This window comes from Corylus avellana, chromosome 1 (assembly GCF_965113065.1).
Source record: "Corylus avellana chromosome 1, dhCorAvel1.hap1.2, whole genome shotgun sequence".
NCBI classification, from domain to species: domain Eukaryota; kingdom Viridiplantae; phylum Streptophyta; class Magnoliopsida; order Fagales; family Betulaceae; genus Corylus; species Corylus avellana.
The window spans coordinates 10,738,184-10,809,390 of NC_142490.1; the positions used below are offsets into that span (position 1 = coordinate 10,738,184).

The 71,207-nt window shown below is 35.5% G+C and overlaps 7 protein-coding genes and 1 non-coding gene across 9 annotated transcripts in view; 5 read left to right on the forward strand and 3 right to left on the reverse strand.

Moving 5' to 3' along the window:
* Positions 1–5,069: 5,069 nt before the first annotated feature.
* LOC132168697 (vicilin Cor a 11.0101) lies at positions 5,070–7,099 on the reverse strand. The gene is given in 5 exon segments (NM_001427878.1): positions 5,070–5,422; positions 5,563–5,827; positions 5,928–6,281; positions 6,360–6,535; positions 6,607–7,099. Coding segments are annotated over 5 exon segments (1,416 nt in total). The 5' UTR covers positions 7,058–7,099; the 3' UTR covers positions 5,070–5,252.
* A 287-nt stretch (positions 7,100–7,386) lies between these two features.
* Positions 7,387–7,459, forward strand: TRNAK-UUU (transfer RNA lysine (anticodon UUU)). The gene has a single exon. It is a non-coding gene; the product is annotated as a tRNA-Lys (tRNA).
* Positions 7,460–9,012: 1,553 nt separating this feature from the next.
* On the reverse strand, positions 9,013–9,568 carry LOC132173115 (uncharacterized). Its single transcript, XM_059584695.2, has 2 exons — positions 9,314–9,568; positions 9,013–9,194 (listed from the first exon to the last, which is right to left on the reverse strand). The coding sequence occupies exons 1-2, from the start codon at positions 9,516–9,518 to the stop codon at positions 9,169–9,171; spliced, it is 231 nt and encodes a 76-aa protein (XP_059440678.2). The 5' UTR covers positions 9,519–9,568; the 3' UTR covers positions 9,013–9,168.
* A 6,215-nt stretch (positions 9,569–15,783) lies between these two features.
* On the reverse strand, positions 15,784–17,370 carry LOC132172528 (non-specific lipid transfer protein GPI-anchored 16-like). Its single transcript, XM_059584043.2, has 4 exons — positions 17,047–17,370; positions 16,833–16,859; positions 16,446–16,511; positions 15,784–16,154 (listed from the first exon to the last, which is right to left on the reverse strand). The coding sequence occupies exons 1-4, from the start codon at positions 17,360–17,362 to the stop codon at positions 15,952–15,954; spliced, it is 612 nt and encodes a 203-aa protein (XP_059440026.2). The 5' UTR covers positions 17,363–17,370; the 3' UTR covers positions 15,784–15,951.
* Positions 17,371–20,463: 3,093 nt separating this feature from the next.
* Positions 20,464–21,837, forward strand: LOC132172332 (Bifunctional inhibitor/lipid-transfer protein/seed storage 2S albumin superfamily protein). The gene is made up of 3 exons (XM_059583813.2): positions 20,464–20,828; positions 21,400–21,486; positions 21,610–21,837. Exons 1-3 carry the CDS (start codon positions 20,510–20,512, stop codon positions 21,735–21,737), a joined length of 534 nt encoding a protein of 177 aa, XP_059439796.1. The 5' UTR covers positions 20,464–20,509; the 3' UTR covers positions 21,738–21,837.
* Positions 21,838–35,344: 13,507 nt separating this feature from the next.
* Positions 35,345–41,973, forward strand: LOC132170832 (Galactose oxidase/kelch repeat superfamily protein). Of its 2 annotated transcripts, none has more exons than XM_059581952.2 (2): positions 35,345–35,533; positions 40,668–41,973. In XM_059581952.2, exon 2 carries the CDS (start codon positions 40,750–40,752, stop codon positions 41,785–41,787), a length of 1,038 nt encoding a protein of 345 aa, XP_059437935.1. In that variant the 5' UTR covers positions 35,345–35,533; positions 40,668–40,749; the 3' UTR covers positions 41,788–41,973. The 2 variants fall into 2 exon arrangements, with proteins under 2 accessions (XP_059437935.1, XP_088368267.1); XM_088512141.1 differs by lacking the exon at positions 35,345–35,533 and adding an exon at positions 40,323–40,450.
* A 12,731-nt stretch (positions 41,974–54,704) lies between these two features.
* TRM82 (Transducin/WD40 repeat-like superfamily protein) lies at positions 54,705–59,506 on the forward strand. Its single transcript, XM_059581776.2, has 10 exons — positions 54,705–54,935; positions 55,553–55,717; positions 55,974–56,154; positions 56,522–56,578; positions 56,661–56,731; positions 57,206–57,284; positions 57,402–57,461; positions 57,985–58,088; positions 58,183–58,243; positions 58,957–59,506. The coding sequence occupies exons 1-10, from the start codon at positions 54,802–54,804 to the stop codon at positions 59,341–59,343; spliced, it is 1,299 nt and encodes a 432-aa protein (XP_059437759.2). The 5' UTR covers positions 54,705–54,801; the 3' UTR covers positions 59,344–59,506.
* Positions 59,507–71,127: 11,621 nt separating this feature from the next.
* LOC132170818 (FCS-Like Zinc finger 8) overlaps positions 71,128–71,207 on the forward strand; it is a 2,102-nt gene continuing 2,022 nt past the window's right edge. Inside the window, exon 1 of the mRNA XM_059581934.2 lies at positions 71,128–71,207. This exon is cut by the window's right edge and continues 1,265 nt beyond it. The gene's annotated coding sequence lies outside the window, so the exon portion shown is untranslated.

Below are 71,207 nucleotides of genomic sequence, written 5' to 3' on the forward strand. Positions count from 1 at the left end.
CGCCCAATTTAACTATGACCGCGATCACTTTAGGGCCACCAAGGCAGAGCGCCGATACAACGCTTGCTATAGCAGCAGAAACATTATTGTAGAGAGGAGGATGGATGTGCCCAACGTGGGTCAGTCACCGCCAGATGGTCAAACGCTTTGTCAATAGGCGCCCCTATCAAATGAGCATGGAGGGAGAAGAGGGCTTTCAGATCAATGACCTTTAGCATGACGACCGGCTAGTGTACCACATAATGATCAGTTGAGTCGTTTCGGTCAAAAATCTTGCTATTGTTACGTAAGATAGGGGCATTTACTTGCCAATACCTTAATATGAGCAAGTCGCATCTTCGTGGAGTCGAGCAAGAACTGAGGGCGCCACGAGCACCGAGGTCGGCACCAGGAGGATGCACAACTAATGGAGCCTCATTGTCCACACCAGTGAACGACCTTGATCGCGAGCGTGATTATAGCATGCTCAATGAACTTTTGCAATCCGTAGGTAGTCTTACCTCGAAGCTTGGGAAACTATCAACGGCTTTCCAAACAACATTCCAGGATCACTCCTGCAGATTCACAGTCACTTGACGAGACCCCCGCTCGAAGTAAGATATTAAGTCATTCAGAGCCCGAGTATCAACCTAGAAAGAGGGAGCCCTTGTACACAAGGCACCCTGGGTCGAAGATCAGCGGAGCGCAGATGACCTCGTTCGTAGGACAATTTCTATAGACTTTTGCTTGGTTAGTTGTTTGTACATATTTTGCTATGCGTGGTGGCAATGTTGTATGATTGCGACTATTTCTTTTCTTTTTCTTTCTTTCCTTGGATTTAATTATGCATGCCTAAACCTAACCGGTCTTTTCAAAACCATACGTTTCCTTTCAAACCATTTTCTTCTATCCTACCTTTTAATTGTCTTAAAAACCCTGTCCGCCGAGAGGATCTTGTTTATTATTAAAACCAAATTTCAAAGACGAAATTCTTATAAAGGGGGGAAGAGAGTAATACCCCAACTTTTTAAATCATTTTTAACTCCTTACTCAACATGTTATTAGCCTTCTAAACAAGCCTAAACAGAAACCCTAAAACCTTCATTGATGGGCCCAAGCCCTTAGGGCCTTTTAGCAAGCAAAAGCCCAAGACCACCTTCACTGGACGAGTGCTTGTCCAGGGACCATACCGAGCACTCATCTGAACCTCACGCCACCCTCGTGAAAACCGTACTCTGAACACTTTTGGCTTTTTGTGCACAGTACACAAGCGCTCGCATGAATAGTACACACGAGTGCTTGTTGACCATTTTTAAACCCTTGGTTAATACACGCACGCCTGGAAAGCATTTTTGGCTCATTGTGAACAGTACACGAGCGCTCGACCGGGGACCACACCGTACACTCATTCCTTTTTCACAGAATTCTCATTTTTCCCTCAACTTCCTTCCCCTATAAATACACCACCCCCATTCGACTCCAGCATTCATTGTGCCCCCTAAGCCCTAAAGAAACCCTGTCATTTTGTGCCTTGAATGTAAGTGAGCTTTGTGAGTAACCTTGGTGAAAGAATGAGCACTCTTGGGAGACTTGCTTATTGAGGTAACCCTCTTACACCCTCTTTGTGTTTTGTTCCTAACTTCTTGATTTTCAATAGCTTAGTTGGTAATATCTAGGAGTTTTAAGCTTTTCCAAGTGTTGTTTTTACTCTCTTAATGATTACAATTTTAAAGAGGTTATGATACCCACCCTTTTAGAAACGTTTTTGAAAAGCTTTCAACCCACCTTTGTTTTCTTTGAAGTTGCTTGACATTATGTTTTGTACTTGGATGTGCCTATTTCTTAAAAAGAGGAAGAAGTGTTTTCAAAAGGCTTTTAAACACTTCCTTGATTCTTTGTGTTGTATTTTTTGTGGTACTTGTGTTTATTTTGAGCCTAGGAAGAGAAATACTAACCCATAGCTTTAGAATAGAAACCTAGCACACATTTTAGGATTTTCGGGCTGGGCTTTACTCTTTGGCCAAACGCTCGTTCTAGGGAATGAGCGCTCACCCAGAAAGCAGGCCATTTGCCCTTTAATCCATGTTATGTGACGCAAGGTTTTAGCAGCCTTTTTTAGTTAGATGGAACCTCATAGAGTTCTCTAGTACTACTTATAATGATAGGTCGTGTTTCGTTATAGTAGGCATTCGTGATGTCAAAGGACTCGAGTGAACATATGAGGTAAGTAACCACTCACGAACACTTTCCTTAAAAACGTGGCATATGTTAGTTGACTGACCATGCGTATCATGAGTATGTCTACATTTTTGTAATAACTTAGTAATTGTTTTAATAACTGATTGATAAGATGCATCGTATGACATGGTACACCGGTATGTACAATATAATAGCCATGGGCTTACTATATAGACTTCATTCTATGGTCAATGTGTGTGTTGTTATATGGGCCTTGAATCCAATGGTTGTTCGTGATCAGTGCAACCTTAATAGGCAATCACTACAGGACAGACATCATTAGTAGTGTGGGCCACTCGAGATCGGACTCGGTCAGACTGTTAGTGTTATGAACGGTAGTGTACAATGGTTCGGGCACCGGCATTGTATTACAGGTCCCTCGGGACAGTGCCAGCCCTGCTGAGAATGGGTAATATCTCGAGTAGACCATACATGAGAGTTATGACTTATAAAACATTAGTTTTTTCTGCATTAAAATACTTAGGCGATTGCAGCCTAGAGTACACCACATTTTATCAAACCAAACGATATTTTCAAGGTGTATTATCGGAGACAACACCTCTTTTCAATGTTTATCAAACCTGGAGGTTTATTTTTATTTAATAATAGTGAGCTCATGTCATACCTAATTGTGAGGTTTACTTACTGAGTTGTTAGACTTAAGCTGTTATTACTCTTATAGGGAGCTTGTTACTAGAACTCAGGAGTGGCACAGTTGCCACTACAGCTTTATCTTAAGATTCTTCATAGTGTTATCAGGTTTGTCTTTTATCATTAATTAGTTGCTCAATGTCTTTATTTTGAGGAATATGCTTATACTGTAGTGTTTATAGTTTTTCTCAGATTTATTTCTCATTCCTATCCATTAACTCTGATAGTGCGTAGAGGGGTGGTTCCCTATTTAGCCACGAGTTTGTTAAAATGAGGTAACTGCCAGTAACCCTGCCAAGTTGGCCAATGTCAATTCTGGGGGCGTTACAGGATTAAAATTTAAATATTAGAGATAAGCATTATCATTAAAGTAGTTTATTCTACTTAGTCTTTTATTTTCAATATGCATTATAATTGGCTATTTAAAGACTTCAAGCTCATTAATAAATAAAGCAGAATTAATCATAAACATTGTGTTTGAAAATGGTTTTAGGTGTTCTAAAAAAATCTAAAAGGTTCAGCTTCCCTTAGAATCTAAGTGCACTAGCAATAGATACCCTATATGTCATTCCCTTCTTTATGTTTAGGAAAAATTTCAAAAAAATAACAAAAACCTACTCACATCAGATTCCCTATATTTAACCAACCCTTAAGGATTGCTATAGTATTTCTCAGTGTGTAGGGAACCAAAAGTGGTTCCCTATACATTATTTTAATATAAACATTTCTCTTTCCTCTCTCATCTTTCATCTTTATGTTTTTAATTAAAAATTGTGTTGAGATTTTGTGAAAAAAAGTGAAGGTAGGTAAATAACTTGTAAATAAATAATATTTTAATGGTATATGAAAATGTAAGGAAAGCTATTGTAAAATAGCTTAAGGAAGCTGTTACTAGTGCTCTTACTAGATTCCCTTAGAACCTAACATCTATCCCGTTATGTGCAAAATCATTTCCGTAACAGAAGCTGCTTACTATATTATTATATTAATATGGCATCTTGAAAGAAAGTTTATGATATGAAATAATAGGAACCTTTAACATTTTGCTGACATTGCTGCCACCAAATACCTTGTGCACATTAGCAAACTTTTGGTGTTCGTTGCTGGAAAATACGGGGAAAAAACACTACCCTCACCACTCCTCCTCATAAGGTTGGATGCTGCGCATGGTGAAGGAGCACCTTGTTTTCAGACCAGTTTTCCTTGGTCTCTAACCCTTAAGTTTCTTACCCTCATCTTTATTTTTAGTTTCTTACCCTCGTCTTTATTTTTAGGACCCTTAAGTTTCTTACCCTTATCTTTAAATTTATCTCTTCCTATCGGCTTAAGCTTTTGGGGTAACTGATGATTTAATATGGTATCAGAGCCAAAAATTAACTCTGTTATTTTACTCCCCATTTCAATTAAATATTTCACGTATCAAACCTCACCTAAAAAAAAAAGGTTTGAACCTACACGTGAGGGGTGTTAAAGTAATAGTTAAGTAATTAAATTTACCTATTCCAATCAGCTTAAGCTTTTGAAACAATTTGTGGTTTAACAGGAAAAAGTTCAAAAATTCTAGGGGTTGCCAGGGTCCCATGTTATAACCCATCTTTACAACATGAGTCTTGTCCCTGATACTGATAGTAACACTATTCAAACATCACTAAACATAACTATTTTATTTTATGAATACATCACTATTGAAGTCGCTTTAGAAGTTCAACATTTCCGGTATATTACAACCTACCCAAAATAACAACAATAAGAGGTTTTTCATCTGGATTTTCTAGCAACCGATGGAAGTTGTAAAATGCTATGGTAGATGCCAAACTCAATACCTTTCTGTTGATGGTTTGTAGAATTTGTTGTACAACAATTTGTTATTCTTCAGATCTTTCTTTTTTCTTTATCCTGTTGCTCTGATACAACGGGAAGAAAACGTTCATAGGATGTATCGGAAAAGGTGAAAATACGATGGAGGGGGCACAGAAATTTTTTTAAAAAAAAAAAACACATAAAAACTAATTCATGGTGAAGAGAGTTGCATTGTTTATAAAGTTCTCACCTGTGTGGAGGGTGATCACACCTAATTCATCAGAATTATCCTACCAAAACTTGTCATTCTTGTTCTTTCCACGTTCTGTTTGATTCACCAGCTTTCTAAAGTATTACAGCATCATGCCAAGCTACGGAGAGACAAGAGAGAACATAAAACCTGTTGTGTTTTATTAAAGAGGAAGTCTCTTTTATTTAAGGTTGGTACTCCAGGCTCCAGCATATATATACATATCGCACACGCACATATACATACATATCATACATATACGTACCCCGCTATCTACTAAAAACTAGTCTTCCATCAAACACCTCCGATCCATCGATAAAAAAAAAAAACCTCTTCACTCAAAAGCACGACCGCCACGACCACCTTCCTCTTGCTGTTTGTTTGGTCCTGGGAAGAAGAACGCCTGGTCTTGGTTCTTGAAGATCCTTTCCACCTCTCTCGATGGCAAGTTAAAGGCCAGCTCTTTCGCCTCCCTCTCAAACTCATTCACAATGTTCCCTTTCCCTAAATCACATCAACACCATTAATCCACCACAATATGAGAGAGAGAGAAGAATAATATCTTATAATATATATTAAATTATTCCAATTTGCTTGATTTTTTGAACACCCAATTAAATATTTTGCGGTGATTTAAGAGATACCTGCGAGAGGGAACCTAGAGTTGCCATGGGCGTTGACCTCGAAGCAGAGGACCTGCAGGTTATTATTCTGGGAAGCAATAACTGCAACCGGATGGCCAGCCGGAGCTACAAACACCACGCCGCGTCTCAAGCGTGCGCTAATCTTCTGGTAGCTTCCAGAGGAAGAAGAAAGATGGGGACAAGCCATTTCAAAGAACCCTTCACCTTCAACTACAACAGAGATCTTTGTTGCCCTCGAGTTGTAGTAGGGACCAGCCATAGATCCCTGTATATATATTTCAAAATTCACAACAAAAATGAGAAAAGAAACAACTTGGAAGAAGAAGAAGAAGAAGAAGAAGAAGAAAGAAGAGATTTTGATTTACTTTGGTTATGTTAGCGAAGGAGACCATGAGGTCAAGGTCTTGTAGCTGCTTGTGATCGTCAGGATGAGCTTCGTAGAGACGACCAAATTGGTTCGATTGAGAAGGGTGTTTGTGGAGAAGATTGATCGGACCGCTTGATTCGCCTCCAAAAGGCCAAATGCGAGGGGGGCCTTCCTCGTGTTGGCTCAAGGCCCTGATTTGCTCTCTTGATGCCTTCACAATGCTTCCTTTACTCTGTTCCCCAAACACCTTCTCCAGCTGCTCCCTTCGCACCTTCAAAGCCGCCTCAAGAACCTCCCAGCTGAACGCCCTGTAAAACGATTCTGGGTCTTCCCCACCAGCCCCATAGAATGCCTGCAACATCATTTTTTCCATTTTTATTTTGCTTTATTTTGTTGGAAATGAAAAAGGTACACACATTAATTATTTTACCTCAAAATGGCCAGGAGCAGAGACGGGTTGCAGGATTTTGACAATAAAGAGCTTCTCATTCTCATCCCTGTTGATCATATAAACAGGTGTCCCTGCTGGAATCCTTATGATGTCTCCATGTTCCACGTTAAAGCTCTCTCTTTTCTCCTCCCTCACCATTGTAATCGTTGCTCGCCCTGCTCATATAATATAAAAAAAATAAGCAAAAAGAAGACAACAAAAAATGGTGGAAAAGAAAATTACGTACCCTTGGCAACAAAGAGAACAAGTTCAGCATCGAAATGGGCTGGAGAAATGAACGTGTGAGGATTTGCTTCCAGAATCGCCAACCGAAAATTCTCAATCCCACTCAGCAATCTCGACCTCTTTGTGAAATTCTCAAGCACCTGCACTCTGCCTTCCTCTGTTTTAACTCTGGATTCAAAATGCTCATCTTGAAAAACATAAGGATTTTCCTCCTGCTCCTCCCCATAACTTTCCTCGCTACTATTGCCCTCCTCTTGTTGCCTTTCCCGCGCTTTTTCCTCACAAATCTGCTTGCAATCTCTCCTCTGTTGCTCATCGAACTGCCTTTCGTCCCTGCACTTGTGCTTGCATTTTTTGAGCTCCGGGTCCTCCTTGGGAAGAGCTAAAGCAGCAGTTACAAAAAGGAGAGAGAAAAGTAGGAGAGGTAAAGGAAGCTTAGCTTTGAGCGCCATAGTTGCGAAGATTTGTTGGTTTCTGGTGGAAGAGGGTGAAGATGGCGGTGGAATATTTATAGTGGGAGGAGAGGGAGATGGGTGGGGATGAGAATGGAGAAGGGAGGCCATGCATGAGGACGAGTGGAGCTTTCGTGTCAATCAAAGGACGACCAAGACTTTCCTTGTCTTGTAGCAAATCGAAGTTGGGGATTTTGGAGTTGGATCCGGCTTACAAGCAAAACGACGCCGTTGATTTGTCTTTGTCTGGAGTCTTCACGTGTACGGACACGGTTCAAATGGGAAGTGGCTTTAGTAAAGAAAAACAGAATAAAAGTAGCAAACGTCAAGCCGTCTTAGCTCAGCCGGTAGAGCGCATGGCTTTTAACCATGTGGTCGTGGGTTCGATTCCCACAGACGGCGTTTTTTTTTTGACACGTAATAGTTGTTTCCTAATTCTAATTTATTTACATCCGTCGTCTAGGAGTGTGTTCTTTAAAAAATAATTTGCGTTTTCAAACTAAATTGTAATTTTAGAATGATTGGAATTGCGATTTTAAAAACGTAAATTTTAAAATTATGAAAAAATTTGCGATTTTTATAAACTGATTAAGGGGTGCTTATTTGAAAAAGTATGAATTTAAATCAAAATCACGATTTCGCTTAAAACAATATTTTGCGCAATATTTACCTATTTGGCCATGAAACCGCAATTATATTCTAATGTTATCCAAACACTCAATTGATGTCCCCAAGAGGTAGCTCAATCGGCTTGGACCACGCTAGTTCGAATCTCCATCCCTCCTCTTGTGCAGACATGTCAAAAAAAAAAAAAAAACGCTCAATTGATAAAAAAAAAAATTTCTTCTTAACATGCCCCATTTTAAAAAGTAAGAATTTCTAAAACGCAATTTTTAAAATCACACTTATTGAAATCGAACTCCCACCCTAAATAAATTAAGTGGATGATTGAAAAAAAAAAAACCATGCCACTCACCCACGGAGTCATTTATCTAAACCACCTGTCTCAACCTTCAACCATTTTCATCACCTGGCCTCCCACTTCAAATCCCATGCCATCTATTTCTCTATCCAACCAACTCCCCCCACGTCCATTCCAAATCGCATTCTAACCCATCTAAAATCGTAAGAACAATCTAAAAGAATTGAATTTAGGTTTTTTTTTTTTTTTATGCTTTTTATGTATTTTTTTTTTTGTATTTTGTTTTGGGTTTATATCTCTCTGTTTATACTTTGTTAGATTTAGTGTTGGAGACTTCTAATTCGATCTTTGTGTTGGTCCTTCTTTCTTCTTCAGTTCTTAATTTGGACGTAGATACTACTTTAGACTCCTTGTAGTGATTGTTGTTTTTAAATGGGAATTCAAATTAATTCGCCTTAATCTGTACCCATTTACTTCTTTAAGCACTTCGTGCGGCTCTTTGAGAAGACCGAATCACTTATTTGACCAATTTTCTAACCTTTGTATATATTTCTATACTGTTTTATTTCGTTTTGGGTCTGTTGTTAAGAAATTCACCTCATTTTCAGTTTTTGATTCACCGCTCTCTTCTTTTCGAATCAAGAGTGGTAAAAATCCTTTCTAGTTACACTATATAAGGTGAATCGAGTCAAGTATATTGGGTTTACGGACAGCCTAAACTCATTCCTGACCCAATTCTTTCGAAATTTCAAAATATTCCCCGTCTCCACAACTAGTTGAGGGTGAGGTGTGGAGACGGGATGGATGGATGAGTAAAGTGAGTGAGTGGTTGATGGGTGGGTGAGTGAAAGAATAAGGAGATGTTTAAAATTTGTCAATGGAGATATTTACTGCCAGACTTATGCTGCTGCAGATTTAATATGTAGTGCAAAAAACTCATAATACTTCAAAGAGCATACATAAAAAAGCTTAAAAAAAAAAATAGTCACATTACTACTAAAAATGAACTATATATTATGAGAATAAATGGCTGTTACAAAATTATTTTAGCATGTTCCAGCTACATTTTGCAAATCAATACATTAGGAGGGGAAGAAATTTTGCAACTCCTCCCCACAACTTTATGGTATTATTTATCTCCTTCCCTGTATTTTCCTTTGGAATAAGACTTTTACGCTCTTGCTCTTGCTCAATGCAAATTGATGTTAAGTTTTTCTGCACAAAAATAAATAATATTATCAATACTAGTTTGCGCAGTGTTCAAATAATATTCATAGAATTAATTAGTTGGGTTTTGTTAAAAAAAAAAAATTATATTCGAAAAGGTTAATTACCAGCTTGTTCCTTATCCTCACACTCATTTTCACACTTGATTTCACATAGACTGTTATGATTGGCTTCTGCAATGCATTCTGTTTTGCAGGTGTTGAAGCATGACTTGAACTTGTCCTTGTCGGCCTGGGGGGTAGCCTCGTGGAGGCTGAATGCTGCAACGACCACAATGCACATAAGAAACAATGCAACGAGCTTGTTTGCCATTATTGTCTCTACGGGTTGGTGTTTATTTTGGTAGTGTTTTTTCTTCTTTTTCTTTGCTTGGGTGCTCAGTGGGGATGGATATGTGTGGCGGTAGGTGTATATATACAGGGGTTCTTGCAAGGTTGTTTCTCTTTTTATGGGGTGCTACCTTCAACCATGGGAAAGTTTGTGGTTATACACATCTAAAAACTTGGGTGTTTGAATGATTCAATTTTGTCTAATTTTGGCTTTTTATCTGAAAATCATGGAAAAACGGTTCTTTGGACATCTTTCTTCGAAAAACAAGCTTCCAAAAAAAGAAAGTTCTCTCTCTCTCACACACGCACTTACGTAGTTTATTATGCTTCATTCTTAGCGATTGCATGTGAGTTGGTTTTTTCGATTAGGAACATTTTGGTCCAACAGATTTAGCTATGTAAACTGAAACATAGTACTCTAACATATGTTAGTCTTTTAGAAGTCATATAAAAATATAATGGAAGATCGTAACATCATCCATTATATTTTTATATAACTTCTAAAAGACAAACATATGTTATATAAAAACATATAACATATGTTAGAGTACTATGATCACATGGTTTAATTACAATCTTAACTATATGTATATAAACTCGATCTAGAGCACCATCCCCTTATACCGGTTTTTAAGAGTGAATTATACCCAAAGTTTATATCATTTGATATCAGAGGCAGATTCCATGTCATAGGTTTGAGTCACGGAAGTGGCAACCTATGAGATTGAGTGGGCTGCCATGGATATCGAATTCGGAAGTGTGGTAGTATATTACGATCCATAGTGTCTCACATCACATGGTTTAAGTACAATCTTAATTATATGTATATAAGCTCTTGGATACCCTCTCATTGCAAGCCGGCTTTTAATGGTGAATTCAAAGAATTGTAAATCTTCTTTTGAAAACAATCAATAAAAGAAACACATATAAAACAACAATTTCTTTCTTTGAAAATCGTCATGTGACATATGCTTTAATTTTATTTTAAAATGACTTACCCCAATCCCAACACACAACTCAAACAATTAAATAACATGTTTGGGAAAAGAATACAAAAATAAACATGATTACATAGTTTGTAGGTTTTACCTTGAGAAAAAAGAGTTGAAGGAACGATATTATGTTATACCTTTTGGATTGACAAAAATCGCCGGTTTTGGGTTCTTCTCTCATCTCGTCTTTGCTCTAGCACCCTTAGAGGTTGAAAACTCAAGGAACAAGTTTTCTCTAAAGTTCTTTGGGTTAAAAATGGTTGAGTTTTTAGGGTTTTGCATGCTCACAATCGAGTTTCTGCCACAACATGTTCGATCCTCTAAATGGGAGGTTCGAAGCTTTGCAGGTTCGATCCTCCCATTGAGGGGTTAATTTAATTAATTAATTTATTTTTTATTTTTTTTAAATCACAAGATCATTTCCGGAAATACACTTTTTTTTTTTTTGAAATCACATGTATTTTTAAATAGTTTATTTTTTAAAAGAATTTTATTTCTTGGGATGTTACATTGAACTACCCCGCAGATGGTCAAGTGGTGGTCCGGCAACTGCCTTCAACCATATCTGGAGCAACCGAACCACCCCAAAGCCATTGGGGATGGTTCAACTATCCTCTCAATTTTTTTGGCCATTTGGGATGCCCAAGCAACCCCTAAATGACCAATATATATATATATATATATATATATATATATATAAAAAAAAGGGGGTGGCCAACCTCCCCCAATAAAAAAAATATAGTTTTTACTTTTTTTTAGAATATATAAAACTTATTAGTTGGGAGAAAAATACATTTTACCATCATAAAGTATCAACATATTTGCGTTTTGGAGCATAATGTCTAAAAATCGTCAAAAAACCCCTACAATGTATCTGACGTTGGCAAAAAATACCATCCGTCTATTTCAACAGAAAGCAAGTCACGTGCATGGCACGTGACCTTTTTCAACCAAAATTTTCGAAAATGGCCTTGGGGGTAAAGTCTAAACATAAATGACTTTGGGCGGGTAGTGTAAACATAAATAAATAAAAACACTAAAAATAAAAATTAAAACTAAAAATTTTATGTTCAAATTTTTTTTAAAAAAAAAAAAACTAAACCTAAACTAAAGAAAAAAAAAATTAAACCTAAACTTAAAACAAAAGGTTTATATACAATTTTTTTTTTTTTTTAAAAAAAAAAACACAACCTAAAACATACACACAAAAAAAAAATGTGGGAGGTGGCCGAGCCATTTTAGGGTGGCTCGGCCCCCTCAATTTGGCCAACAAGGTGGCTTGGCTATCCATATTCGACCGGCATGGGGTACTGAACCACCTATGTGTCCCATGGGGGTAGTTTGACCAGCCCCATATGCCCAGATGTGGGTGGCCGAAATCACCCCGAATGGGTTTGGGGGTGGCCAAGCTAGTTTGGAGGTGGGTTGGCCAAAGGGGATGGCTCGGAGTAATTTTAGAAGTCCCACTTATATCCCTCAAAGAATGATATGGCTATTAAAATCACAATTCGATCAAAATCCAATAATGATCAATCACAAGCCCAATAGTGATTTTAATAGCCACATCATTCTTGGAGGGACTTAAGAGGGACACAAGATGAGTCGTTCTGGCGAGATCGGGCCTACCGAACTTCCAAAAAAAAGTTATCATTCATTAGTGAACATAGGGGGGGCAAACGAACTCGAATCACTTTGTGGCACCCTCCGACATGATCGCCTCAAAGTTTTACACAAGCTTATAAATTTTCGTGCCAAACAATTCCGGGTTAGCACTTGAGCATTCTGTTAGCCCATAGGCTTTGGTCTTACTTGTGAAAATACAACTTATCCGATTGGCCCGAAATTTTACGAGCGTGTGCAGTTGTTCGAGGTTATCATGTCGACAGGTAATAAGAAGAGATTCGAGTCGTTCCGGCGGGATCGGGGCTACCGAACTTCCAAAAAAGGTTATCGTTCATTAGTGAACTAGGGGAGCAAATGAACTCAAATCACTTCGTGGCACCCTCCGACGTGATCACCTCGAAGTTTTGCACAAGCTTGTAAATTTTCATGCCAAACAATTAAAGGTTCGCACTTGACCATTTTGTCAGGCCCATGGGCTTTGGTCCTAGTTGTGAAAATACAACTTATCTGATTGACCCGAAATTTTACGAGCTTATGCAGTTGTTCAAGGCGATCATGCTGACAAGTGGTAAGAAGAGATTCGAGTCGTTCCAGCGAGATCGGGGCTACCGAACTTTCAGAAAAAGTTATCGTTCATTGGTGAACTAGGGGGCAAATGAATTCGAATCCCATCGTGGCACCCTCCGATATGATCGCCTCGAAGTTTTGCACAAGTTCGTAAATTTTCGTGCCAAAAAATTACAAGTTCGCACATGACCATTTTGTTAGGCCCATGGGCTTTGGTCCTAGTTGTGAAAATACAACTTCATCCCATTGGCCCGAAATTTTACGAGCGTGTGCAATTATTCGAGACGATCATGTCGACGGGTGGCATAATGAGATTCGAGTCATTCCGGCGGGATCAGGGCTACCGAGCTTTCAGAAAAAATTATCGTTCATTAGTGAACTAGGGGGAAAAACGAACTCGAATCACTTCGTTGCACCCATCGACATGATCGCCTTGAAGTTTTGTACAAGCTCGTAAATTTTCGTGACAAACAATTCCGAGTTCGCACTTGACCATTTTGTTAGGCCCATGGGCTTTGGTCTTAGTTGTGAAAATACAACTTCATTCGATTTATCTGCAATTTTACGAGCAAGTGTAGTTGTTCGAGGCAATCATGTCGACGGGTGGCACGAAGAGATTCGAGTCGTTCTGGTGGGATCGGGGCTACTGAACTTTCAATAAAAGTTATCGTTCATTAGTGAACATAAGGGGGCAAACGAACTCGAATCACTTCATTGCACCCGCTAACATGATTGCCTTGAAGTTTGGCACAAGCTCGTAAATTTTCGTGCCAAACAATTCTGGGTTCACACTTGACCATTTTGTTAGGCTCATGGGCTTTGGTCCTAGTTGTGAAAATATAACTTCTTCTGATTTGCCCGCAATTTTACGAGCCTGTGCAATTGTTCAAGGCGATCTTTTCGACGGGTGGCACGAAGAGATTCGAGTCGTTCTAGTGGAATCGGGGCTACTGAACTTCCAAAAAATATTATTGTTCATTAGAGAGCATAGAAGGACAAACAAACTCAAATTACTTCGTGGCACCCACCGACATGATCGTATCGAAGTTTTACACAAGCTCGTAAATTTTCGTGCCAACAATTTCGGGTTCACACTTGAGCATTTTGTTAGTCCCATGGGCTTTGGTCCTAGAATCCTAGTTGTAAAAATACAACTTCATCCGACTGGCTCAAAATTTTACGAGCATGTGTAGTTGTTCTAGGCGATCTTGTCGACAGGTTACACGAAGAGTTTCAAGTCATTCCAGGGAGATCGGGGCTACCGAACTTCCAGAAAGAAGTTATCGTTCATTAGTGAGCATAGGAGGGCAAACGAACTCGAATCACTTCATGGCACCCTCCGAAATGATCTCTTCGAAGTTTTGCACAAGCTCCCAAATTTTCGTGTCAAACAATTCCGAGTTCATACTTAACTATTTTGTTAGGCCCACGGGATTTGGTCATAGTTGTAAAAATACGACTTCATCCGATTTGCCCGCAATTTTACATGCGTGTGCAGTTGTTCAAGGCGATCTTGTCGATTAGGGGAACGAAGAGATTCAAGTCATTCCGCCGGGATAGGGGCTATCGAACTTCACTAACTTGATCGCATCGAAGTTTTGCATAAGCTCGTAAATTTTCGTGCCAAACAATTTCGAATTCGCATTTGACCATTTACAGTGTACATTTCATTCCACAGGTTTATTGTCTAATTTAACCCTAAACCTTAATGATAGGGTTGACATTACAAATTAACTGTTATAACATGGTAAGCCAATATTGACACCTTTTAAATTATAAGAGTACAATTACAAAAGTGTCTAAATATATTCAACTTAAGTACCTTAAAAAGAAAAAAAAGAAAAAAAAAAGAAACGAAAAAAAAAGCGTCTTTGCATTATTATTTTTTTAGAAGTCTCTTCATTTTTCTGCATTTTCCACCTCCTTAGTGAGGCTTCCCCTCCGCCTAAAGCGGTCATTTCCCTCCCCCCCTCCATTGCCCATTCTATTTTTCTTCCTTTTTTTCCCCTGAGCAGCAATGTCGCTGTTCTGCCACTTTCAGTCCACTCCACCCCGCCTGGTCGGCCACCTTTGGCCTCGCTCCACCCCTGCAGTCACGTTGTTCTCGATTCTACGATGGTTCTCAACTTTGGAATTCTCCCAGCCAAATCTGTCAGCCTCCATTCCTACACTGCTCCAACGCGCCCCACCAGGGTCTTTCTCATCCTCCCAGCTTCTCGTCGAAGTCTTTGTCACCCTATTCCAGCCACCACTCGTCGCCGCGTGGATCACACGCGCCTGAGCGTGGATCACACGCACCGCTGCATGTTCTTCGAGCTACTGCCAAAAGCTCTCTCGCCAGCCTCCACCCGTCGTGTCGTCTGTTCCAGCCGCTGTTCAGTAGGCTTTTTTCTTGTTTTTTTTTTTTTTTTTTCATGTATTTTTATTTTCTTTGTATTTTGCAGCTCTTTTGTTGTTTGCTACTTGTTGATTTTGTGGGTTGCTGTCTCCATGGTGTTTGGTGTTTTGATCATTTTGTCGAGATTTTTGTAACCGAATATGTGTTGGTTCTTCTCCTTCCATCAATCTCTACATCAGACTATGACAGTGCATTTTTGTCTCAGCCTGTTCGTCGTGGTTGTTGTTGGTTTCAAATGGGGGTTCAAATAGGCTTGCTTTAATCTGTGCCCATTTTGCTTCTCTAACTGCCTTGTGCAGCCCCTTAAGAGGACCAAGTCATTTGTTTGTCCTATTTCCTAGTTATTGTAATTATTTATACTCTGTTTTAGTTTGTTTTGGATATGTTGTTGGGGAGCCCACCCCAATTTCGTTTTTAGGATCTCCCACTTCTTCTTCAATTCGGATTAGAAATGAGAAAGATCATTCCCTGTAACCATTTCCTTATTTAATTTTTTTAAAAAAAATCATATCTCCTATAAAAGTAATAAACGGTCCATATTAAAGGTGATCAAATCGCAAAGATTCATGCCTATAGACTATAGTGGCCTAAAAGAAAACTTGAATGAATGAGATACAAAGTTATGTGAATAATTGAATTAGATATGGAAAATCTGATGCTTCATTGGATACTTATAAGTCGATTGTGAATACACAATATCTATTACAGTATTACACCCAACACTTAACCCATTGATGGAGCTCCAAACAAATTAACATAAAACAAATATATTATCTCAATCCAGAAAAAGAAAGAAAATCAAATCAAATATATATAGAAGGAAGCTACTTAATTAATTAGAATGACTTAAAAATCATAGCTCCTAGAAGTAGTAGTAGGAGAGGTGCTGGGTATACAGAAGATGGAGCAGATGTCGATGGTGTCAGCACTGGTCGTTTTGCTGGAGTAGTAGTTGTTGTTGTAGGGGCTTCTGCTTCCACCGGTGGGGATGCTGGTGTTTCAGATTCCGGTGCCGGAGCTAGAGCCTCTGCTTTAGAAGCTGTCCAACAGGAAAAGAAAAGAAAAACTTTCATTGTTAAGGTTTCATGCATGCACAACTTTGGGGATGTTATTTGTAATTCATATTTCATATATATATTGGAACAATAATAATGATATTTAATTGGTTATTATACAACTATCATATAACTAAAATGATATAGAAGTAAAAATCTACTTTGAATCAACAATGACTTGTAAACTAAAAAAAAAAGTTTACTAAATAACATTACTTATCAAAACAATATACTTAAAAGTACTAAACTTCTTTAGCGAGATCAAAATTAATTACCCCGTGGACTAAAAGGAGAAGCCGCTATAGATGGAGGTGGCTGAGCTGGTCCAAGTGAGATAGGACCTGTCAAATAAAGTTATAGTGAAAACTTTTCTCAATAGTGTTGATAGATATATACAGTGGTAACATTTATAACTTTCTTAGCAAATATTAACATTTTTATACACTTTACTATTTTAGTTGTTACTCTCGTTCAGAATACATAAATCCGACTCAGCATTTTAGTTATTCACTTTCACTTTTTCATTTAAATTATTATTATTTCTTTAATTACTCTCAATATTCTCAAACAAAAGAGGGAATCAGATTGATTTTTTTAGCTATTGTTGCTACATCCCAATAAGAACACTTCAACACAAGTGTGGATGTTGAATTTTTCAATACCTGGAGAAGGTAGAGGAGAACCAGAGGCTGCAAAATGAAATGAAATTTACCATGATCAGATTTCTTTAGCATTTGAGTTGAGCAGTAAGAGACATATATATATATATATATATATATATAGCCATTAGATTTGTGGACAATAGTGGATCCCACAAATTCAGAGGTTGGTTTATTAAATTTATAAAAAAAAATATGGACAAATTATTAACACCACCTTTACACTGAGCGGACACGCTGGCCATGTTACAGGCTCGAGGGAGGGAGAGAGCTAGAGTTCGGTTAATGGGTAGTTGAACAGGGACATTGGCAGTTATAAGAAGACAAGCGCAGTCCACGCTAGTGCTCATCAGCGTCTGCAACGAAGCACAACAGCCCGTTGTCGGTGTTGAGCCGTTGTTGGTGCTTCCGGTAATGAAGTTAAAACATGGGGTGAAGCTGCTGAGCATTGACGTCGTGCATGGTGTGCTAATCTGCCCGTTAACCGATATTGCAGAAATGAGTAAAAGAGTTGCTAATATTGCAGTATCCATGATTTCAGTGTGGAGAAATGGGTTGCTTGATCGGATTGGTTGATGATGATGAAGAGGTTTATTTATACATTGGGTTTTAAGGAATTAATTTGAAGGAAAGTAAGAACAGGTAGATTTGAAGCGGGTTTTGGAGTTCAACGACTCTTAACTAACATCCATGCATGTTTGAAGCAATCCATTTTTGTCTTTAGTTAGGTATGTTAGTTATAGCTTCCTTTCGTTTTAATTCATTTGGCCAAAAGGAAATTAAGGAGCAGTTATAGCTTCGGACTTTTTAATTTTTTAATTTTTTAATTTTTTTAATTTTTTTTAGATTTTGTTCATCTAAAGTGAAAGAAAAAAAAAATTGTTAAATTATTATTTATTTGAAAAGCTGAAACTTATAGAAATTTGTTGATTTTTAATTATTTAATTAATATTTTAATATTTTTCCACACATATATGCTCAAGCTTTAATAAGTGATGCTTAACACGTAAAATATTTAGGCCTCGTTTGGTTTATGGGTTGTCTAGTCCATTGAAAAATGATTAGCTACCACTGGAAATAGAAGAATGTAGAATAGATTAGTAATTCATATTCTTTTGTTTGGTTGTAACGCTGGAATAGACTAGCTAAACATATTCCTTCGTTTGGTACAATGTAATATGTTAGTAAATAAAATCGTATTGTGATCTTATTTCCTAAAATATTTCCATGATTTTTCAATTATTCCTTTTTTAAAAAAAAAATATAAACAACTATACAGAATCAAACTCGATCTTGAATTCTAATGTCAATCAAACTCAATCAAGAAAAATAAACAGTACAGAAATTAAAAAAAGAAAAAAAAGAAAAAAGAGAGTGACCGAGAAACAAAATCAAAGAGAAACGTTACAGAGAATCAAAAGTAATAAAAAATAAATAAATAAATAAATAAATAAGAGAGAGAGAAACAGTCAAACAGTACAGAAAAAGAGAGACGGAGAAACAAAATCAAGAAAAATAAACGGTATAGAAATTTTTAAAAAAAAAAAAAAAAAAAAAAAAACAGAGAGACGAAGCAACAAAATCAAAGAAATGTTGTAGAGAATCAAAAGAAATCAAAAAAATAGAATAAAAAAAAAAACTGAGAGATAACGATTAAAAAAAAAAAAAAAGGAGAGAGAAAGAAAAAAAAATTGAGAGAGAAGAAAAAAAAAATCCAAGAAGCAGATAGAGAACGAAATAACCAAGAAAAAAGAGAACGAAGAGAAAAGAAGGGGAGAGAGATACCTTGCGCAGAGCGATTCTTGCAGTTTGCACTAAGAGAGTCGCTTTGAGAGATGGAGATCGTGAGAGTCTCGTGGGTGTAAGAAGGGTAGGGTTTTTTTTTTAGCAATTTTACACGTTAATTTTAATCGCACAGTAATAGATTAGCTAAGCCACTCATTTTTTAGTGGCTTAACTAACTCTGTGTGTATGAAATTAGTAGTTCCATGGGAATAGACTATTCCCAGGAATAGAGTATTACCAAATAAAGGACTAGTTATACCTAGTATTAACTAGTCCAATCCAAGGATCTAATCCGCAAACCAAACGTAACCTTAATTAAAATGAGAAGTGAATAAGGCAGATAAAGTTTGAACTCAATACCATGTTTAAGAGGAAAATCCAAGCTTTCATTCAAATCATAATAACTTAACACTTTTAATGATTACAAAATCAGGAATAAAAGCTAGGTAGTCTTCCCACCCAAATTTGCTCCAACGAACGTTAAATTGCTTCCCTTTTAACGTGCCTCAGGGTCAATATATAATTAGAGACGGCCTAAGTAGTATGTACGCATCCTCAATTAAATGCCCATATTGACTCCAACATTGTGCTTCCATCTCCAGAACATCAACCTCCAATATTATATTCAAAAGGCCTAAATCTTTAGAAAATTCTACCGCTTTTCAAGTTGCATAAGCCTCTGCAACAATATGATCAACAATATATATAGGACTTAATGGAGCACATGGTTGTCAAAACATGCCCCTAGCTCGTAATCTCTAAAAATGACCCCCACCCACACCATTTTCCTTCATTTGTTTATCGTCGCATCCCAATTAACTTTAATCAATCTACAAGGCGAAAAAGACCCACTTTAATTTGAAACTTCTATATTTCAGTCTTGCACTTTGAATTAGCGTGGACGGATGAATGAACTTTCCTCCAAACACTATTGTATCTCTGCAAAACCATATTTTTCTCACTATAGTTGCCATGAGTTCTACTTCTTTCTTATCCAATTCCACATCCTAAAAAGCTTAAAGTAATTATAAAAATTAATTAATTTTTAATAATTTAATATATATTCTAATAAAAGCTAAAAACGAATGGCCCATCCCATTTCATCCAATTTGTGCCATTAGTTGAGCTGCTTGCTTAAAAAACTAACAGTGGCCAGAGCATTGACGTATCAGTTGACGTTGATCGATATTAGTTCACCATACGTATAGATAATATCAATATATACAACCGTCCACAAGTTAAAAATGGGAAAGTATTCGAGTACGTCACTCTTTTTGCCGCTATTTGCTACTAAAATAGGTCAGTTAAAAGTGAATAACTTCAATTTGGTGGTGGTGTAAATTAGGCGTCCATTAAAGCTATCGACTTGATCGGTTTTTGAGACTTTTATTTTTGGGGTTCGGAAGTGGGTGAGTGGTGGGCGTTGAGTTAGAATGAATAGAAAAGTCCATGACATTGATTTGAATTAAAGATATAATATTTTCATCTCTATTGTATTTGATGTATCAAATATTTTTTATTGGATGCCGTAAAATCATGTCATGATATAAGGGACTCTCCAATTAAAATGTTTTTTTTTTTTTCAGGTCAATTAAAATGATTAATTAAATCCTAGATAATCTAAAATTTAGACATACTTTTAAGTCGTCAATACCCATGAAAGATTTAAATAAGTGCATCTTTTTTTTTCTTTGACATCTAGAAGATCTTTTAGTTATCACAACCACCCGTAGTTTAGTAGAAGTTGGCCACCCAAATATACCAATTTGTTTGTCCATTTCCACATAATTTTCCTACATAAATCTCATATTCTTTAATTTTGCTCCAACTCCAAATCTACTAACCTAAACAAACATCATAGACCTTAATTATCAGGCTGCAGCCAACATTAGTAAATGGCTTTCAAAGGGATTGAAATGGGTTTTGTAGTGGTCCTTGTGGCCATGCTTTCAGCTGGAGCCGGGGCTCAGTCGGGTTGCACTAGTGTTCTCTCAAATCTGTCCCCATGCCTCAACTACATAACGGGAAACTCATCAACCCCATCATCTTCATGCTGCTCTCAGCTCTCTAATGTCATTCAAACGTCACCGCGGTGCCTTTGCTCCGCCCTAAATGGTGGTGCTGCCTCCTTGGGTATTACTATAAATCAAACTCTAGCCCTATCGCTACCCACTGCTTGCAACATGCAAACTCCACCCATTAACCAGTGCAAAGGTGAGCCCAAGTAGTTTAACATGCATATAATTATTATCCTCACTGATTATTGAATCAAATCCATAATATATACACATTTTCGTTTAAGGCTCCATATCGTAAAATGTTTTTCGTATTTTCTGGTGTTTGATGTAACCGAAAATAATAATCAAATCGAAAATATTTTCGGTTTGATCGAAAAAAATAAATAAATAAATAAATCTTTAATTTTGAAAAATTGTTTTCGTAAACTATTTTTCGAGTTTGATTTTCTCATTCTCCACCCCTTGTATCACCGCCGACCTCTACCTGACTACCCCCAGATGGCCCAGATCACCATCGGAACTCCACCGGAAATCAAATTTTTAGGTTAATTATTTTTAATGATTTCATATTAATATTTTTATGTTATGAATAAAAATGAATTTTATAGGTTAATTAATATGATTGAATGAAAATATAAAAAATATTTATAATTTTTCATACCCACCAAACGCCAGAAGATGAATTCCCTAACAACATTTTTTGACCAAAAAAACATTACATGTCATTTTTTGGTTTGAAAACTAATATATATGCCATGGTAAAGCAGCCGCCAACGGACCACCAAGTTCAGGATCTCCCCCGGTAGGTTCTCCTGCAGGTGCAATTACTCCTTCAGCATCAGACACTCCTTCAGGTATATATATATATATATATATATAGGATGAATTAATAAACAACCTTTTCATAATTCAGTTTTATGTTGAGACAGTTTAAAAAACAAGTAACTTAATTATTGTCTTTTGGTAATTAAATGCAGGAACAGGGTCGAAAACAGTCCCATCATTAGACGGGGGTTTTTCCGATGGAAGTGTCGTCAAAGCGCCACTCCATTTGATGCTCTTCCTGCTCTTCATAATGTCTTGTGCTGAGACACTTCTGTTTTGAGTCTTCTTCTTCTTTCTGAATGAATCTTTAGTCCCTTGTAATTTTATGCTGTTGCGTTACTTGTAGAGAAATGTGCTTGTATTTTATTATTATTGTTTAATAAAAAAAAGTTGAGTGAAGAGTACTGCTTCTCTTGGAGATCGATTAGCTTAAGATGATATCGATTAGCCTAATAAATATATAATACAAAAAATCTTCCTGGTTTCATTTGAAATAATGAGAATCTTTGTCCTCAAAGGAGTAGATTGGCTTTATACCAATCCGGGTAATTGAGAATAAAAGTGATGAGAAACAAAAATGTTAGTAGTACTAGGGGTGGATAGATTTGTAATTTTCTGCACAGCCTATGAAATGATGTTGTCTCATGTTGGGTTGCCAACCACTTGCAACAAACGTACATTTCTCAGCAGGAAAATGCATAGCATGTGGTCTTTGTCTTTTTACAAGTACAATTACATGCATCTAAGATGTTACATGTTACAATAACATGTTACATGCATCTCTTTTTAACGAATAGTGATGCTTCTGCTATTATTAATCTCAAAAAAAGATCAATACAATCAAGGAAAGGGAACAACTGCATCCCTCCTTAGAATGTCCCAGACGCATGGCGGATTTTCATCCAACCAAGACTAATCTATGATATGGGTGGTTGCTTCTCTAGCAAGACCATGTGCAACTAGATTAGCTTCCCAAAAGGCATGTTGAAATTCTGTCAAGCCCAATGTTTGTAGACCTTCTTGTATATCTTCCACAAAATGGCCAAACCTGTTCATATTCACCCTCAATGAGTTCACCACAGATACAACTTGCTGTGAATCCCCCTTAAAAATTATTGCATTAAAGCCCATCTCCTTTCCCATCTTAAGTGCATGGAGAGCAGCGAGAGCTTCCGCCATAACCGGTTCGACGTTTACCTCAATTGTTTTGCACCTTGCAGCTAGACATTTTCCATTTAAATCACGAGCTTCTATCCCAAACCAATCCGTCCCTGTTCCTTAGCAACAGATTCGTCCCAGTTTATTTTAATCATAGGATTGGGTGGTGCTTTCCATGGCTCACGTCTATTAGTAGGGGCCTTGCAATTCTCCTCATCTGAACATGAAGTGGGCCAAGTGGCCCTACGGAAGTCTTCCAAAGCCGTGGAAGCGGCAAGAAAGAGTTGGGTTGGGTGTGTAAAAATACCCCATGGACCATAGCATTTCTTCTCAACCAAATATTCCGTGCTAAAATGGGTTGAAGGACACTTGACACTATTTTAAATAAATTGAAAGATATTTTCTTTAGATTTAAAGAAAATTTACGTCTGAAGATAAAAAGGATTTTTGCATTTATTGGCATCGTTGGAAAAGGTTTTAATGGGCTTTGCATAAAAAGAATTCAAGACGAGATTAACGGGTTGTGTACAAGGTATTTTCGTTTGACAAATTAGTCTAATAAAATGGTATGTAAAAAATATTAGAGGTCTAATTGCTAATCGTACTAATCGGTAACTGCTTTTAAAAGTTGTTAAGAAAAATTATTAAGTGCATAGGCGGTTACGGTTAACAGTTTTAGGTTTTTTTCAAAACCGCTAACCGCTTATGTATATATATGAAACGATGTCTGTTTTGTGTTTAAAATTTTAAATATATATAAAAATGTATAAAAATTTAGAAATGATATGTCATGTACCATGTAGTATGATATTATCATATTACCATAGAAATATTATTTTGATTTTTAAAAAAATAATAATAAAATAAAATAAATTCTTTTAAAAAATGATTAGCGATTATTAGAGTTATTAACCGCTAACCGCCTTGTCAATTAGCAGAGATGGTTAGTAAATTTTACTAACCACTTAGATGATTATAGTTAGCGGTTTTAACGACTAATCGCATTTTTACACCTAAAAAATGCACATTTTTTTAATAACACTGCTTTATATATATATTTTAATAATATTAATAAAAATATATATTTTTCACATATTTCATAAACAAATATCACTTTATTAAACTAATTTTTTGTCGGTGTAGAAAGTTAGTCTAGAAGACCATCAAAACTAAAGAAAAAGACCACATAACCCGCAATGATTTGCGGGTCAAACTTTCCTGTAGGTTGCTTGCTGATCCTGCTTTTCTATTTTGCAGCATATTTTATGTTGGCGGAATAATTTATCTTTCTTGGAAGCTTCTGGCCATCATCAGTTAATGTTCCTCTCATAATTCAAACCTTTTATTTTTCCTCTTTTAATTCCTTTTTCTTAACCGTTAAGTTTTAGAGAAATGATGATGGTAAAACTTTTATGTACAATTTTGACCAAATTTTTCTCTTATTTTTATTTTTTAAAAAATAAAAAAAATATATATATATATATATATATATATATATATATATATATATATATATTGAAACAATAATATCATATGTGGTCCTTTTTTTTCTTTGGTATTTTTTTATATAAAAAAAAAATAGTATTTTTCTTCAAAAAAAAAATGGCCATTTTTTTTTAAAAAAAGTCATTAATATGAAGAAAAAGACCATTTAAAAAAAAATACCAAATGAGAAAAAGAACCACATAGGATGTTATTGCTTCATAAATTTTTTATATTTTTTATTTTATTTTTTTTTTAAATGACAACATAAGAGAAAAATTTGGCCAAAGTTATACCTTTATCATGCCTCTAAGTTTTATATTGTTTCTTTTAATAAGTAATTAGAACTCTTAATATAAAACTCTTTAATTTCATGACAAGAAATGCTCCAAAGCCTTTCCAAGACTTTTTGGGAAAATGTGAAAGCGAATGCCTTTGCATGAAATGAACGTGCTCGTGGTGAGAACGATCGTCAAAGAAGATTACAGCCTTGGTTGTTAAACAACAAGGGAATTCCAAGACATTGTTCACAATAAAAAAAAATTATTTTATAGTGATTTTTTTTATTTAAATAGTGGTAAAAAGTAAATTATATGATATAAAAAGTGAATGATGTAATAAAAAAGTGAGAATGTTTTGATATTAATTTTTTTAAAAAAATAAAGTAAATAGTGTGTGAGAGTTGAGTGTTGTTTAACTAACACTACCGCTCCAATCTATTTGACAAGATTAGTAATATATATCAGACGGTGGTGATGATGGTCAAGGCATATGAATTATGATTCAATAGAGCAAAGAAGATGTCAATTTGATAGACTTTCCATCTGATCAGTCGTCATCAGTTGATGGTACAGCCTTGAGTCTTGGACCCACTTCGTGCACCAATTAATAGCATTCATAAACCAACAAGAGGCGGAACGAGCATTTATAGTTTGCGGGGCAAAAGTAAAAATAAAAAAATAAAAAAATTGAAAGGGGTATATTCTAATTGTTTTTTTTTAAAAAAAAAAAAAAAAGGTTAAGGGCATTTTTTTAAAATTTTGGGGAAACCATGTAGACTATGTAGTTCCGCCCCTAAAACTAAAAATGGTTATGTATTTTAAATTTCTAAGTAAAATGGTTAATTAAAAATTTTAAAAAACTCATCACTTGGTTTTCTAAATCAAATATATTTTGCAGTTTTTTTACTGTGCTTACGGAAATATAGGAAAACACGGAAATAAATGCATAAGTTTTTTATGATTTTCTCTCCCCCTTCTCTTTTTCTTTATTTATTTATTTTTTATTTTTTTAAGGAAAATCATTATTATCTCATTAATAGAGGAATTAAGAGCATTAAAACTCTTACAATCACAGAACATAACGTTCTGAAAGATCCTAGCCAAAGCTAAAAAATCAAAGTCGTAACTAAAAGATTACACATCCGCTAACCTATAACTAATCTTCAGTTGAAATAACAGATCTGTGCTAGGCAGACACAAACTAATGCATAGGTAACTCTTATTTCTCGACCCTGAGATCAAAAGGACCCCATGCCGACACACATCCTCCTGAACCCGAAAGCCAGGATATCGTTCACATCCACAACCCCAGGGGTCTGGACCAAAATAACAAGCGAGGAGATCAAGAGAGAGGACATGGCCTTATTACAAGCAGCAAGAAAAACAAGAAAAATACAAGGAAAATCAAAGCAATACAACTAAAATTTTAAAAATATGAGCACACTAGGCGGATGACAGCAGCTGGAAGAAAAGCCGATCGCGTGCTTGTCGGAAACCGATGCGTAGATGGCGTTGGAAGCACATCGCGGTGGGGACGCGTGAAAAGACCCAGCAGACGGCAGTAAACAGCAAAGCTGGCGCGAAGGAGATCGGCGACGCACTCAAAGAAATTGGGGGGAAGTTTGAGTGAATCCCCCATGAGCGGCACCCACAAAGTGTGCCCAAACAAACACCTAGCAAGAAAGAATAAACAAGCAAACAAAGAACAACAAGGAAAAGAAAGCGAAATCCAAAAACAAACACAAAAAATAAAAGAAACACAGATCGGGGAAGAGAGGGGGGGAAGGAAAATGGGGAAGGGAGGGGGGAACAAATCAAGGAAAGAGAGGGGGAAAGAGAGGAGGGGGGGAGGGGGAGAAACCCCTCCCCCTCAGTTGTGCGGCACTTCCTTAAGCTTTGCTAGGGTTTTTTTTTTTGTGTTATTTGTTTTTTTCTCTTTTTCTTTATTTATTTTCATCAACAAGTAAGTATATGTTTAGAAAGTAAAATAAAAAATAAAAATTTAAATGATATAGAAAAATAATAGATAATCAAATCATTAGCTATTAGGAAAAATAGCTTTTGGTTAATTATTTTGTATACAAATCTAGAAAATTTATTGTGAATGCTCTATACACAGTTGCTTCATATCAATGTTGTGTGACACTTGTAAGAAACTTTAATAGAAAAGTGAATGGAATATTTATCTGATGACCAATTATACACAAATTAAGCACATTTATAAGAGAACGAGGCCATTGGAATATGAAATATATAGGCAATGAGTTTCTTTTTCTTTATTATTTTTTTTGAAAGCAAGGTATCTTGTTATTGCTTAAATAAATGCTTGTTCAGCAAGTACACGTTCATGGATACAAGGGGGAATCCCCCCTACCGGTGATTCCCCAGAGCGTCCTCTCCATAAGAGACAAAGTCAACTTAGCAATACTATGAGCCACCCCATTAGCTTTCCATGGAATATGATCAACCCTCTATTCTTATACCCACCGCAGCCTCTTAGTCGCATCTTGCATGACATGTCCATAACGATCCCCCCGTTTATCCTCATGAAGAAAGCTTTGGACTACCTCAAGTGCATCGCCCTCAAGCATAATCTTCTGCAACCCAAGCTGTAGACACAGCTCCACTGCATGCCAAGTTGCCAATGTCTCTGCTCCTGTTGGGTACGTAGTGGCAAGCTTCGAGTCACCGAGAATAGCCACCACTTGTCGTGCATGGTCCCATGCCACAACACCGATGCCCACTTTATTCCGCCTTACATCGAGGGATGCAATATCCCAGTTCACCTTAATAAAGTCAACCAAGGGTTTTTGTCCATTTGGGCTTTGTCGCAGACAGGGATGAGGTTCTCTTCGTTGGATTATGAGAAGCCATGGCCAGTTCAAAACTCTCTATCTGCTCCCTAGCTTGCACTTTGTACCACCACAGTTGGATGAATCATCTCACCTCCTAAAACAACCACGTTCCTCCAGTACCACAGCTGCCGAGCTACCACTGTACAAAGTTGCACCTCCTCCTCATCGAGTTTCCCCAATAAGGTGGCAAAGATATTGATGAAGTCCTCCTCTGCACTAGGGAACTTCTAGATCTTCCTACTACACTCCATCCATACGTCTCGAGCTGAGGGACAACTCCAGAGTATGTGGCTAGTAGTTTCCTTTTCCCTCCCACATAAAGGACATAAGCAGTCAATTGTGATATGTCTTCTAAAAAGGTTTGCTTTTGTGGGCAAAATGTTATGAAATGCTTTCCACAAAAACGTTTGAACTACATTAGGACCCCTGACATTCCAAACTTTCCTCCATATACCTTCAGCTGGCTGGCCCTCCGAGCTAGATCCCCGTCCCCTCTCTAAAATATCCTTAGCTAAGTGGTAGGCACTTCAAATAGAAAACTCCCTATTCCGTGCACCAAGCCATATGATAGTGTCAGGTTGTCGTCCAGGACAAGGGATCAAACTGCATATCTTCTCCACTTCGTCATGACTGAAGAGTTATCGGAGCATTGGAAGATTCCACCATTTTTGTTCCTCATCCATGAGGGTATATACACAGGCATCAGGAGAGAGAATTCAGTGAGGGGTGTGGATAGCATAAGTAATTAGAGAAGGGATCCACAATCTCTCCAACTCTTGATCGATAGACCATTGCCCACCTTTCATATGATTCCTTCCCTCAGCAATTCTTTGGCCTTCCAGATACTTCTCCATGCATAGAAGGGATGAGAGCCCAATTTGGATTCAAGAAAGCCATCTCTTGTATAGTACTTTGCCTTTAAAATTTGCGCCATCAGAGATGTAGGATATTTGATAAGGCGCCAACCCTGTTTTTCCAACATGGCTTGATTGAAACATTCAATATCCTTGTACCCCAAGCCACCCTTATCCTTTGCCAAACCCATTCGGCTCCATCCCATCCACGGTATTGGAGACAGATTGTCTTTGTGCCCCCACCAAAACCTCGACATCATGGAGTTGATTCTTTTGCTTAGGCTTTTTGGTAGTTGAAAGACACTCATGACATAAGTGGTGATGGCTTGAATGACCGCTTTGAGTAACTTCCATCCCTGCCTAAGATAAAAACTGTTCCTTCCATCCATTAAATCAATCCCAAATCCTCCCCTCTATATTCTTAAAGAAGCGGACTTTAGAGCTACCAATTAAGGTGGAAGCTCATGATATTTGTCATAGGACTATGTACAGTTCACTCCAACCATGGACTTGAGGATATTTTGGGTTTGAAGGTTGGTATTTTGCTGAAGAATAATGACGTCTTCTCTCTATTCAACCTTTGTCCCGAGGCTCTCTCATAGATATTAAGGATCTCCTGCATTTTAGTCCACTCCCCAGTGGTTGCCCTACAAAACAATAAGTTGTCATCGGCAAAGAAAATGTGGCTTAGCCGCATCCCTCCCCGAGTGATAGGAAGCCCCGTAATCACCTTTTTTATTTTGGCCTTTCGTAGTAAATTGCTAAGACCTGCACACATGATGAAAAAATAAGGTGAAAGCGGGTCACGTTGGCAAAGTACTCTAGTGGGGATGATACGCCCATTCGGTTGTCCGTTAATTAAGACTGAATAAGAGAACCGTACGAACACATGTCATAGCCAATTCAATCCATCTAGGTGCAAATCTCATTTGACGCATAATCCCCTCCAAAAAAACTCAATTCTACCCGATCATACGCCTTGCTCATATCCAGTTTAAGTGCCATGATTTTTCGCCCATTCATAGTGTGAAGAGCCTTAAATGCAACCAAAATATTGACCGTGATAAGGCATCCTGGAATGAACGCACTTTGAATTGGGGAGATGATGTGGGCTAATACCTTTTTGAGCCTATTTGCCAATGCTTTAGCAATAATTTTATAAAACACATTACAGAGGCTTATAGTTCGATATTCGATGACATTGCTAGGTTTTTTCTTTTTGGGAATAAGGGTAAAAAATGTGTTGTTTAACTCAGGATCAAAAACTCCTCCATTAAAAAAACCCAACACAGCCTTACATACCTTTGTACTTACAATAGTCCACGATTTCTAAAAAAAATAAAAAAGAAAAGCCGTCGGGACTTGGAGATTTCAAAGGGGCCATCTATGATAGAGCTGCCTCCACCTCATCTCCGGTAAACTCAGCCAGCAAAGACCCATTTATCTCCTTTGTCATCGTGGGTGTGAGCCCTTCAAAACACTCTTCCATTCCATCCATGCCATCTGTCATGTAGAGCTATTGGTAGAATTGAACAAAAGCCTGACTTACGCCTGACATATCCTTCTACTCTACCCCTGCAGCATCTTTAACACAGGTTACCCGGTTGGTACGTCTTCTTTGGTTGGCCCACGCAGGGAAGAAATGAGTGTTACGGTCCCCTTTATCATACCAGTTGGTCTTGGCCCTCTGTTTCCACTTCACATCCTTCTATTCTAGTAGTAAGTCTATCTCTTATTGGGGTTTTTTTATCTGTGCCACTGACCCAGGGCCTTCTTCAAGTTGGAGAGCCTTAAGCTTGGTAGTTTTATTTTTTATCTCCTTCTCTGTGTTGCCAAATTTGCCCATACTCCACTAGGTTAGCACCTCCCCACACTGGTTTATTTTTTAACTAACTATTGTCAACTAATTATCTTCATTATTGTCCATGCGCCATACCTCACTCACAACCTGATGGAATTCGTCATCCAGCAACCAGTTGGTTTCAAGTTTGAAGCCTCTCTTGGGTATGCGATGATCCAGCCAAGACTTAGTGAACCGTACCACGGTGGGCTTCCGATTAGAGGATCAAGCCGCCAACACTTGCACTTCAGTCTCCATGAAAAATCCACAACATTCATTGTTTGCAAGTGCATGGTCAAGTCTTTCTTTAGTGTAACCCCCTTCCTCTCTTAAATTAGACCATGTGTATTTAGACCAAGCATGACCAAGATCTCCAAGTTGGCAATACTCTAATTTGACTCCTCCCTACTTCTCAGAGGCACAAACTATCTCATTATAATCTCCCATACATAGCCATGGGTTTGGAGAAATATTTTTGAGATATTTCAACAAAGCCCAGGCTTCGTGTCTTTTGGCGACCTTAGGGTGTCCATAAAAGTAGGTCATCTTCCATTCAAAACCATCTCTTGGAGAAATAACACTTGCAATAATATGCCTACAAGAGAAATTGGTTATGGACAGGTCATAATCTTCCTCCCAAAATTAAGCTAATCCGCCACTATGACCAACAGGGTCCATTGTAAATAAACTGTGATAGCCAAGTGTGATCCGTAATGGTTCCATTTTATTCCGTAAACTTTTTGTTTCAATTAGAAACAAAAAATTGGGCTTCCTCTCCTTCACTAGAAGGCGGAGATCACGAACTGCCATAGGGTTCCCAAGTCTCCGGTAGTTCCAGCTGAGGAGAATCATAGCTGTTGGCGGGGCTGCTCCACAGCCTCCGCCAATTCCATGCTTACTGGGGCATGCCTCCCATCTGCAAATCTTTCATTTTTAGGTCCTACCTCCAACTTTTCATTCTCCATACCAGAACTCGTGGCCTCTCCCATACTAGCACGGGCCTTTCTCTTCTAGCTATGAATGCTATTCCCTTCTCTTGGGGACTTGCCATTGTTGTAACACTATGCATAACAATCTATTGTTCCTTACTACCTCGTGCACTATCACCCTTCTTTCCCCCCTTCCAACGCACCCCTCGACCCAAGTCCACCTTAGAAACACCATTTCTGTTTGGGCTAAGCAATGAGTTTCTTGATATAAATGGTGATGCACAAAATAATAATCAATCTCGATATGTTTTGTATGTTCGCGGAATATATCATTATGACCAATTAAATCATGCAATCAAATATTAAGATGTTGAAATAAAGTGACAGTAAATTATTTTGACTTTATTTTACTATGGATATTTCATAGAGGGGTCAATTTCAATTTTAAGCAATAAGTGAGCTCTTGTGTAATTAAATAAATCATAGTGTATTTTTATAGATGAATAAAATGTAATTAATGATAACTTTGGGCTAGTTATGAGATAAAAAGAGTCCGAGACCAATTGAATTTGTTGGGAGTGGGTTGTAGAGCCGCTTGGGTCACTGCGACCCAGCGGCTAGGTCTGGCTAGACCTGTGTGGATCACGGCCAGAAACCCACGCAAGTCAATGCGACCTCTCCCACTTCCTCCCTGTCATTGCCAGCGTCAACCTCTCCCGCTTCTTCCCCAACATTGCCGACGTCAACCTCACCCGCTTCTTCCATTACCGTCAGCGTCAGACAATATTGGCAGCTATCATGAAGATGAGATAAGATATTTTTAATGGGTTTTATATGCGATGATCTGTGTGTTTCATGTATATTCTATGCATTATTTTTGGCTTGTGCGTCAATTGTTTATTGGGTGCTGTAAAGTGGAGGTTTTACACCACGTCCGAATGCAAGGTTTTTCTCAGTATCGGGATCCTTGGCAATGTTAAAGAAATTGTCCATCAGCACTTTTAAAAATTTGGATCGTTTGATATATCCAATGACTTTCAACATCCCACGTCAACATACATTTAACTTTCAAATTTCAAACCAAAATTGAAAGAAACTATAAAATGCTGCTTCTTTTCTTTTTATTCCCTCCCTCGTTTTCCCCCACTAATCTTCTTCTTTCTCTCATTTCCCATTTTCTTGCAATTCTTCTAGGACTGCAAGAACCTAATAACCATTTGACCTAATCCTCTACATAATCTAATCCTCTGCATAATCAAATTAAAGTGTGTATTCTTCAATATTAAAGGAGTTTAGGAATCTCTCTCGATGAGAATAGAGAGTATTTTATATTGCTTCTTATAGGAAATGTGCAGCAAGTATACAAGATAAAGATCCTTTGGATCAAGCTTCCCAAATAAGGGAGAATGCTAACAATTGTTTAATTTGTTTCTACAAGGAAATAATCACAATGATTTTGGAGGAAATCCCATAAGAAACAAAATATATAAGGTTTCTCGTTCTAGTTCAGAAGCTAAATATCATTACCATGGCTCATACTTCTGCATAGATTGTTTGGCTTAGATGGTTCATATACGTCAATAACCAAATTACAGGCAACTGTAAACATGAAAACTTTAATCCAAGAAAGCATAAACACCAAATCGGAAATTTACTTATGTAAACTTCAGGGAATCTGATAGGCCACGATGTGTACAAAGACCCAGTCCCAAATACTTGCCGTTGGGGATAAAATCCACTATGGGTCCCACTATCTTTCAACCACCCTTTATTATCTCCACTATTTCTCCACTACCTCACATTATCCCTCAATCACATGAAGGGAGAACATGGAGGGAGCGGTTACACAATAAAACCCTATAAAAGGGAACTCAAGGCATTAGTAATAGGGGATTGATCAAATTATTTCTCAATATTATACTAGCTCATGCTACATTTTGACTCCACATACGACTGCTAACTTAAGCATCGGAGAATCTCTGGCAAAGGCCCCGAAGACCCCTTTGACGCTCTTGTTATTTTGTAGTGGCCCGAAGATCGAAGATCAAAGACTCCTCAAAGAACGAGAAGATCTCAACAATTGGAGACTGTTAGACCAAAAAATGCTCCAACACATGTCATAATTAGATGTGAGAGTAGAGAGAAGTGGGAGAGGAGTTGTCCCATGAATAGAGAACTGGTGCACGAATAAAAACCATTTGGTCATTTCCTTTGTTTTAGCTCCGTAAAACAGAATATAACAAAGTGGGCTGCCCACGTTCTGGCTCTAGTGTGTGGGGGTTATATATAATGTAGTTCAACATATAATGGGTAGTAGAATCTGAGCTGTGGTTTAACTCCCACCCACATTGGAGTTCTATCGTGTATTGTCTTCTTACATTTACTGATTTATTATTTTAAAAATTGACTTCTCTAATTGGGATCCATCAAACAAAAGTGCCTTCGTTTTCCTTTCTGCTCTGTTGGTTCCACTCTTTGTAATCACGATCAAGTGTTCATATACTCCAAACTGAAGAGCTGCCAGTATGAAAGATGAATGTTTTATCTCAACACAAGAAGAATTGATGTTGGATACTCCTTATTCTTACGGGTTCCTTCTCAGATGATTTGAACAAGAATTTCAATAAAAGCAAATTGTCTAATGTCTTGCTGTCCATCTAGATGTGTTGCAAGAAATAAGAAGATGAAAAATGCCTCATCAATCATGCCTAAGTTTCTGTCCTTGACTAATTGGCTCAAAGGGTCAGACTCAATGCCTGGACTAATAGCACTTCTCACTAGACCAGCTATAAAAGTCCAAGAAAATTGGGAACGAAAGAAAGAAGAAGATTAGTTGGGGAAAAGGAGGGAGGGAATAAAAAGAAAAGAAGCGGCATTTTGTAGTTTCTCTAAATTTTGGTTTAAAATTTGTAAGTTAAATGTATGTTGACGTGGCATGTTGAAAGTCATTGGATATATTCAACGATCCAAATTTTTAAAGTGTTGATGGACAATTTCTTTAACGTTGCCAGGGATCTCGATCTTTTTTCTCAAGACATTTATCTCTACTAAATGACCCGAAACAATTAATCCAATGCCACATGGAATAACATTACCATCATTTTTTATTTATTTTTAAATAGCAGCCAGTAGTAAATTGATGATCAATTAGCCTTTATTAGGCAAAGGATGTGACGGTCCAATTAGAAATCACCTAGTCAACAACAATAATAGAAGAAAGTCTAAGGTTCACCTTATTGTTGGTATGAGATTATTGAATAAAACATTTTGTTAGTGCATAAAAAAATAAACATATTTCTATTCTTTTAGCATAAAATACATATATTTATACAATTTTTGCAATTAATTACAAATAATGCTACATACCACATTTTTATCTTATAAATACAATCATTATTACAAAAATAAAAAAATTTAAAAATTAATATAGTATAAAATATTAACCATTAATTATAAGAAAGGTACTACCTGAATAGGGTTGAGCTTTCAAATCTTGTGGTTGAAAAAAATTCAATTATATTCAATTTCAAGCACCAGAAAAGACACAAGGTAATGAGATGTCAACAATCATAGCCAGTTAGCAAGAACAAGCAAGAACAATTTCTTTATTGTAATTTATTTCATTTCAATCACGTGTAAAACATGTGTCAACCCATCTAGTAAACAAAATAACCAAAATGCCATTGCAGTGACAAAGAAAAACACAAAAATACGGAGTTAGGAATATCCCAAGGTGCCTATTCTGTGTTTTTTTTTTTTTTGTTAAGTCGTATAGGCATGTGGTTTAGATAATTGATGGAATTATGTTCGAGAAATATCAGTTTTAAGTTAAAAAGTATTTTTTGGTAAAATTTTCACTTTCAAGTTTTTGTTAAAAGTGTATTTTCGTTATTTTGAGCTTTTTGGATCCTTAAAAGCATTTTTAATTTTTTTTTACTAAACAGATATTTTTTTTTTTTCAAACAGACTTTTTGAGTGTTAAATGTAATTTTAAGCTTATCAAACGCACACTCAAACAGGCTTTTAGGATTGCGTTTGAAAAATAGAGTTTTTAAGTCAAAAAGAACTTTCGGACAAAAACTTCATTTTTAAGCTTTTGTCAAAAGTGTTTTTGAACCCTTAAAAACACTTTTAAATTTATTTACCACATAAATACTTTTCTTTTTTTTTTTCTTTAAATTGACTTTTTGAGTATTAAAAGTACTTTTAGACATTTTAAATGCAATTCCAAATAGACCTTTAGTAAAATAAAATAAAAAGCCAAAAAAAAAAAAAAAGAGCTGCTTTTAGCATTGCGACTTTATGAACAAAAAATGTGATTTATAAATGCAAATTAACCCTAAAAAATCTATAAAAAGTTATTTTGACAGGCAAATTTGATGAAAACAAATAAAATAAACTCACCAATTTGGTGAAAAGAGATAACCATAGATCTGGAATACTGTTTACTCACCAAAATAATAAAATATCATTTTTATTTTATTTTCTATCTCCTCTCCTTTTCTCTCTCCCTCAAGCACTCGGCTCTCATTTCTTCTTTTCATGTTCTCTCATCACACGCAGGTTCACTCGTCACCGGAAGATTCACGCCGTCTCTCATCTCGCGCCGGAAAATCACCACGCCGTCGCCGTCTCTGTGGCCGTAGAGTCCCACGCCTTCGCCGTCGAGATTCTTCGGTACCATTTTCTCTCTCTCTCTTTCTCCTCTCTTCCTCTGGTTTGGCCGAGAATGGAGGAGGATGGTGATTATTGGGTTGTTAATTTTTTTAGTTGTGATTTAGGTTGTCAAGAAGGGTGGATTTCTGTATTTGGGTTGTAAATTTTTTGTAGTTGTGGTTTGGATTTCTGTATTTCTGTCGTGTTTCTTTCCAATGTGCCCTTGATGTAGCCGTTTACTCCATTAGATAATTGGCGCAGTATGTGATATGGAAAATTAGTATTGTTTGTGTATCTTTAAGAGAGAACATAATTGGGATTAAGCTTTAAAGATTCTGTTTTGATTAAAATTTGAGGACTAATTTTAGCCTGTATCTTGAAATTTGCCCGTGAAATGTTTACTCATCGAAGTGCCTCCTAGGATCTCCTATCTTCATGAATAATCACCTAAGACTTTGATTTACAGGAAAATCGAGCGATACATGGCTTTTTCATGTTTGTTTTCATACTCCTTGGATTTGGAAAATGAAGTCCCAATTTGTTGTTATAGATTGAAAAATAAAGAAATCCTTGAAAAATAATATTCAAATGGAATAGTGAAAGTGGATAGTTAAAATGGTGAGACTGCAGGGAATACTTTAAAAAAGTTGATAGCTAAATTAGAGAAAAGTGTACTCTTAGTTATTTTGGCTAGTAGAATTTTGTGAGGCTACTAAAGATGCTCTAACACTAAGTACACATTACCTTGGGCACAAGTCTTCGAAACATTTTTGTAACACTTTGTTTTTCCAAAAGGTGTGAGAGTCATCCTCTTAGGGAAAGCTCATCCTACGCTACCCACCTTCTTTGTCTCTCTTTATCTCTGTCTGTAGAAATCTAAGCTGCAGAGCAAATATTTGATTCTCCACTGGGTCTAGGCTTCAAGGTAACACCAACTTGTCTTTCTCCCCCATCTGTGCAAGGCGCATTTGACACAATTAGAGTCATTTTACTTGTATATTTGAGCATAATTTACAGGAAATCGCTTTAATTTTTGGTTCAATTTTCAAATTTATTGACTACCCATGTTTTCTGAGGTCGAATTCCAAGTGGGTTTTATCTTAACGGTGAAGAACTGTAGTTTTTGTCTTCGTTAGAGGATGCTTTATTTGTAGGCTGAAAGTGTGGGTTTGATTTTCATTCTGTGGCTATGCTTTTTGATTTTCTTGTGTTTGAACACGAATTGGTCAATAAACTGGGCAGCAGAGAGCTTCATTGTGATTGTAGAATTTGATTAACTATGTGCAGCTAAATGAATTCTTGTTGCTTTATTGCCTTTATGTTTCCTTGATTTTGAGTTACATAAGCATAAATGCATGTGGGTTTTACTTGAAAGGTAAGAGCTGTATTGACAATCTTAGTGCTTTGGGCATGGGTCATGTGTCAATAGAGACAGTTGATGTTCTTTAGTCAAATTGTCGTGTTTGTCTCCTTAGGTTGTAAATTTTTTTTAATTTCTGAATGACAGGGAAAAGCTATCACAGATCTCATGCTGTTGAGTTTTTGTTTTTAGCGACTTATACTCATAGAAATATATTAAATAAGTGTCATTTGTTGAATTACATGGTGTGTTCCTCTCAACCCAAATTCTAGTGTCAAATATTGAAATCCCATTTCTGGAAATTTGAGTGTGGAATTTGAGAAATGAGGTTGGCCTGGTGTTGATGTTAGGCATAGTTGTCAAAAGACCAATCATTTCATGTATTGATTTATTTTTTTTGTATTGTGTATCCTTAGATACATGAACGCTCAATAAAACTGATAGAAAAAAGAATATACATGCATACATGAAAGCAAGACATCCAATAAAATTTATGAATCACAAACTAAAAATGAATGGTCCAATCCAAAGTCTCTAGAAAACGCCAAATATGAAGAACAATAACAGAATATCTTCCATCTTTGATAGCTTTTGTTCATGGGACGAGCCATAAAAGATGTTTGGGGACCCTAAAAGATTTAACTATCCAAGAAAAACCAAAAAAAAAAAAAAAAAAAAAAGATGCATTTTTTTTGTGTGTGGATAAAAGAAAGCCGTGTATCACACAATATGTGATAATTCCCCGATTCAAAACGGTTTTCACAGTACACCTCAGTACGACTCGTATGATCTAATAGCCTTTTTCAATACTCCCCAGTGATTTGGAACTTTTTGCGAACTTTTTGCAAACGAATACTCATCCAATTCGTATTGGATGAGTACATGGTATGATTCATCCAATTCTAATAACTATGGTCTTAGTTTCAGATCTGTACCAATTCAAAAGGGTTTATTGTGACGTTTCTGCAGTCAATTACTTATCAAAAATCTGCAGTCAATTAGCTTTTTCTTCAGTTGGGACTAATGTTTTTGTGGATCGTTATGTAATCCTATGTAAGTTAATACCATCTAAATATCCTTTAATGTATTTATTGGACGTTAGGTAGACAGCCAACATAAAAGTTTTAGTCTGAAAGGCTGTTATAGAATCAACAACTCTTTTGAAAATCATTGATGGGCCTGTTATATATGGATGTTCATCTTCTCATGCCATTGTTACGACAAAAGGATTTTATTCTACACTCTACAGAAAATGTAAGAAACAGCATGTAGGCATGCTCATTTTTAACTTTGTTTCTCTTTTACAAATCCTTGAGTGACTATGACTTTTTAATCGTGACTATAACATCTTTCTTGTTGCTCATTTGGTTGCACAAACATTGTCGAATTGTGAAAAATATCGGGTTCTTATCTAAAGTATTTGTTGAGTTTCTTTTCTTTTTCTCATCCGTTGTGAGATTTGAATAGAGGGTTAGTAGCATTTACGGTCAATGATTTAGAAGGGTTTGTTGTGAGTTCCTATATATTAATTCCTTGTTCATAAAGACTTTTGACATTTCCAATATGAAATAGAGATTAAACCTCAAAGCTTTCAATTTGAAACCTTCAGCTTAGTTCTGTTATTCAGAGTCTATATGTCATGGGTTGGCAAATTGAGATCTTATATCAAAAGTCACGTTTCTTAACCTTACCCAATGGACTGCTTATTTATCTTTGTTTTAGTTGTTTAGAAATTTTGAAGCCAAAATTGCTGAGATTGGATCCCTTGCTTTCACAGTGATTACAAGATTGACAGGAAGTGTTGATGTATGTGTAGGTTAGTAGATTAATGATGGACTTGGTCAGGACAGTCGTGGGTTGAATTATTTGAAATAAGGGAAAATTTGATTTTCATGCGATTTCAATTTAATCCCTTGGTTTCAATTTCAACAATTAGATCCTTAGGTTTTCCTTTGATTTCAACTCCCAACACAACCCCTTAACACTCTCACACTGAAAATGAAGGAGACCCTTCACATTCGGGGAGGGCAATTTGTGAATCAGGTCGGGGTTAAGTTCTGGGAGGTGGTGTACGCCGAGAACAGGATTGACTCACAGGGCTGTACCTGGAAAACAATGATCTCCAGCTGGAGCGTGTCAATGTATACTACAATGAGGTCAGCTGCGGCCACTTCATCCCTCACAACGTCCTCATGAATCTTGAGCTTGGCACCATGGACAGCATCCAATCTGGCACCTACAGACACATCTTCCCCTCCCCCCTCCCCCTGCTGGAAACAATTGGGCCAAGGGACACTATCGAGGGCACCAAGCCACCTCATGAGGAGAGGGACTACCACACCTCATCCGGTGAGGGGCAGCCCTCCTCAACAGTTAGTGGTAGCCGATCAACTCTCTTGAAAAAAAAAAAAAAAATTTAAGTTTTTTTATTTTTTTATTAAGAGTATATTTTTAATATAACGTAATTGTGCCACATGGCACGTATAGTGGGTACATGACGGGTTAAACACGACCATGTGGCATTAATTGATTGATTTGACGTAGCATATCATTAATTAATTGGACGATAAATTGATGGAGGGGCCTTTTTGGAACCAGAGAAAACCTAATGACCTAATTGTTGAAATTGAAAACCTATAGACTAAATTGAAATCGCGTGAAAACTTGGTGACTAAATTTTATTTTTCCCTTTAAATAAACGTTTGTAGTGTAAGATCACAGATTTAAATCCATAGATCTGAAAGCTGAGTCTCTATCCATAGCCTTTTGGGGCTATTATACCTCTGCTAGTGGATTGTTCTTTTTGTTCTCCTGTTTATGTCTTCTCAACATTCTTTTTATTCAGTGACACTGGTTCAATCAATTTGCTTGACATGGTGCATTTGGATTGAGTTTACTTGGATAACTTTTATGATCTGAAAATTTCTATGATCTTTATTTTGGCAGTAAATTTCTGGATGAGTGTATGATGGTTAGCGTTCATATGTATAGTTTAGCATTCCTGAGTGTGGTGTGTTGGACTTTCAGCCCTATGATCACTTTGTATGGCATTTATGGGTTCAAGCCTCTTTTACTTTCTGAAAGTTTCCATCTATGAGGACTCATAAAAAATAAATAAAAAAAATAAAAAAAAAACTTTCATACTGCCATTCTCAAATATTTTTCATACTACCTTTAAGTTAGTTGTTGCTGGAGATTTTATAATCTATGATGGATGGTACTTGCATACAGGTTTTAGTGGTTGTGATATCTTTTTTAACCCCTGTTTATTGAATGTTGCACGCAGCTGCACATGTAAATTCTTTGCCCAAATTAGAAGTCACACTTGCAAGCAGCTGCACGTGTAAATTCTTTGCCCGAATTAGAAGTCACACAGAAACTAACAGTTCCCTTGCCATTGCTGCAGGACCTTCCCCCCCCCCCCCCCCCCCCCCCCCCCCCCCCCCCCCCCCCACAACACCCCTCTTATTTTATTCAGGTCTCTTTGGATGCCTCATGGATGTAAATTATATAATTGTGTATTTGTGTTAGCAAAGGAATTGGAAAAGTCATCTTTCTTCCCATAGTTGCTTTCGCAGGTTCTTTTCTTTCTTTTTTTTTCTTTTTTTTTTTTTTTTTTTTTTTTTTTGTATTTCATGAGATGGTTCAATCTCAAATATACGTTACCATATTTGTTGGTGATGCCTGGATTCCATTTTCGTTAAAAGTCAGTTGTCCTTGATTTGCCATTAATGTTAAAGTCAATAGCAACCACTTTGTTCTCATATATCCATATCCATATATGTGATGTTTCAGATTGCTCATACGAATGGTGCCTCCAGAATAGAAAGAAAAAACCGATGGAGAATCATATGAAACAGATGAAACAGTGATTATTATGTCTGGGTTGATTGAAGGTCTTCCTGACGCTGTTGCTCTTAGGTGCCTTGCACTGGTCCCTTTCTGCCTTCATCCTAAGTTGGAGCTCGTTTCTCGTTCCTGGCAAGCTGCTATTCGTAGCCCTGAGCTATTTAAAGCTCGACAGGAGGTAGGTGCAACAGAGGATCTGTTATGTGTGTGCGCTTATGACCCCGACAATTTATGGCAGCTTTATGACCCTCTCCATGACCTTTGGATTACACTTCCAGTTCTACCCTCCAAAATTAGGCACCTTGCTCACTTTGGTGCTGTCACCGCTGCTGGAAAGCTGTTTGTGCTTGGTGGTGGCAGTGATGCTGTTGACCCATTAACCGGTGACCAAGATGGGAGCTTTGCTACCAACGAGGTATGGTCATACGATCCTGTAACTCGGCAGTGGTCCTCTCGTGCACCTATGCTTGTACCTCGTTCTATGTTTGCATGCTGTGTTTTGGATGGAAAAATAGTTGTTGCGGGCGGTTTCACCAGCTGCCGAAAATCGATTTCTCAAGCGGAAATGTATGATCTAGAGAAGGATGTGTGGATTCCAATACCTGATCTCCACCGCACCCACAATTCAGCATGTTCAGGGGTTGTGATTGGAGGAAAGGTGCACGTCTTGCACAAGGGGTTGTCGACGGCGCAAGTCTTGGATAATGCGGGGCTTGGGTGGACGGTTGAGGATTCTAGCTGGCCCCAGGGTCCAATGGCAATTGTTAAGGGTGCACTATACGTGATGAGTCATGGAATCATTTTTAAACAGGATGGGAATGCAAGGAAGGTGGTGGTTTCAGCGTCTGAATTTCGTAGGAGGATCGGGTTCGCAATGACTGGGCTAGGAGACGAGATTTATGTTATTGGTGGAGTTCTTGGTCCTGATCAGTGGAACTGGGACATTGAACAAATGTATGATGTTGATGTTCTGACAGTGGGGAGTGAAAGACCAACTTGGCGCCAGGCAGCTCGTATGACAAGATGCCATGGAACTATTTTTGGGTGTACACAGCTAAGAATTTAGTTCTCCATTTGTTGTGTTTTTTGCTGTGAAATTGTACTTTGATCCCTCTTTTTGAAAACAATGAATGAGCTATTTGCTGGCTACCTTGTTTTATTTGTAAAGCCATAATCCTTGGCCTTGTTTTCTTCTGCTGCTTTGTACTTCTGAAGGTCTAGCACCAGTGGAATAGACAAAATATTAGTTTTACCTTACGTGAACACCACGCCCCCCCCCCCCCCCCCCCGCCCAAATATCTGCCTCTTTTGAAGACGTACAATTTGTTTGTTTACTGGATTTTCTTTCTATAATGTTTTGTTAAAGCCCATGACCAAGCTCAAAGAGAGAGAGAGAGAGGGGGATAGTTGTCATCTTCGGAAATCCATTGAAAACATTAAAGAGACTTGCGATACTTTCGCCACTATGCCAAGAATTTTTATTTTTTTTTACATGTCTACACAAAAGGGGGAAGAGAGATTAGAATTAGAGACTTCCACATCATAAAACGTTATTCCCAATCGATTGAGTTATCTCTTGGAAACCATTATACTGGGAATTATATAGCCACTATTGGGGGATTGAAAACCTTCTCCAAGGTGAATTTAGGCTCTTTCCGCATGTTGGCAGCCCGAGTGCACTCGATTGCATGGCCAGTGCACTCGAGCGCACTCAAGCATGAGATTTCCTCCTGCAGTGTAGGCATGCTCGCGCGTTGGTGCCTTATCCTTGGGCATGGGTGCGCTCGTGTGCAACTTAGCTGGGCTCAAGCGCAGATGCGCTCGAGGGTAGGGTTGTGCGCTCGATCCCTTCCTTAGTGGCTTTTCTTCCAAACTTTGTATTTTTCTCCTTAAGCCAACACTTTTTCCTTAGCAACCTAGAAAACACTAAAATCACAAACTAAAACAAAAGATTAAGATTATAATACGGCTAAAAGATTAACAAATGCAAATTAAGAGGCTCAAATATGCAATATTTAGCATTTATCAAACACCCACAAACTTACATATTGCTAGTCCCTTACCAATACAAAACAAAAAAATAAAATGAAAATATGAAACATAAATCCTAAGTCGTGAGAGAGACGATTGCATTTGACATATGCAACAAGTCTTGTAAACCCCTAAGCATCCCTAGTGGACGAGTGAAGTCTCGTGAGGGTTTAACATAAATGTTACCTACAAATATTGTCAGCACTATGTTATTAAAAAGAATAGAGTTTCACACAAACAAATGGTTCTTACCACTGGGGGACTATAAACCTTCTCCAGGATGGATTTGGGCTCATTCCTCATGTTGGCAGCCCGAGTGCGCTCAATCGCATGGCCAGTGTACTCAAGCACACTCGAGCATGAGATTTCCTCTTCCAGTGCAGGCGTGCTTGCGCGCTAGTGCCTTATCCTTGGGTGTGGGTGCGCTCGAGCGCAACCCAACTGGGCTCGAGTGCATAAGATTGTGAGCTCAATCCCTTCCTTAGTGGCTTTTCTTCCAAACTTTGTATTTTTCTCCTTAAACCCACATTTTTCCCTTAACAACCTACAAATGTCTATTATAACATAAACATGTACTTATAATATATTCAAACTCTAAACAAATGTCTATTATACAAATAGTCTATCAAAGATATAAATTATAATACTAACATGTATTCTGCTAATAATTTATATATACATATATAAGCAAGTTTATCAAGCCAAGTCGAGCTTATACAAGCTTTGTCCATGTGCTGAGCCAAGTTTTAGAATGTTCAGCTCATTTAATAAACAAGCTTAAAAATATGTTCAAGCTCTGTTTGTTTAATAAATGAACCAATCTCAAGCCGAACTTGAGCATATTCACAAATAGCTTTGCTCGCTTACGGTCCTAACAATAATGAATGGTGGGTTTTGTACATTATATATCCAACGCATTTTACTGAGGGACATTGTTATGTGTGTGTGACATCTATGGCCCTATGGTGGAAACTCCTATGGTGACCATCGGATCTACACTGACGTTGACTTTTTATAGGTGGGCTCGTCATCATGTAAATCTAGACCGTTGGCAATGAATGAGCATCAACGTGCATAATAGAGAATTATTGTGTCGAAAAGTAATGAAGCAAGAAAAAAAAAATAGCATGGAGGATAAGTTAGGATTTATCTAGCTGTAGAGTTGAAAAAAAAAAAAAAATGAAGGTTTTACTTTTCTGTGTGCATTTAATGCAACTGCCAAGCCACATGATAGGTCATGTTCATATTCAGCCTTTTCCAACAACCCAACAAGGGAATCGATTCAATGTGACTTATTCTTGGGAAATTTTTGTGCATTATTTTTGTGGACCAATGGATTTAAGCAAATGACCTCATGACTATTGATTTCAACCCAAATAAACCGGAGTCAGCCATTTCATAGGGCTAACGACAGCAACATGTGAGAATTTTCTCTTACAGTAAATGCCCTATATGTCATTCCCTTCCCTAAATTTAAGAAAATATTCAAAAAAAAATCACAAAAACCTACTCACATCAAATTCTCTACATTTAACCAATCCTCAATAGTTGCTACAGCGTTTCCCAATATGCAATATACATTATTTTAATATAAACATGTCTTTTTCCTCTCTCCTCTTTCATCTTTCATCTTTTTGTCTTTAATTATGAACTGCATTGGGATTTTGTGAAAAATGTAAGTGTAGGTAGGAAATTTGTATTTTATAAAAAAATAATATTTTAATAGTATAGGGAAAGGTAAGGAAAGTTATTGTAAAATATATTTTTATAAGGAAGCAAAAAATAGTTTTATTCCCTAAATTTAAGGAAAAACAAAGGGAAGCTATTGTTCGTGCTCTTAAAAAACTAATTTTGTGGGCTACTTTAAAATTAACAATTTTTTTTTTGGTAAGAAATTTTTATTGTTTGATTAGCACTAAAATGTATTAATATTTTAACATGATTTTATAAAAATAATAAATTTTTATTTACTACAAAATATAACATAGAAAATTTAAAAATCAATTTATTGATTGGATAAATTGATTTTCTATAAACAAAAATTTGGTGTTTTGCTATAAATTTGGCATTTTACTGATTGATTTAAAGCAATTAAATTGATATTTTTTTATTTGAGGGTATCTTTGTCATTTAAAGAGATATAATGTTTAAGAAGAGAATATTTCATCCGATTTAATGAGATTTTCTAACGGCAGGATTTTTGGTAGGTAAATGGAAGCTTGATGTGGTTGGGTGGTGAGCATGGTAGTTCATGAGGGCATATTGATAGATCGTAGTAGTTTATGAGGTAAAATGTAATTACCACTTAAAGCTCTAAAACTTTAATTTGGGCCCTAAAGCTTTTTTTTACTCTAAAGTCTAAACCATGAAATAAATATGCTTGTCCTCTAAAGTTTAAGATCTTCCTAAATTCACATATCCAACAAAGCCTATTAATCAATTAGATTTGTAGACCATACAAGGATATGCTCCACATTATTTTATGAACCATCGTTTCACTAGCATGTAAAACTATTGGAGATATTTTCAAAACAAAACGAATAAACTTCACTTACTCGGGACGTGTTGTAAGTTTTGCAATGTTAATCTTGAATTATCATTGTGGTCTAAACGGGGTTCATTTCAGGTTTAAACGGGGTTTCATTTGGGGTTTCAACGGGTCTCGGGCAGGTCCAGTCTGGTCCCGGTCAAGTCCCGGTGGGGTCCAGGCGAGGTCCCAGTCAAGTCCCGGACGGGTTCCTGGCAAGTCCAGTCAAGTCCCAAGTAGGTCATGGCGAGGTCCTAGGCAACTCCCGGGTGGGTAACAGTCAGGTCCCGAGCGGGTCCCGATCAAGTCCTGTGCGAGTTCCAAAAATTAAAGAAGAATTTTCGGTCAAAAGGAAAATATTTTCTGTTGACCACTATTTTACGTCGCAATAAACACTGTAAAATGCAGAAATCATTTTCTGTAAACTATTTTACGTCGAAGTAAACGGAGCCTAAAATCACAAAACTAAAACGAAAGGTTAGATTATAATATGGCTAAAGGCTTAACAAATGCAAATTAAGGAGTTCAAATATGCAATATTTGGCACACATTAACTACCCATAAATTCACAGAGTTAGATCTTGTCTCACCCAACCAAATGATTTTTTTTTTTTGTTAAGGGTTCGTTTGAGTTTACGATTTTAAAAAGTACTATTTAAAAATAGCGATTTGGAAACATATTTTAAAAATGCAATTAAGCGTTTGGCAAAATTGCGGTTTGACATTTAAAATTTTGCATTTTCAAAATAGCACCTTAGAGCATTCTTAGCAGTTTCACCAAATTTTACTCACCAAAATAACCAAAGTACAATTTTTTTATTTTTATTTTTTTCCATTTTAACAACTCACTTTGTTAAAGCACCCCAAGAGTCTTACTATTTTAACAATCCACTTTCACTATTCTATTTAAATATTATGTTTCAAATATTTGTTTATTCTTTTTTTTAACTAATTAACTAATAAAGGAAGAGAGAGAAACGAAAAGCAAAAAGAAAGAGAGAAAAATGAGTTGTTTAATTAATATGTGAGTGAACGGTATTTTTTATACTTGGTGAGTACCATTCACTTCACTATATATATATATATATATATATATTTTTTGTTAAAGTAGTGAGTCTGAAAAGTAGAGATTTAAGCCACTTTTGTTAAATTGCTTCACCAAAATAACCAAAAAATGGTTTTGGTGAGGCTGCAATGAGTGCTCTTACATGCGATTTGAAAATGCAGATTTTCTACATTTTCAACACAATTATTTTAAAACACAATCCCAAACAATCTATTTTCTGCAATTTAGCTTAAAATCATACTTTTTGTCTATAAAATTGCAATGTCAAAGGAGCTCTAAGAAAAAGTTTACATACCCCTCCCCTCAAATTATTATCTAATTGATAATATTCTTTCCAAACTATCAAAAAGTTGTCAATATTCTCCCTCGATTTGGGAGGGAGGAAACCCCACTCTTTCGGGTTAAGTGTGTTGAGTAAACCAACATACCCAATTGATAATTACTTTTATATATTTTTAAAATAAATTTTATACATATTCTTTGTTATGTGAATACGTAACAGGGATAGATTTTAGGTTTTGAGATAACCTAAACCTTTTAAATTTTGAAGAAACCTAAAAAGCTTTTTCAAACGAGATTAATTTTATGATTTTTTATATTAAAATATCATCATTTTAATAAGTACAACGAGTTAGACTTGGAGTAGAACTCCTATACTCACTTGGACATAAACCCATAGAAATATAATTAATGTAATACTGACTTTAAAATACATAATTAGATAATTGAAATACCATGTTTATCTTTAATCTAAAAATACTGATAACAAAACTTGTTAGAATATTTGATATTATTATATTATGTTGCCTTATTTTGTCTAAGGTTTAGTCTAGGGTTTCTTACCCACTACTTCTTCTCTCTCTATAAATAGAAAGCTATGTAATCATATTATTAACAATCATAATAGAAGAGATGTTCCTATATGCTTCCTCTCTCTCTCTCTCTCTCTTCTCTCTCTTTCTTCTGCTCTCCACAATATATTTAACATGGTATCAAAGCCACCTTCTGTTGCCTCCAATAAACGTCTTTGACGTTTTCCGGCACTCCATCCAACAACTTCCCAATTTCGGTCGTCCACGCGCCACCAAGCGGTTTTTCGTTCAAAATCTCTTCCATGCCTTCATCGAAGCCTCATTGGGGAAAATTAATCCCAGATTTATGCTTACGAGGTACAGATCTACAGATCTGTGGAAGATCCATCGCCATTGGCCTTTCCACACTCCTCCGGTAGCCCCTGCCCGAGCCAAATGCGTCGCCCGCATGACTCATTTCAGCCAAATAACCACCAAAAGTGGTGTCTCAGCCCTAGATCGATGGAACTGTGCAATTTCAAATCATTCCAGCATTGCACGTGCCACCACGCGCCTCCTTGGTGTTCTACGCGCCTATACGCACCGAGAGATCATCACCGCATGCGCCAGCAGCGCCTCCCACGCGCCGGGCACCTTCTGGCGAATTTTTTTCCCAAACATGAGTTTGAGGGGGGATATTTGAGTATTTGAGAAATCATCCGGATCCAATTTTTTTTTTCAACCCGATTCAACGGGTTAGAACCGAGAACTGCCATTTGCTACTCTGCCGCCGTCCTCCGCCTTTGGCCGCCACTCTCTGCCCACTTTTCTGCAACTTTCTGGCGACAAAAAAAAAAAAAAAAAAATCATTATTTCCCTTTCTTTTTCCCAAAGTCAAGCTTGCACCTTGAGTTTGAGGGGAAATGTTAGAATATTTGATATTATTATATTATGTTGCGTTATTTTGTCTAAGGTTTAGTCTAGGGTTTCTTGCTCACTACTTTTTCTCTCTCTATAAATAGAGAACTATGTAATCATATTATTAACAATCATAATAGAAAAGATGTAGTCATATATATTTCCTCTCTCTCTCTCTCTTTCTTTTGCTCTCCACAATATAAATGATATTTAATTCATATTAAATATAAGTTTACTATAATATTAAATTAATTTATTACAATATTAAATTAATATTTGATATAATATTAAACTAATTTAAATTAATCTTAAATGAAATCTAATTTATATTAAATATAAGTTTACTATAATATAATGTCTACTTTATTGATGTTACTTCCGTAACATTATTTTTATGTAATCGAATGGGATTTTGTACTAGCTTGTGAAACCCCAACCCTCCATCTTCCAAGTTCCTCCACTTTGTCTCCCCAGTCTCTAATCGTTGCTTTGCCGGCCCCTTGTTCACCGATTACTTCAGCTTCTAGAATCATCTTCCTATCTTGCCTTCCCATGAGTAAATATACATTTAATATTATATAATTTATTTACATTAAAATAAGTGATTTGTCACCGAAATTATGCCTACTCCATTTCGAAATAAACAAATTTTTATATTGGCATAATAACAGAGGTAGTACAGAACATGTCGTCGAATACCATGATGTTTTTCTATTACCATAATTGAGAAAGGAAAAACTTTACTGAAGGCTCTTTTTCATAGACAAGTTCCTTAATGATTTACTTGTGGACTTGCACAATTATCTTTTCACCAGTGAAACACCTCAGTGTTTTGCTGTTTAGCAAGTTGCTGGTTAGTTATGATATAGTAATGTTTGTTTGAAAGTTATAAGTCTTTGTTGACGATACAAGGTGATGGACCAATCCCCCTTGTGGCCGTTACAAGGTGAACTGGGATATTGTGATTGATTAAAACAGAAAAGTATTGGCCTTGGGGTGATTACAAGAGATGATAAAGGGCTAGTTATGGCGGCAATGTGTAAAACGTTGGAGTCTCTTCAAGATCCAGTTGTGGGTGAAGCTATGGGGGCCCTCGGTGCAGCAGAATTCAGTAGAGATCTTGGGTTCGATGATGTTATCCTCGAAGGAGATTCCAAGCAAGTCGTAGAAGCCATCTCTGCCAATGGGCCCATGAGGTGCAAATATGGGCACATCGTGGGTGATATTCATGAGGTTTTGAAAGCTTTTAGAAGGTGAGAAATTGGTCTTGTAAAAAGAACGGCAAATGGGGCCGCTCATGGGTTAGGTAAGGCTGCAATTAGGGAGTTAGGCGAGAGGATATGGATAGAAGAGACCCTTAACACCATTTTTGATGTTGTTAAGAAATTTGCTCTATCTGTTTAGAGTTTTTATAGCTCTAGATTTTTACTCTAAAGTGAATAAATTGAATTTTGTTGATTCAAAGAAAAAAAAAAAAAAAAAAGATATTTTAGTTTGGCTCAAATAATTTATTTATGTTATAGTATACTCTTATAATTAGTGTTATGTAGTGACTTTAGCTAAGTATCAGTTAATTAATTTGAATGAACTACAAGGAATATTTTAAGTAAAGTAAATTTAATTATTTAATTTTGGGAGCATTATATCAATAATATTAAATTGCCATCGTGTTTTGTAGATCCTCACTTATGCGAAAAAGAGAAAAGAAAAAAGAATTCGATTACATTGATCGATCCTAACCTTGATCATCCTCTAGCGATCAGTCTTTTTGTTGTTATTGTTATTATGCTTAGCCACAATTTATAAAAATTATCATTTTCTTTGAAGATCTAATAATCAACACTGTTTCTTGGTTTGATTCAAAAATATGTTTTTGGGTAAACCAATAACTTACAATTATAGTTTCTTTTTTTAATAATATATAATAAATGAATAATGCTCGCGGGATCCATATTAGTATATTACTCACGTGGCATGAGCTGGGGTAGGCAAAATAGCTACTAAAAAAGTATTTTTTATTTTAGCTACTCATTTTTCTATACATATTCTAACATATTCTCTATTTTACTCTTTATTTTTTTTAAATATTATTTTCTGTGGGAGAGTGTAAAAGAAATAGGAGAAGATAGAGTAAAAGAAAGAAAGTGAGAGACAAAAAAATAATAAATAAAAGGATTAAATACTAAAAAACCCTTAGGGTTTGCACACTTTATTTTTTTCCCCAAGGTTTTGATTTGTATCACAGGAGATACGTTTTTATAAAGACCAAATTGGTTCTTCCATCCATTGACCGTTAGTTGACTTAACGGAAGTCCACGTCACTGACACGTGGGCCAATTAACATTCGACACCTGACATAAGTGGACACGTCATCAATAATGACGTGGCCACCTAATTAAATTTTTTATTTTTTATTTTTTTAAAAAAAAATTTAAAATATAATTTTTCAAAAAAAGAAAAAGAATAAGTGGCCTGGCCGGATGGGGGTGGCCGAGCCACCCCAGTACCCATTGGGGGTGGTTTCGTCCACCCCCTTGAGCACCAAGGGGGTGGCTCGCTACGGCCACCCCCAATTTTTATTTTTTTTTTGAAAAAAAATATATTTTTTAATTTAAAATAAAAAATAAAAAATTTAATTAGGTGGCCACGTCATTACTGATGACATGGCCACTTATACCAGGTGTCGAATTTTAATTGGTCCACGCGTCAGTGACGTGGACTTCCGTTAAACAACTAACGATCAATGGATAGAAGGACCAATTTGGTCTTTATCAAAACTACATGTACCTCTTTTGATACAAATCAAAATCTAAGGGAGAAAAATAAAGTATCCAAACTCTAGGAGGTTTTTAGTATTTAACCCTACATAAAATTTTATAGTGTGAATAGTGAATATGCTAATATGCCTATTTACTGGAAAAAAAAAAAAAAAAAAGTTAAGTTGCCTATTCTATTGGAGACGAAAAGGCACTCATATTGACTATTATTAGGAATTTTACTATTCTTTTGGAGCTGCTCTAACTAGTCATTTAGCTCTTAGAGCACTAACAATGACTGATGTGGTCTTTTTGTGTGCAAAAATATCAATAATAAAAATAACCTCGCAATATAACGAATTCTTGTAGGATATGGCTATATTGAGGGTGTCGAACCTCAAGGACTGCACAAGTGTTGTTATCAAGTTTGTCAAGATCAAATATAACTTAATTAAAAGAAGTTTGTTTGATTGTTTTTGTTTTCTAAAAATAAATGCATAACAGTAAAGATAGATAGTAATGAGAGAAATAATAGGGGGTTGATTTCATTGCTAACCGCATAACAATGGTCAATTATAAATTAAGAAGGAAAATTCAAATTATACATAATATAGGGCTCGTCTCACTCGAGTAGACAAAAAAATACCATAATTAAGAAATAAACATATCCATTTTCGATTGGCACAGACCGTCCACCTAACTACTAAGATGCAGTACAATTTGTCTCCCCTATGTATGAATTATCTAATTTTTTAATAGGCTACACACAATCAAGGGATAAACATAACCTATCTTCGGTTGATACGAACTGTCTACCTAAATTGCACTAAACTATGGTGTAGTACAATCCGTCTTCCCTAAGCATGGCCTATCAAATCTTATTGATCATGTATCAGTTAAAACCGTTGTATAACAATCATTCATATAATCACAGAAAATATGAAGGATTGAGTTTAATCAATATAAAGGACTTTCAAAGACAATAGAAGAATTTCATAATAATTGAATATAAACATTAAGATCAATTTTCACAGTTATACAACCATCATGCATATAGAAAAACTCAAATTAAAATACAATTAAACTATTGTTACTTGGAAAAGGCTACATCAACGCTTTGTTATAGAATTAGTTGCTTATCCTAGTGCTGGGATGGCCCCCTGCCATGTTCCTCTTATCTTCAACTCTCTAAGCCTTCAACAAAATATTTTCTACCTAAAACTAAGTACATTTTTCTCTTGAAGTTTGAGGCCTATTTATAGGGTTTAGAATAAACCCTAGGAGCCCTAAAAGTCCTAAAAAAATCATAGATAGTCTCCTAGTTGGACTATGAGACTGAAAACCCTTTCCTAGGTGAATTTGGAGTTCTGTAGCGTTTTGGAAGCCCGTGTGCGCTCGAGCTTAGTGGAGGGGGTGCTCGAGTGCAGGTGCGCTCAAGCCCTCTTGCTTGCGCGCTCGAGCCTAGTGACTTGTGCACTCGAGCGCAATTGCGCTCAAGCCTAAGGCTAAGTGGACTCGATCCCAGTTCTGCCAGTAGCTTCTCAAAGTGCGTTTTAAGCCCAAAATCAATGGTATTTCTTGTATTGTTCCTAAGAACCTAAAAACAATAAAACAATATAAAATCAAACAAATAATAATGCTAAGGAATTAACATATGCGAGTTAAGGGGTTTGAATGTACTTGTTATGCAAATTTATTTAACTCGCAAGTGCACGAATCAATTGTAGTTTAATGGATTGCAAGTGCGAGGTCGATCCCACAGAGAATTATATTTTTGAAAGAGCAATTTATATCTAAACTTATTAAATCATAATCTAGTTCCAAAAGGGTTTTCATTTTTGCGTTTTAAAAATTAAAGGATAAACATAAACTAAATAAAATAAGTAAATCTAAGGATAAAGGTACTAAGGTTTGGGAATTCACACTCACCAAATCATAACAACATACTTTATGTTCATCAATATTAATCCAAAATTCTCACAAATTAAATCATAGATATGTTTTACTATGCTTCAAATAATTAATCAAAACCATCTCATGTATCCATTCATTGACCAAATCACAAAATGAATCCAAATTCAATTGAAACACTAGATGTATCCGTAGAACAAATCACAAGGGATATCCAATTTTTATGAGTTAAAAGCCAAGCAATCAATCATATGAAATTATCTCAAATCATCACATGTATCCTTGAATCACAAGAGATATCCAAAAATCACTCCATACAATTGATTAGAAGTAAAACAATTGAAATATAAAACCCAATAAAATCAGAATAATAAAAACTTACATAAAAGTGATGTTGTTCTTCATCGGTGAGGCTTCATCCCCAACCTTAGTTGGGAATTTAGCTCCACATAAAAATAAAATCTAAACCTAAACCTAAACCTAAAGAAAAATTAAACAAAAGAATTTTGCTCTCTGGGATTGTGTGTCTTTTCTTGAATGCAAAGAAGTCTATTTATAAGCTTAGAAAAGTCCTAGAAGCCCTATTAAACCTAGATAATTCGGAGGTCTTTCTCCCAGTCAAAATAGAAGTCTGAAATCGGAATAGGATTCATCAAGATTTGTGTCCTTTAATTGCGGGGCGATTTTGGCATAGAAACCGTCCGAATTAGAAAAATCCTATTTCATAACAAATTGTAGTATTTTGAGTTAGCTTTCCAATGCCGTTTGAATCACTTCAATCAGATATTTGAGCGGAGAGTTATGGTCAAAATACTAAGACATGTGCAGAATCTGAATTTGAATCCGATCCGAAATCTTATCCAATCTGAACTTTAATCTGATTTAACCTTTTCTTGGATTTGGTTAGACTTAACCACATCATCTAGGTCTTCTCAAAGTATGCTTCCTTCCAAACTTTGCATTTTTCCCTTTAAAGCTGTAGTTTTTCTTCAATAACCTACAAAATACTAAAAACACAAAACTAACACAAAATATTAAATAATGACACAGCTAAAGGATTAACTAATGTAAATAAAGGGGTCCAAATATGTAATATTTGGCACTTATCAATGTACAACATTCGGCGCTTATTAATGGCTTAGCCATTTATCACTTCATCTAAAATAGATAAGCAAAACACTAAAAAACTCTTTACGTCGGATTATGCATCTCAAATGCAAAATACATTTTTGTTGCATTTGTGAATAGTGCACTGCAACATGTAGCGGGTACTGTTCACACATTCATCTCATTAATATACTATTTCTCTCTCCACATCTCTTTTTTTCCAAAATTTTCTCCTACTATTTCTATCTCCACATTTCTTTTTTCCCAAAAGTTGAAAAATAGGATATTTAGGAAAAATACAATCATTATAAAAATAAAATAAAATAAAATGATATAGATCAGAAAAAAAAATAATAATAAACAATCAGATGTATGGTGTCTTTTAAAACTCATTAGTTAAAATAGATAAAGTGGGTTTTGATTAGCTATTTTGCATAAAATATATATAAACCAATGTGAATGATAAAATGGGTGTAAAAGTCAAATTTATTCAAAAATAAAAAGAGAAGTGCTACAAACATTTATTCAAATAAAAATATAAAATAAATGACATAAATTTCCTCTAAATCGGTGTAGAGGAAATATCATCCAATCCATTTAAAATAGTATCAAGTGTTTATAAACATTTAAAATGCACATTAAATTCTTAAGGCCATTAATAGCAGTTTGCTAACTTAGACTAACGTTTTAAATGTTTATAGACAGTTGATACTATTTTAAATGAGTTGGATGATATTTTCTTCTTACTTATTTAGAAAAAATTTATGTCCTAAAATAAATATTAAAAAGATGATGGCCATTCGGATTCTCTTCACAATAATAATAATAATAGCCCACAACCCCTAATTAGATGTATTCCGGAAGCCCAAACGTTCAAAACCCATTTTATGTTTTATTTTCTTTCGGGTCCCGAACCACAAAACCCTGTAAACTCAAAAACAGCGAGGCGCTAAACCTCAAAACCCTAGCGGGAATGGAGGACACTCCGATGGAAGAGGGAGAAACCAACAAAGATATCGAGGTAGCTCCGGCACTTATCGCCGTTCACCCGGCCCAGGAATCCGTCGCTGTCGCCGTCGGGTCAGAACTCCGCGTCTTCGACATTCAGTAAGCTTCCATTAACTTTTGCTTTTTCTCTTAGTCTGATTCAATTTTTCGTTGTTGATTCGGATCTGTAAATGATTTCGACCCGAATTAAATGCATTGCATGTTGGAAGTTTGCAAATTTATAAAAGTTTAAGATGCTGCTGTTTGATCGAACGTGTTAAGCTCTGTTTGGTTGCTGAGACAGTTTATTTTATTTTATTTTATAAGTAATCGCCCCAGCGGGAGGAAAAGTGGAGATTTTAACTAGTTGAATTGAGTTTATCATTTCTCGGGATTTAATTTAAATGTTGAAAATGTTAATACTCAAGTTCAGTTTTCTTTTTGTTTCTCAAAATAAAAACTCTTTTCAATCTTCCCAGCAACCTTATGATGCACTTAAAGATTGGATTTAAATCAAGTGTCCATTATTTTATGATTATCCAAAAAAAAAAAAAAGCGCCAATTTCTCCCTAAACTTTCATTGCTCAAGTTTTAAAGGTATATAGTGCAATTAAGATAATTTGATGGTCATGTTTGCAGATGTGTGTGTTCAATATTTTGCAAAAGCTTTCAACGAGAGTAAGAATGTGACTTGGGTAACAAAATTTAACTTTTTTATTTTTATTTTTTTCTTACAGTGGAGGTAGTGCAGTTTCTTTAGTGGACGATTCATGTGGGCCATCTCATAAGGATTCAATAAGAGCTATTCGTTATGGTGCAAAGGGGAAGCTCTTTGTATCTGCAGGTGATGATAAACTTGTCAAGATATGGTCCACGGAGTCTTGGCGCTGCATTTGTACTGTGTAGGTTCTTCAAGCCCATGAGGCTTTATCTATAGTAAAAATTTAAGCTTACTTGATAGAGGAGATTTTGACAGTTTTTAAGCTTTCATAGAGTTTATTGAACGCTATGTGTCACACAGGCAATTTGTGCAATATATATCATTCAATGCTGTTTCCCGCTGTCCTCATCTGTGCCATATGTATCATGTAACCATGAGTTAATCTATAGCATTGAACCTGCCCCATGTCATATGAAGTTTTCCAACTTTTATAACAGGTCCTCCGAGAAAAGAGTAAGCGCAGTTGCACTGAGCAATGACGGGCTGTATGTCTGTTTTGCTGACAAATTTGGGGTTGTTTGGGTCGTGGACCTGGATGACTTTGATGGAAATCAAGCTTTAGTCAGTAAGAAGGCAGCACCAATGCTTTCTCACTACTGTAGCATCATCACTAGCCTGGTGAGCATTGCTATAATTGATTTTCTTTTGTGTGATTTTTTTTGTAAGTAATGAAAAAGTTATTGCTTACAGTGACCATATTTTTTCCCCCACTGCTTATTCTTCTTTTTCTAACCTTTGACAGCAGAGTAATAGATTATCAGTACATAAATTTCATGGTTTTTTTTTTCAAACGTTCCTCATTCACTTTTTTGAGACTTTATATGATGTTACTTTCTTTTTCCCTTTGTTTTTGGATTGATTCATTTCCATCTACTTTTGCTCATGTGTTGGTGAAGTTCGTCATAGATTAGGAGTAGCTATAGCCTTTTTGTCTAACTGGTTACATGATTTTCACATATGAGCTGGCTGTGAATACTTTTTGCAGGAATTTTCACCAGATGGGAGGTTTGTCGTTAGTGCTGATCGGGATTTCAAAATTCGTGTAATCAAACTGTACTACCTTTTGAATGAGTGAAAGAACTAATTTAATTTCGCATCTCTTGACACTATTATTCTTATGATAGGTTACTGTGTTTCCTAAGAAGCCTTTGGATGGACTTCATGAGATACAAAGTTTTTGCCTTGGTCATACCGAGTGAGTGGAATTTTATTGTCACGACTGTTACCAAACAAAGAATGCAGATTGTAATTGGAGTTCTAGGCAAAAGATTTATTCTGTTTTCTTATTCAAATTTCTTCTGGATTTACTGATGATTCATGTTCTCAATACCTTTAAGCATTTTTTTTTTGGGTTATGCTAAGTGTTCTTCTAGTGTTCTCCTGGTGTCTTCTCAACTGTGATGTGACTTTTAAAATTATCGTTGAATTTGAGATTATCATTATTGACTTTTAATCTATTGGTGATTTTAAAAGCCACATCACAATTGGGAGGACACCAAAAGAACACCTAATATTTTCCCGCATTTATGTTGAAACATTTTTGCCACTTATAGGTGGGAATGTAACCCTTTTTGAATCTTGATTGCATAAGTCCTTTATCTTTCTTCATGTGCAAGTACTCTTCTAGCTGCTAAACATTCATTTCTCAAACTTTCATGACTATTGTCAGATTTGTGTCCTGCCTTGCTTTTGTTTATACCTCAGAGTACCCCCAGGGGTTTCTCGTCTCTGGAAGTGGTGATTCAACAGTATGTGATCTTAACAACTTTGCATGATATAAATAATTTGCTTTAAGGTGCTGTTTTGGACGAAACATACTTATCAAAAAGTTTTGGACTAAACGTAGATCCATGTTGATTTTGCAGGTTCGATTATGGGATATTTCCTCTGGATCTCTCCTTGATACTTGTAAAGTTGAATCAAAGGTATTCCACTTGTTCTAAGTATCCCTGAGGTTCCAACTGACCTCTTTATTATTCTGAAATATCACTTGCTTTTATTGGAGGGTTGATGTACATAAGTCATATGATTTTTTAAGTAATCGACTTTTATTAAAAGGAAAAGGGTGCAACTCATGTACACAGAAAGCATATAAGAGAGATACCTTAACAGAAAAAGATAAATGATAAAAAGAAGTCATTAAAGCTAGTAATATGAAGGCAAACAAAGGCGGCTGTCCAGTGGTATAGGATTTTGAAGTTATGTGAAATTTGTGTTCAGATATTACCATGCTTATTTGTATCTTCAATATTTCCTTGTTAGGGTTCAAATTCCCAAATTACAACTATAAATAAAGTCCTATTTCAAAATCCCCCATTAAGAATCCCCCATTAAGAATACAGCACGGCATAAAAAATAACAGTTGGTGAGATTATTAAAACTCGGAGGTGGAATTTCCCCCATTAGCCTGTCTGTTTACTTGCTTTCAATTTCACTTGCTTCCTGAAGGCAGGGCTTTTAGAGTCTAACGGGAGAGGAGAGGAGTGTAATTCTCCTGTTACCAATCTGTGTACCATCCCAGATGGTACACTAATTGCAGTGGCCATTCAAAGGCAAGTCACCAAGCCTTTCTTACAGTATTATATCTTCATGAAGCATTCTGTTTTGATTTGATGTCTCAGTACTTGTTACTGTTTTTGATTGTAGCTTGCAAGGAATAGTGTTGTTGAGCTGTGACCTTTCTGCTCGAACTCTTTCGATTGCAAAGGTAAGGACCTCAACCTCTTGGCAATATTAACACTTGTATTGTGCAACTCTCCAGAAGAACAGACTGCCCTGTGATCAGGCACTTTCAGATACATTAATTTAGGGATAAATACACATCCCCCTCAAACTACATCGTATTGTCAATGTCATCCCAAACTATAGATTGTGTCAATATCCCTCTAAAATACCAAAAAAGTGTCAATGTCCCCCAATGGCAAAAATATCATTAAAATATTTTTATTTATTTTTTAAACAAAAGAGGAGGTTCCAGATATGACGGAAGGGGGTATCTCCAGGTTTTCGAAGAAAAGGAATCTGTTCCTTGCTTGGCCTGTTGTTTTGGTTGTTGATTGTGTCTAGGCAATGACAGGAACTATCAGCTTTAAAACGTAGTGTGGTACTGTCATTCTGTTTCCTCTCTAAATGAAAATTCTGATATGATTTGTGATGGAAGTTCTGCCGTCAAAATGGTATTATTTGTGTAATTGTTCTATACTGTTCCGCCTATTGGCAATCTTTTTGTTTCCACCTGTCAATTTTAGGACTAGATTCCATCCATCTGTTATGTTAGTTAGCATAATGGATATTTCTTGACTCATGTTGATAATTGTCTTCACTTAGTTTTTATAAACTTGTGATTGTCTCAGATAAATATATGATGAATCATACAAAAGTTGTTGATTTTTCTATTTCCAACCTGTTTGATTCTTCCAGGTGGTCTCAATCAAGGGAGAGGCCTTCATTCCTACAAGCCTAAGCACTAGCTCTTCAGGATTATTGTGGATGGTGGCTGGTGTCTCTAACTTGCGTGGTTGTGATCACCCTTCTTTGGCCCGTGTGAGGGTTATCTCAGGGTTTAGGGAAAGCAGTGCCTGTTCTCCAGAGCATGAACAGACTGTCTTGGGTGATAATGAGATTCCCGGCGGCGACAAACTGCTCGAGAAGTTGCAGGGAAGTTTGTCAGTTGACGAAAAGGTATTCCTGGCTGCTGCTGAAGCAGTGAAAACAGCAATGAGCAATTTGTTAGTTAAAAAACAATACTCTGCAGAGAAACGAGATCTTCGAAAGAGAACCAGAAATGATAGAAAAATCAAACAGTGATGAGTTTCTTGCAGCTCATCTAAAACTGATTTTTTTTTTTTGTTTTTCTTAGAGCAACCGAAATACTAATCATTTGTAGTGATCTTAGGTTCTTGTAATACTAATTATTTGTGCTTGTATCAACATAAAAAGGCAGGGGATATATAGTTGTGATATTTATTTAGGAGGAATGCAGCCTAAACCCCAAACGGAAATGGGTGCAGGCAGGCCTCGCCGTTTTCTGGCTTCCAAACACTAACTAGAAAATGTAAAATTTGTGTTTCTTTCATAATCCTGCATTCTCTTAGGAAGCAAAAGAGAGCAGAATTTAATTAAGTTATCAACCATCTAGAATTTAATGCAAAGAATGTAGTTAACTTGAGGGTAAAATGGTAATTTTATTTTGGCTATAAGTAACCCGTCCTTTCAGTTCTTTTAAACTCGAAATGAATTAGAGAGTATGGTGGTCCAGGTTAAAGGGGCTTTTGAGAACATGGCTAAAAGAGTTTTGCTACGTGTCTTGTGCATATGTGGTCTATTTCTTTTATAAATTTAATAGTTAATTTGTAAAAAAATAATATATAGATATAAAACAAAAAAAAATTTAAAAAATTCATTAATTTACAAAAGAGATAAATGGCTGTGGATAAAGAAATGTAAAAAATAAAAATAAAAATAAATAATAATAATAATAAGGAGAAATTTCACTAAACCCCCGAAATTTCAACCAATTTGATAAGTATTTCTTGAATTTTCAAAACTCTCACTTAGACTTCCTAAACTTTGGTTTGCTCTAAACTTCGGTATGGGGTAGCCTAAGTGAAAGTTTTGATAATTTAGGGAGTGCTTGTCAAATTGGCTGAAAATTCAGAAGGGACTTACTGAAGTTTTTCCTAATAATAATAAATATCTCTCCCGGAAAAACGATTGGAAAATAAATAACAGTGCAAAGGTGTTGGTTAGTCACATCAAGTAAATGTTTGGTTAAGATTTGGTGTAGGGCTGTGTTACACAACTTACACTGTTCAGAACCACGCGTGTTGGCTTTTGACTTTGAATTTTTATTATGCCTGTTTTCCTGTGTTCCTGACAAATTGCTTGGACAAAAAACTGCAACAAATTCAATACTTGTTTTTTCTTTATATATATATATATATATATATATATATGAGAGGTGATAAAGAGCATGCCAGACATGTATAAACAGTCATGTGCGCTCGACTAAATTTTTTTTTAAAAAAAATTTTAATATAAAAAAAAAGAAATTAGCCGTATTCTTGCACGCCCAACTTTGAATCATTACTCATATATATATATATATATATATATATATATATCTTGAGATTCTTTTTGACTCGTTCAATATGTTAAGAGAATGCTATAATGATTGAAATTTTTGTTATAAATGAGGGTTTGTTTTTTTATTTTTAATTTTTTTTTTATAACAATGCTTCTTTTTTATTCATTTCATAAAAAATAGAGCATGTTACTCTAACAAAACAATATCATAGATATAATAAAAAATTTCATCTATTCAAATTTGATCTATGTTTTGTTTAACTCTTTCAATGTCACAGTCCTAATCAGTTTCCAGATCTGCAGCAGCATATTCCACTGAATCACGTTTCTGGCTATTGCCCAGTCCATCACAACTTTCTTAACTAGACAGTCATTTCTTGGCTTTTTCATCTTCGCTACAAGTGCATTCTCAAACGAAATTTCCTTTGCTGGCTCTACCATTAGTGACAATTCTTTCATATGCCTAATAATTCATCCGCCATCGATCAATTATTTACTTCCATAAAATAATCAAAGAGAAAACAAAAGACAGACCAGAGATCTAAGATCGTTACTCTTAAGGTTTTGTATAAACAAATCCTTAGAAAAACGACTAAAGGAAATTGAAACAGAAAAAACTTTACCACGTATATTGCTGCTAAAAGCAAATCTAGAAAGAAAATAAACAGAAATTGTATTAGAACTTGAGCATCAACAAATTCATCACTGTATTATTCAGAAAAAATGAAGAGTTGGGAAGAAAGGGAAGATAGGAATAAGGTTTTTTGAGAGATAGGAATAAGGTCATTTTGGGTTATTGTTGATCGCCAGAGTATGGTACACAATCATATTAATTCAATAAGAGCACAACGTAGCTCTATCCAACTCTTATAAGCATTTAACACCAAACTACACATTAATCATTTGTCTCCATTTTCTATTTCTTATGCTTTTCTATTTAATTTTTCATTTGTTTATGAAATTATTGACAATATGGTGCATTGGATATCTGTGGTCGTTTAGCATGCAATTTTCAACCACATACAGTAAGAATGGCCTAAAGACATAAGCAAAAAACTGTGCTCGTACAAATTGTTGAAAAATATTTCAAAGATATTACTCTTAGTTGGGACGAAACTACTTTCCAAGAACCTACTCTAACTACTCCTTTTGCAAACAACCAATGACTTAAAGGTGTACAATTAAAGCACCAAAATTCGTACCCACAAAAAACAAAACAAAAAAAAAAAACACCAAAATTCGTATGTTGTCCCATATAATCCCATTTTAACCCTACCCTGAAAATCTTGAGATTTAGGGATCATCCTATAGAGATTCATCCTAAGATTAAGAAAAATGTATATGGGAATGCCTGCCACTATTCTCCAACTGTTTCTGCTATTTGGGTTTACTTTAGTAGTATCAAATTTACTAAATTTATGTTAAATCATTATTTATTCTAAAAGTTAAAGCTTATAGAAAATAGTAGATAATAAATTTAATAAAATATTTTTAACACTCCTCTCATTTGTGGGATCATATTTCACTTTAATAAGTGAGGTCAACACGTAAAATATTTAATTGAAATAAGGTAAATTGTGAAGTTAGGGTTTAACTCAGGACCTTTACGCGTTGATATTATTATGTTAAGATTTTAGAATAAATAGTGATTGAATATGGTCTTAGAGCAAAGGTCGTGAGTTCGAACATTGTCTTTGTCATTCATCATTCATTTATTAAGGAAGAGCTTGAGCTCACACGTGAAAACGAGTATTAAAATATATATTAAATTATTAAATTCACCCATTTTTATCCGCTTAAACTTTTAGAATGCCCGATAATTTATCAACTTAACCATCTTTTCTTAAATCACCGTTTGTCCTAAAAATTTAAGCTGATACAAAGAGATGAATTTATATAATCAGTACTTTAATAGACCCTCTCACATGTAGGCTCAAACTCTCTTTTAAAGGGTGAAGTCCTAACACATTGAATATTTGATTTATAGGGTGAATTGATAGAGTCAGGGTTTGAACTCAGAGCCTTTGACTCTAATACTGTTTTAAACCATCGTTTATCCTAAAAGTTTAAGATTATAAAAATAGATGCATTGAATTATTTAATCAATATGTTAACATCTTTCACATTATTTCAGTGCTTTTACTCCAAGTTCAAACCTTTATACATCAATCTGAAAACTAGTCTACAAGATTAACTTGTTAGAGTGGTCAAAAGAGATGATGATTCAAATGGAGTATTTGGGCCTCCAATTCCATTAATCATTTCCCCTTTTTATCCACTTTTCTTGTCGCTGCAACAATTTGGAGAGATTGATTTGGACAACAAATGGGACAATTTCTAGAGAGTTGAAAACAAACATACTCGTCATTTTCATCCTAATCAGTGCCAACACCAACACCACTCAAAATGTATACGTGTAATTTCAAGGTTTTGAAGGGGTGCCAAAAAGTCAACATTTTATAAATTAAACCACTTATTTCATTGCATTTGATTTGCTGTGACTAAACTTAAATTACGTATATATATAATCTTGTTTGAATCATGAAAATGACACTTGGCACAATGATAGGGACTTCCACTTGTTTAAGGCTACGGAACAGGACATCACAACTGCTCATCTTATCCGGCTACTAATACTTCATTGCCGTGTGGCAATCTAAAACTATGCCACCTACTTCATTTATTTATTTATTTATATATCCATAAATTTATATATTTATATAATTGATTTGGTTCAAAGATGTGTGTCCTAACTGCAAAGCAAGTGATTGAATATGTTGAAATTTCTAATAAAATATAAAATAAGAGAATAGTGAAAGTAAGAGAGAAAGAGAATACATGAATTTTTGGTTACACAATTGTATTACGTGGTTTATTTGTAGAAAAATAAAATATATAGTATGTCAATGTGAGTTAGGTTGGGAAAGATACAAACAAAGAATTATAGTAAATACCTATTAAGAAAAACATATTAGGTTAATGTGATCTATATATATATATATATATATATATATATATATAAGCATCACTTAATTAAACCCATGAGAAAGCTTGAATTTTGGATAATCAAATTCTAGAGTTTTTCTTTTTTTTTTTTAAGCAAAAAGGATAGGAGATGGCGATCAATTTTGACTATTTTACCTGGGCGTGATAATAGTAGTATCTATTCACCGGGAACCAATGACATGAGAGGCTTAGACGGTGAAAAATTGCAAGTGCTCCCTCAAGCTCGGTTGAGTCATAACTTGACCTACCATCACCAAAGCATTAGTGGGGCCCAAAGCAACTAACACTAATCAGACTAGTGTGTGCATTCCCATTGTGGGTTTCGACACACGTCTTAGTGCTCACCCAACTACTTGAAAGTTTCATTGAGACCACTAAACTACAAACACTAATTGTTTCTTGACATTTGATTATCCATAAACAACCGTGATAAATACCTATAAAAAAAGAAAAAGCCAAAATTAATATGAAAAATATCCTAATATATCATATATGCCACAAGAAAATGAAGGGAAGTGAGATTTAGATGGAAGAAAATGGTGGTTTGATGTGAGACAGATGTAGATAGAGCTTCGAGTACCAAATGAATGTATAAATCGAGCTAGTGTGAGATGATTGAGTTGTGTAACCACTGAAGCAAAGCATCTTTGTAAGAAGCAGAATTTCAAAGGATTCTTTTCAAAGGAGATGAGAACACTTTATGAAATTCCTGTCACGATAATGCCACCACTACTACACGTTGTGTGTTGGAGAAGATGGTAGAATATTATGGCTAAAAGTCGATTTTTCTTCATCTTTTATTTCTTTATTTATTTATTTTTTTTATTTTTTTTCTTTTTGTGTACATGTGTGCATGTGTGTCGGGTTCTGCTTGTGCAGGATACAAGGAAGTTTTCTTCTACTTATCATTCTAAAACATGCATTGCCATGTTCAAAGAACCCTAAAAGCATAAACATCATAATTCAGTAAGTGAATGATGGAAGAGAGGAGAGGATAAGATTGTATAAACTGGCCATGAAATAATGTTAGTATCTATCTACATTCTAATAATGGTAGAATATTGGTTAAATGGTCTATTTTATATTTGGTTTTAGGCAGAACTGATAGCTTACTACTTTGAAATTTGAACATTGGTTCATTATTTACTTTGTATTTAAGTATTTAAGTTCAGAATGAGAATATTATCATTGAATTTGTGCCGTTCTTCCTTTCCCTCCTTCCTTGTTCCTGTCCCTCTTTCCTTTGGTAGGAGTGCTCGGTGTCTTCTATGTAATATCTTCTGGACTCTGTTTCTAGCGGTTTTGTTTTAGATCTAGTTTTTCAAACTCATATCTACTCGTCTTAATCACCAGCCAAAGCGTGTATTCTCGATGATGTCTACGATGCTGTGCTCCCCCACTGCTGCTTGTATTGGGGATTTTGATTTTTTAGTTTTTAGTTTTTAGTTTTGATTTTTTTTTTTTTGTTGTTATTTTTGTCTTGGTCTTTGGGTCGAGGGCATGAGTTGTTTTCCTAGCCTTTTAGGCTAAGGAGGAGTAGATCGGTGCGGAGATTATCTTTTACGGCCGGATTTCATAAATGTAATTGTACATGGGTTAATGGAAGCTGAATTCATAAATAGTACTTGATTGTAAGAATTTTCTAATTGTATCTATGATTTTGTAATTGTAACTTAAGTATTTAAGTTAAGAGTGAGAGTATTATCATTGTATGTGCGCCGTTCTTCCTTTCCCTCCTTCCTTGTTCATGTCCCTCTTTCCTCTGGTAGCATTGCTCGGTGTTTTTTATGTAGTCTCTTCCGGACTCTGTTTCTAGCGGTTTTGTTTTAGATCTAGTTTCTCAAACTCATATCTACTCGTCTTAATCACCAGCCAAAGCGTGTATTCTCGATGATGTCTACGATGCCGTACTCCCCCACTGCTACTTGTATTGGGGATTTTGATTTTTTAGTTTTTAGTTTTGATTTTTTTTTTTTTTTTTGTCTTGATCTTTGGGTCGAGGGCGTGAGTTGTTTTCCTAGCCTTTTAGGCTGAGAAGGAGTAGATTGGTGTGGAGATTATCCCTTACGGCTAGGTTTCATAAATGTAATTGTACATGGGTTAATGGAAGCTGAATTCATAAATAGTACTTGATTGTAAGAATTTTCTAATTGTATCTATGATTTTGTAATCTCATAGTTATTTGCTATGATTTATCAGAGCTTTACGCTTTGTGATGTAAAAGCTTTATGTTCTTGATCTTTTATCAATGAAATCTGATAAGATTCCCGTTAAAGAAACAAAAGAGTATTACCATATTAAATTTATCATTTCTTAAAATCTAACATATACTTTTTTGTTTATACAAAATTTTGGATGGTCATACTGGCGATGGGTTATCTGCGAAACAAATTGAAAAAAAAATGACATGGTAATGTCGGCCACCGGACGAGAACCTTTGATACTTAGTTAGCAAAACGCCTTTTGAAAGAGAAAACTAAACAAAGAGTTTGGGGAAAAGAGATCGTATTCGTACTTGGGGGTGTACTGTTATGTGAATTATTTCGATGCGTGAGACCATGGAGGAGCGGATCTGACGGACTGAAATTGTACCAGTGACGACGTCGCTAATGCGCCAGTGCGTGGGACCCACACACCGACACATGGCCAGCAAATTGATGTATAACGGCCAACGGCGGGGGGGAGGGGGGAGAGAAAGGGTGGTCGGTGAGCACAGTGAGCGGTAGAGTAGATAGATGGAATTGATAAAGAAAACTAGATCTGATTTTGAAGAAACTAGATATAGAAACCCAATCAGATCCGGTGGGATCAATGACAATGGATAGGAAAGAGAAAAGAAAAAAAAAAAACAAGAAGGGGAGGGGGAGGAAAGAAGAGGGTAGTAGAGGGGAGGAGGCTCCTCCCCTCAGGAGCAATAGGTTTGTGGTGCTCTCCAACCTAGTTAAGCCAAATTCAATGTATAATTTCCCAAAACTGGATTGATAACAACGTTCGAGCTCACTCATAATATATACCATACCAAGCCTAATGATTCCTGTTGAGTAGCATCATAACAATGTTGATAGTAAGAGTTTTTAAGGTTTGAATTCAGGACATCAACTCTCATATATACTATATTAAATTATTACTTAAAACAAATAATAATAATAATAATCATTAATTATTTTAAAAATTTAAGTCGATAAAAAGAATAAATTTAATTATTTAAGTAATTTTTACTGTAAATCTTTTTTTTTTTTTTTTGACATGTCTGTAAGAGGGGACATGGGCGAGAGATTTGAACTAGTGACCTCAAACTTCATGAGGTGTAATCCATAGCCCATTGAGCTACCCCTTGGAAACACTCGAAATCTTACGAATAAGGATATAATTGATTTGATTATCTTATCTTAATTTAAATGAATTGTTTTGAAATTATTCAAATAACGTGTATATTTCTATAAATATAACTTTGTTCTCAAATAACCTATTGGATAAAAGATATAGGTAGTCCTACATCCAAATTTATTTCCTTCTATGCTTTTATGTCTTTGTTATGAAATTCTATGTGGTACTCTTTCAATTATCGAGATTTGGCTGCTCCTATCACAAAATGTGTAAAAAAAAAAAAAAAAAAAAAAAAAAAAAAAAAAACAATTTTAAAGGTTAAACTGCGTTTTCAAAAATCACATTTTCAAATCGCAGATTTTAAAATCCTTATTTTAAAATCGCACTTTTCAAAATCGCAATCTTAAAGAGACCCTTAGAACCTGTTTGAGATTGCGTTTGAGGGGCCTAAAAATGCTTTTAAGAGTCAAAAATGTCCGTTTGAAAATAAATAAATAAATAAAATTTTAAAAAAAATACTCATTTGGTAAAAAAATTAAAAGCGTTTTTAAGAGTTTAAAAAGTCTAAAAATTGTCAAAACGCACTTTTAGCAAAAACTTCAAAATGAAACTTTTGCTTAAAAACTCTTTTTGACTTAAAAACACTATTTTTTTCAAATACAATTCTAAATAGGCTATTAATTTACGTCAAATTTTATCAAATGGCCATTTTAACTAAAAAAAAAAAAAAAAAAAAAAAAAAGGGTAAAATTGGGTTTGAAACATGTAATGATGGACCGTTATGAGAAGCAGAAAAACCGAATAGTAGCCCACTTTTTCTGTACAACCCAAACATGGGGCCGAAGGTGGGGCCGGTGTCTAGAATACGTTAACAAAGCGAAAAGGACAACGCCGGAGGTTGGGCCCACAAAGTAGCATCCGGATTATGTTTATCTTGAGTGGAGGTCTGAGTGGGTCCCACAACCCCTATCCTACGTACGTGAAGAGTCTGGGATTGTCATGTGTACGTCTCTTGCGCGGCGGGACAGTCCCGCTAATTTTTTGCTTCCCGTTACTTTCGGTGGACCCCACCACCAATCCCACCCATACACCATTTTTATTCTTTTTCTGGGCCCCACCGTCTCACCTTATACAAGATGATATTGATAGGGATTTTTTTTTTAAAAAAAATTTTATTATTTAGAATTGGAAAATATTAAATATAAGAAAAAATTCTTATTAGATCTTTGAGTCTGTTAGTTCTACCAAATTTGATTCTTAAGGCTTTAAAAATATTGTGAAGATTATTGGATTAACTTATACGATTTAAAATTATTCCTATAGTCTAATTGTTGATTTGATTACAATTATCTAATAAATCATATCTAATAATATATTCTAACATAAGATAGTTAGAAGGACATATACATTTATGTAACAAATAATCATTGATTGACGGGTGACATGATTAATGACTCAAGCTTACTATATAATTGTAAAATTACAATTATATAACTAAATAAAAAATAAAATTTAGAAGAAAAAGAAATGATAGGCGAGGGGAAGGGAATTGCCCATGCTCCTCTTATGGCAAGGGGTGCCTCTCCTCCATCCGTAAACTTCTATATTTAAGTACACTTTACAATAATTTTTATTATATTTATATATATTAATTAAATTTTCTTTTGTGATTATTTAGCTAAAATTTAATTGAATATTTAATGAGGTGGACGTGAATGATGTAATTAGGCTACTGATTACTAATGGCTAATCGTTTTTCAATCTTGTTTTGTTGGCAGTCCCCGTCTCAGAAGTCTAACGCGAATTCCAGAGTCTAGGTAGGCCGAAGACTTTATAGGGTGGCGATGTACTTTGAGCCAAATCCTTACTCTTTTCCAAAAGAGTAATTAGAGGGTTATAGTAAAATATAAAAAAAAAAAAAAAAATGCAAGCAAAATCAAACCTAATTTGGACCCATTCATCATCATCATCCCTTATACAACTTATTTACGTGGCAAACAAGTAAAACATGGCTTGGGCCCACGATCTCTTCTCGATCATAACCACTCTCTCATTTTTTTTTTTTATTTTTTTAAATAAAAAAATTATCATATCGTTTTATGCATAATACATACAAGTTTTTAGTGCAAGTCCATTAGCAACTGACAAAACCCAAATGCATTTTTCACCCATCTCACATGCATACATAATAAGTTACAAAATTTATAAAATGGTGGAGGGTGGAAATAACGTATAATGCTTCACTCTATTTTAAGAATGATGTAATTTTTAAAATTACTGTCGAGTTTATGATTGGTTATTATTAAACTTTTGATCAAATGATAATTTTAAAAGTCACATATTTAAAAAAAAAAAAAAAACATAAAATAGACTTTTAAAATTACTCTGACGGGAATAATAAATTCTAAAAAAACCCTTCATAAGTCAAACATTTTTCAGGTTTGAAAGCAGGGACTTTGGAATGAGACCCTATAACCACTTAAGTCAAAAGTCAATTTCAAAGAATTATTGAGAGTGGAAAAGAGCTCTTTCATAACTTTTTCCTCACTCAAAAAAATAAAATGTCAAAGAGTTCGTGTAAAAAAACGATTTTGCATCTACTTCTTCAACAAAATCACTTTTGTCAAAGTATCAAGTTTGCATTTTTTTTTTTTCTCTCCCAAAATGACATTAGCAAGGGTTCAATGCTCAATGTGTTAAAATCTTTTGTTTTTAATCTAAAAATATAAATATTAGGAAACAACTCAAATACAAAACTCTTTTAAAAACACGATTGACATTTTTTTTCTTCAAAATTTATTTGAGAAAGCATTTACATCTGACTCATCAAATGTTTAACTAAAATTTAGCTAATTAATCTTCTTTTACTTTTTCTTTTTTCATTTTAACTATCAATTTTTTTTTTTTTTTAACACTTACATTCGACTCAATATTTTAGCTATCCACTGTCAATTTCTCTTGATCTATTTTCATTATTCTCAAAGATTAGAGAGAAGAAATTGATTTTATTTTATTAATTTAACTTTCGCATTGTTGAGCTACAATTCTATTGAATTTACATAGCAGCTAGACAAATCTTTTAAACAAAATCGCTAGTAGGATGGAGAGCTTTTTTTTGGTAGGCTATTTTGGCTAGTTACCTATAGCCAAAATGGTTATAGAGAAAAACATTAAAATATATGGGAGACTAATATGATTGTCGAAGAGAATAAAGAAATATTTGAAAAATAATATTTAAATAGAACAGTGAAAGTTAATAGTTAAAATGTTGAGCCTCATGTAGGTGTTTTGAGAAAGTGAATAGTTAAAATAGAGACATGTAATTTCTTTTTTTATAGTTAAAACATTGAGTAAATTTGATGAGCCCAATCTGAGTGCTTGAAGGTTAAGCAAACGAATCTTTTGGCTATTTTGGCTAGCCCAATATGAGCGTTTTTAAAGCATTCATATTCAGCTCAACAAATATTCAGCTAAAGAATTCTTTTTTTTTTTTTTTTTTTTTTTATTTTAGTTACTCATTTTTTTAAAAGCACATACATTTATTTGGCTCAATATTTTAGCTATCTAATTTTACTTTCCAAATTAAAATATATTTCTTTACCTACTTTTACTATTCTCAATGAAAAAAGACAACGAGATTAATTTTTGTTATTAATATAAATTATGCATTGTTGATGTACAATACTCAGCAAATTTGCTATAGTAGCGAAGCACTATAAATCTATAATCCTTACATATTTTAACGAGTCGGATGCAGAGCATTTTTGAGAACTTGATATTTTGACAATCCCAATATGATTACTTGGTCCCGTTAAAATTTTTTGTTTTTTATTTTTTCTTCTTTAAAACAAAAATATTAACCAAATTCAATCTAAAAAATAAAAATAATTTTCACCCTTTAGGTTTATATATATATACTCTTCGTTGCTCAGAAGGACCCTGATTAGGTGACCTAAGCATTCCCTACAAGTGCGTGCGTTTATTTCTGCATTTATAATAGCGCAGGCTACAGTAAGAGAGATTTCAGACAGTCCAAGAGAGTCTGGAAAAAAGTAGAATTTTTACGTAAAAAGAGAAAAAAGAAAAGAAACTCCCCACAAAAAGACAAAGAGAGGGATAATAATAAATAAGAAAACCAAAATAAATAAGTAAATTACCATATAATAAGTAAATGTGTGCCTTTTAAAATCAAGAAGTTTGAGGCAGCTGTGTTGTCAAAACCACTGATTATCATGCACATGCCTTCCTCAGTC

Bases quoted from the DNA above. Each gene is read 5' to 3' on its own strand.
- LOC132172332 (XM_059583813.2), top strand. From the start codon at position 20,510: ATGGCTTTCAAAGGGATTGAAATGGGTTTTGTAGTGGTCCTTGTGGCC. The intron at 20,829-21,399 runs GTGAGCCCAAGT...ATGGTAAAGCAG, and splicing joins ACCCATTAACCAGTGCAAAG to CCGCCAACGGACCACCAAGT. The intron at 21,487-21,609 runs GTATATATATAT...AATTAAATGCAG, and splicing joins AGCATCAGACACTCCTTCAG to GAACAGGGTCGAAAACAGTC.
- LOC132173115 (XM_059584695.2), bottom strand. From the start codon at position 9,518: ATGGCAAACAAGCTCGTTGCATTGTTTCTTATGTGCATTGTGGTCGTT. The intron at 9,195-9,313 runs GTAATTAACCTT...ATTTTTGTGCAG, and splicing joins TGAGGATAAGGAACAAGCTG to AAAAACTTAACATCAATTTG.
- TRM82 (XM_059581776.2), top strand. From the start codon at position 54,802: ATGGAGGACACTCCGATGGAAGAGGGAGAAACCAACAAAGATATCGAG. The intron at 55,718-55,973 runs GTAGGTTCTTCA...CTTTTATAACAG, and splicing joins TGGCGCTGCATTTGTACTGT to GTCCTCCGAGAAAAGAGTAA. The intron at 56,732-57,205 runs GTGAGTGGAATT...GACTATTGTCAG, and splicing joins TTTTGCCTTGGTCATACCGA to ATTTGTGTCCTGCCTTGCTT.
- LOC132172528 (XM_059584043.2), bottom strand. From the start codon at position 17,362: ATGGATACTGCAATATTAGCAACTCTTTTACTCATTTCTGCAATATCG. The intron at 16,512-16,832 runs GTATTGAAAAAT...TTTATTTGACAG, and splicing joins TTCTCCTCTACCTTCTCCAG to GTCCTATCTCACTTGGACCA. The intron at 16,155-16,445 runs GTAATTAATTTT...CCTGTTGGACAG, and splicing joins TTCTCCTTTTAGTCCACGGG to CTTCTAAAGCAGAGGCTCTA.
- LOC132170832 (XM_059581952.2), top strand. From the start codon at position 40,750: ATGTCTGGGTTGATTGAAGGTCTTCCTGACGCTGTTGCTCTTAGGTGC.